The following is a 72,089-nucleotide window of genomic DNA, read 5'->3' as shown; positions in this document are numbered from 1 at the left end:
GTGAGTCTCTTGAAAGGTTTCCTCAATTATACTCTAAACTAGACTATGTTATGAATATGGTATGACTATGTGAAAGGTCATTCTCACATAATGTAGGTTCTATGATGAAAGGTCATTCTCATATTAGAAACCTTTGAGCAATATGATATGAGGGATTAAGTCCCTAAAGCCTACTTTATGAACTAATGTTAAATAAAGGCTTAAAGATGTTTAAAAAGGGAGTTGGAGCTTAGCACCGAGTGAACATGAAAAATGAGAGTGGGGGCTTCACGTTTAGCAAGTCCGGCTTCCCACAAGAGAACCTTCACGTTTAGCAAGTCTGGGTTCCAACATAGATATTGTCTCATGAGATGGAAACCTCCACGCTTAGTAAGTCAAGGTTTTCTAGTAGTAATCTCTTTGTTCCATAACTACGTGCCCCCGTAGGTATTAGCTTAGTGGATCCACTAGATAGCTATTATGTATGTAGGTCCTACTCTGGCAAGTAGTACTCTCTCTTTTCGGTGTGGGAGTAGAACACCGGATTCCATGTAGCTCACATGGTCTATGTCGGTTATGGCAATGTCTCCCAAAAGTTAAGAAATGAACTAAGATAAGAATATGAACTCTAGTCATGATTTCTTGAAGAGTTACTTAGTATAGGTAGGACTATGGACCGTACTTATGCATTGCACAAGTGGACTCTAAGGGAGGTTATGATTAGTCTCTTTATGTAATGAAGACTATGGTCTATGTATGTTAATATGCAAGCATATTAAGGTTTACTTTACTTATGTCAAGACATGAAGTATGTTTGTATATGTGAATTACACTTATGACTTCTTAATGGGTTTGCTTAGTATATGTGGGGGTATGGGACTCCATGTGTACATTGTACAAGTGAGCTTGTGAAGGGGTTGTGAGGGTGGTTTACCTATGATATGAACTAAATGGGTTATGACTAATGATGTAGTAAAGGAATGAGTCCTTATATGTTGTTATGAAGTATGTTGGTCTTATGTCTAATGTTATATGAAGATGTTATGACTTGTTGAATATGATGTACCTAGTCTATGGTGGCTTCCTAGGAACACTTGGTGTGAGTAGTATTATGGGATGCTACTTGCACATTGCACTAGTGTGACTTGGGGGTTGTCTTAGGTGATGGTTCCTATGTGAAGACTATGTCTTGTGGTGTGTTTATGACTCTATGAATATATGTGATTGGATTGATGAAGGCTATATGTAAGTTCACCTTTGGTAACCTTAAGGCGATACATTGCACTAAGTATTCCCTAAGGGTTGCTTGAGGAAAGGAGTTAAGATAAAGAGGAAGGTAATGTATTGTATGCATTAAATGTGCCAAAAATGTTATAAGTGGCTCTATGTGCAATTATGAATGGTTTCCATGTGTATGATGATATATGTGGTTTATATTGTGCCTATTGTACTAAATGATCATGAAGTTTCTCTAAAAAGGCACGATGCATGGTTTTCAACTAAATGTCCTTTTAAGAGTATGTTTTGCATGGTTATCATACTTAATGCATTCTTGTACTAACACCATTCTTCTTCATCTTTTTACACCAAGTGTAGGTGATGGTGACTAAAGGGCCTTTCCTAGAAGTGAGGAGCTTGGCTTACTATTCCCAAGTTCGGGTGTGTCCTTAAAGATTCAAGGACCTTTATGTTAAAGAGTTTCCTTAAGTTCTATGTACTAGATAGTAGTTTCTTTTGTATTGTAAGGGTCGTGTCCCTCTTGTGTTGTAGTCACGTTTTAAGATGGCTACCTTGAGACGTAGTACTCCAATTTTGTATTAAAGGTTTAAATGAGGTGACTTTTAAGTCTTGTGTTATATTATGAAAAAGTTTTAAATTTTCCGCTATTTTTCTATTATAAATGTTATGACGAATGCTAAGGGCTTGTATAAGACCTCCGAGAGGTCAAATACGCCGATAACGGCTAGGGGGTTCTCTCGGATCGTTACAGCAAGTTTCCTACTCTTAGATTAAGTTTAGGTTTCCTTCACATAACCAATTTTTCTATTATACTGGTAATACAACGTATACTGAACCCACAAGACTTATGTAGAAATCTATAATTTCTCTTTGTATGTCTCTAGGTGTGGTGAGCTTTGTTCCTGATAACGACCTACTTTTAAATATTTGTTTTCTTTACGTCCTTTCCTTCATTACAGTAGAGAAATACTTGGTGCTGGAATCTCCAGGCTTAATTAATTTTGTTGTAGACTTTTGCTTCAATTGTTCTGACCACTTCTCTAGATTCTGGAGGAGGGTTTTTTCTGCATTAATAATCCCATCACTACACTGCCTAGTTATTTGTGCTTGGATTACCTTCAATTTTGTCCTAGCATGGTCAATTTGTTGTCTCACATTCCTAAATTCTCTGTTATTCAACCTTTTGAGTAGTGACTTGAGTTCTCTCAGCTTAAGTCATACATTCTTCATACTCCATTGGGTCTCCACACTTAATTGACTATAGGAAGTATTCATGATCAGTTAAAACATTGAAGAATCTGAATGGAGTCTTGTAAATCTAGGGTGCTACGAGTAATTTAATGACCATGGGGTGGTGGTGATGAGAGATCATTGGAAATTTAGTCATCCTTAGCAAAGAGTGAGCTCATTAGTGAATTTATCAATTTTATTACCAAATTGTTAATTGAGTTATGCTTATATGAAACAAACAAGACTGATTATTGTTACCATTTCTGAAAAGGGCATTTATTTCATTAAATTTTTTATTATTATAAATATTTGTGATTAATTCTTATTACTGATTGAGCTAGCGACTCACTCCCTACTATATTTTATTACATAGATCACAAGTAACATCGATAAGGCTTTCTTTAGCTAGAGTGCATGAGTTCACAAATTTTTGATTAGCGGAAATTGCTTTGCATTGCCAAGAAGTTATTTATTTGATATCGTTCTTTTCTATTTAACTCTTAAAGTCACTTCATTATTAAATTCACTATTGTCATGTGTATTCTTTCGTCATTATCGACTTGTGACTAGTATTAGACTTCTTTTTCGTATTTGGAGATAAATTTAGTATTATTATATTTTGAATAGAATGTTGTGATTATTATGGCTTATTTTTGTGATATTGGTCGGATATGTTATTGATTTCTAAGACAAGAATATTTTTAGATAGGCCCAAAATAGGAGAAACTCTGTCCAATTTTATATAACTTATTGTTAAGGCTTTCTTTGAATCCTACTCCTTAGTATCAATTACGGTCCTAAATTGGATAGTCACACAAGTAATTTAGCTAGTGAATGCATATCACCTATGGACACAAGAAGATCATTCATAGGTGGTAATATTATTGAAATTATTAAAGTTTCTTGTAATTGAATTAGATATTATGATAATGTAATTCCGCTTAAAATATATGTTAGAATGATTGAACTGCATGTTGTGTTTAAATTTAATTAGTAAGGCTAATGATACTACTTTATAATAATATACTTGTGTTGTTAAAATATGATAATATATTTTACTGGTAATATGTCTTTTTTTTGGTTTGATTATAAAGTCTACATGTTAAAATTCTCCATTTTAATATTTTTCACAAATGTAGTAAAAGAAATATATTAACGAATTGCAGAGAGTTCTGATCGCAATTATTTTTTTTATGATTTAATAATAATAATTTTTTTAAAATTATGTTGTAGAGGTTTTGACTATATGTATTTTTGAAGAACAATTTTTTTAACTGATTAAGTCATCAATTTGTTGGGGTTAAATTAATACCATAAATTAACTATAGTGGTTTATTGCTCACTACAAATTTGTAATATCTTTTTCAGTGCATGGTAAAAATTCATGTTCTCTATCTTATTTTATTGTAATACAACTTAGAGGTGAGCATCTGACTTTTGTTAACTATAACAGTTCCAATGAATCTTACATTTGTATCACAAATATTTGAAAATTTGTTGAGACTCTTGATAGTTTTGGGAGCTTTGTTTGTGAATTTTTTATTCAGACTATCTTAATGGTGTTGAGACTATCTCTTTTATTATGTGATGTAATCTATATTGTTTGTTTGGAGTATGGTCTAATAAATATTTTTTCTCTAATTGTTTTTGTTTAGTTAAAAATGTGTTTATAATTTATGATTATATAATTATAACCAAGCATTTTTTTGTTGCCAATAATTTCACTATTCAACTATGAAATTTAGGTCTAAGCATATATATTTATTTTTTTATAAAATTTTATTGTGACTAAATTGTAGGTAAATAGAGACAACAATACAAGTGTCACTAATTATTTGAACTATTAGTGACGAAAACTAATGTCACATTTGAATACAAAATTTTATAGCTAAAGTATACTATGATTAACTACAAATTATAGCTTGTCTCTAAAGTATCAATATATTTTTGAGACAAAAGTTTTCGTATTCAAAATGTAATTGATTTTAGGACAAATATGATTTGTCACTTATGTATAAATATATTATTTTGTTGACAAAAAAAATTTCGTATCTAAAATTTAACTAATTTTAGGATAAAAATGATTCATCACTAATGCATCAATATATTTTTGTGACAAAAGTTTTTCATATTCAAAATTTAACTTATTTTAGGACAAAAATGGTTTGTAACTAATGTATCAATATATGTTTTTGTGACAAAAAAATTTCTTATAAAAAATTAAACTAATTTTAAACAAAAAAATAAATTTTCACTAATGCATCAAAATATTTTTGAGACAAAAGTTTTTTTGTATTCAAAATTTAACTAATTTTAAGATAAAAATGATTTATCAGCAATGTATCAATATATTTGTTTGTGACAAATTGTATCCAAAATTTAATTACATTATGGACGAAAAATGGTTCGTCGCTAATTGGAAACATCATTAGTGACAAAAAAAATGTGTTACTGCCAACTCTAGATTCGTGGTTAATAGTACTCAATATATGACATCAATCCACTATTTGGTGGGAAACTTTAATAGACAAAACTTTGCTACAATTTTTTTCGTTTCATCACTAAAAGTATATGTTTCATATATTTAAGCACGAAATATAATTTTTGTCACTAAAAGTGAATAATAAGTGACGAATTTCATGTCGTAGCTAATTATTTCATAGCTATATATCATGAACACCAAATAGGTAATGCCTCCTATTCTTTAAGGCAAACACAACCACTAGTTCCAAATCATGGGTAGAATAGTTCTTTTCATGAATTTTAAGTTGCCTTAAATCATAAGAAATAACTTTCCCATTTTGCATAAGAACATTGAATCCTTGAAGTATCACAATAAACAACAAACTCATCGGACACTTCTGGTAGAGTCAATACCGGAGCGTAAGTAAGTCTATCTTTCAACTCATGGAAACTCTTCTCACATGCTTCCGACCATAAGAACCTAACCTTCTTTTGGGTCAATGCCGTCAATGGAAAGGCAATCGAAGAAAACCTTTCCATCAAACCTTCTATATTAACCGGCCAAACCCAAGAAACTTCAAATATCCGAAGGCAATCATAACCTCATCCGTCTTCTTTGGATCTACCTCAATACCCTCACCAAAATAATGTGACCAAGAAAAGTCACGGATCTCAACCAAAACTCACACTTATTAAATTTTGCAAATAGTTGTCGGTCCTTGAGGACTTGCAACACAATCCTCAAATGATCGGCATGCTCATCTTCACTCATTGAGTAAATCAAGATGTCATCGATAAACACAATTACAAACATATCAAGGTATTATCTAAACACCCTATTCATCAAATCAATAAATGTGGCCAGGGTAGTAGTCAAACAAAACGACTAAGTTTGAAAAGCCATCTTTGGAATGTCATCTTCCTTCACCCTCAATTGGTGATAACCCGACCGGAGATCAATCTTGGAGAAGTAACTCGCCCCTTTTAGAGTTGGTCAAACAAATCATCTATCCTTGGAAGAGGATACTAAATCCTAATAGTGACCTTGTTCAATTGTTGATAATTAATACACATGCAAAGTCAACCATCCCTCTTACGAACAAACAAAACTGGAGCACCCAGAGGGAGATACTCGGTCAGATGAAACCTTTATCCAACAAAATTGCTCTTTCAATTCCTTAAGTTTGACCGGAGCCATACGGTAAGGAGGAATAGTGATAGGTAGCATATTTGGGAGAAAGTCAATACCGAAGTCAATTTCCCTTTTGGGAGGATTATCGGGTAGATCGTCTAGGAACAATTCCAGAAACTCATTCACAACAGGGATCGACTCAAGAATAGGGGTTTCAGAATTCATATCCCTAACCCGAACAAAATGATATACTCATCCCTTAGAAATCATTTTTCCTAGCTTTAAGACAAGAAACAAACTGACCCTTAGACATAGAATTTTCCCATTTCCACTCTAGGACGAGCTCATTTGGAAATTGAAACTTGACCACTCGGGTCATATAATCAACAAAAGCATAACAAGAATGGAGTCAATCCATACGAAGAATAACATCGAAATCTAACATATGAATCTCTAAAAGATCAACATGAGTGACTCTATGGTATTAGGAGACAGAACAGTTTCTATAGACACTCTTAGCCACAATAGATTTACCAATAGGTGTAGAGACATATAAAGGATCTAACAACATATCTGGAAGAATATCAAACCTCATAGCCACATATGGCGTCACAAAATACACGGTAGCACCAGGATCAAGAAAAGCATAAACATTAAGATGAAAGACTTTCAACATAATGGTAACCACATCGGGAGAACCCTCTTGCACATGAAGAGTTTCAAGTAAATAAAATATGTTTTGCTTTGGTGCACTTGAACCTGAAATGCTAGACGGAGCTTGTCTACCCTCCCTTCCCTTAGAATTAAGTGATGGACAATCCCTTATCTTATGACCACTCTTACAACAACCAAAGCAACAATACGTACCGAGTAAGCATTCACCCTCATGCTTCATTCCACATCTAGCACAAGTAGATAATGTAGATCCACCACTATTTTCTCCTTGAGGCTTAGGGTTAGATACCTTATCTTTGTTGAACTTTGGAATCGGATCATTAGAGGAACCTTGAACGGAGGACCTTTGTCGAAATCTAGAATGACCATGTCCATCAGATCTTGACTGTGAAAAATCACCATCACTGGTTGTTGCCCTCTTTGCCTCCTTAGATCTTTTCTTAAGTTTCTCCTCTTCTATTTGTTGAGCATGTATTATTAGGTGAGAAATATCCATTTAATTAATGAGCATGGCGTTACGACATTCCTTAACCACTATTTTGGACACACCTGAAATAAACTTACTCATTCTTACCCTAGGATCAACAACCATAAAAGGATCATATTTGGACAATTATGTGAATTTCAAAGCATACTCTTTTACACTCATATTCCCTTGAGTGTAAAAGAATCTATCAAGGAAAGCAACTTTGAGCTTTTCCCAATCAAGAGGACTCGTATCAACCGCCCTCTCTTCCTTCCATTGGTTGAACCAAACTTGAGAAAGACCCTTAAGTTTATAAGCAACCGATACCACCTTTTCCACAGGCGTCACTCCCATGATCATCAATACCTTATACACTTCATAAGTGAACATGTAATGATTTTCCTCAACCTTGGAACCATGAAACTCTGGAGGATTCATCCTAGTGAAGTTCCTCACTCTAGATGTTGTCGTACCCACATTTGGGTTCATGGGGACCACAACCTCCCTATTGGCTTGAGCTTTCATGGCTTGAGACAACACTTGAAAAGAATCCCGAAACTCTGTATTAGTCACTTGTTCGGCCAAAGGGTCGGCTGAAACTTGAGGAGCTTCTCGATCCACATTCTCATTCGTATTCCTTCTAATGTATGCTTTTCGAGGAACCATATCCTGAAAAGCATCATATAAGGATTAGGAGAGAGACATATATAATTACACTCTATCACAGACTTTAAAGTAATAAAAGAAGTGAAGTTTCCTAAGCATCTTATACATTAATATTGCGCGGTTCACACTTATAATCTACTCAACGTGGCTTATGAGATATCCTAGGACCTCTCTAAACCTTGTGCTCTGAATACCAAGTTGGTCACGGCCCAAAGTATAGCCTAGGCATAACATGGCGTATAGAACCCCGAGAGTCCCTACATGTCATGACCCAGGGGTACACTCTAGATGTAACATGGCGTATAGGACCTCGAGAGGCCCCCTACAAGACACTTAGCATTCATAACATAAGAAATAGATCAAAGAGGTTAAAGACAACATTTCAAGTCTAAATTTTTATAAAAGCAAAGCAGAAGTCTAAACACTTGTCTCAATAGTCATCTAATACAATAGAATGAAATTGGGCCTAGCCCATAGATCATGTCCAAAAATTGAAAATAAGAAAGAAAACTATCCTTGAAGCATGAGGACTTACCAAAGCTCGAAATCCCTCAAATCGACCTCTAGCCACAAAATTGAGAACCCTGACTATCGGACCCTACATTTTGGGAAATGTAGGCATGAGTATGTGTTAGTACAAAACAATGTACCAAGTATGATAGCCATGCATGTAAACATTTAGGTCATGCTAAAATAGGACATTTCATGAACATGCAATGATCAAACTAAAACGTAAAACTTGACGGTTAAAACGCTTAAGCCATAAAACATGATCAATACAAATGAACATCATCTTAAAACATACTTACAATACTTCTTGAAGTAACATTGGTTCAATTTATTTGTGTGAAGTAGCCTTAACCGACATATATGACCATGTGAGCTAGCAACATGTAATATGGTGTCTACCCCATGCCAAAAAGGGGTGTCCTACTTGCCATGGTAAGGACCGTGAACTTGTAGCTATTGTGGATCCACTAGCTAATGTCTATCTAGACAATCCTATGTTGGCACATAGTTATGGGACGGGTAATTGCCACTTGTCCTCTCGGTACTAAGCATAGCTTCCAAGGAATAGTTGTTGATCCTATTCATCTTAGCTCATGAACTAACATGGGTAATCTCCTCTTGTCATTACATCATGTGACATGGGTAATCGCCTCTTGTCATTCAATTAGAGAGCATGGGTAATCGCCTATTGCCTCATCATTAGCATAACTTCTTAGCATTGGTTCATTTTAGGTGATAAAGTCTTTCAACCCTAAGAACTCTTATCATGTGAGAAAACCTTTCGCAATTAATGCTTCCATGTACATATGAGAAATTCCTTTCAACAATACAACAATAGCAACATCATTGATACTTCAATCTCAAAGCATCCTTAAAACATTTACATAGATTTCATAAAACATATAATTCCATAATTCACCTTTCAATGTTCAAAACCCAATTTCAATCATCAACATCTAGAAGACATAGGCTAGACATAGGTTCATAGCAATTCATCATAAATTCATGTAATTCTATCAATTCATGCTTGATTTCATATAATCTTCTTTCATAATCCAAGACCCACATTATATGCTCATAATAGGAAAACATGAGAATTACATGGGTTCATCGGGATCACCATAAAAACATGAGATTAACTCAATTCATGCATCATAGATCACAAATCAATCAATTACATCAACAATTAAGAGAACCCATGACATAGAAGAAAACCCAAACACAATTGGGGAATTCTAGCTTTGAAAATAGGAGAATTTGGGAACTCCATGAATGGAAGGAATCCATGGATGAAAACTATCATACCTCAATGCCGATTTCTTATCTTCAATAGAGAAACTGGACACTTGACTCGCAAACCCTAGCTTGGACTCTTCTTCTTCAAGTTTTCTAAAGAGAGAAATATTTGGGCAAGAAGACTTGTTCTTCTTTTGTAAATTTGAGAGAATGATTTTAAATGGTGAAATTTTATAGTTAAAACATATATATAGGGGTTCTACACATAGGCAAAACGACATAGTATTAGGCTAGACTAAATAGGAAAAGACCCAACTGCCCCTAAGAAATAATTACCGACCCAAACGATGCCTCAAGCTGACGGACCATGGTTTTACCGATGGTCCGTCCTGCACGTCTGTCGACCGGCATCACAAACTGGGAATTGAGGCCCTGAACTACAGACCCTCAACCACGGACCATGGACCCAACGACGGTCCGTTGGTCATGGCCATGGTTATGGGTATTCTGAGAAAACTTGGGTGACCATTCACGGACCAGACTTACGGTCCGTGGTTAGCGTCCGTCGGATGGCACCAGAAAATCTTGAAACTTGCTATTTGGACCTTTCTCGAATCCGAGGTGTTACATTATCTTCCCCTTGGGATCATTCGTCCTCGAATGAGATTGAAGACATCCCAAGAAGAAAATGACTATAAACTAGCAACCCATCATGCATGCAACTTCATCTAAATGCATACAACCAAGAAGGAACCTCGACTCCAAGCTAGAACATACTCAAAGCATCATAAGAAAGATAGGAACTAGACCTATCAGTCCAATATGCATGCAAACACATAATTGCACATATCCGGGGAGGAATCATGAAGTCTATATGCAACCCATACTAAATGCACATAAACATGTTAAAATCAACTAAGTAAACTCATTTCATCAAAACTTAAGCTTTTCATGAATCATTCATAGTAAGGAAATCATGGAAACATTTAAGACACATGATACCCACGGAATAAACCATGAGGAGCTAATTACATCAAGTTAGAGTAGGGGTAGATGGAAAGAGATGAGGATATCAGGACATCATATCGGCCTCGGCCTCCAAAGTAGCACCACCAACTAATTTATTCCTCCACAACACTTTCACCGAAGCAACTTCCTTATTTCTCAACTACTTGACTTGCCGGTCCAAAATCTCAACCGGAACTTTTTCATAAGAAAGATTCTCCCTAAGCCCCAAAATTTTAAAGGGAACTATAGAGGTCGGATAACCAACACATTTCTTCAACATACAGACATGGAGAACCGGATCCACCGATGTCAATTCATTAGGCAATTCAAGTTCATAAGCAAACTTACCAACACACCTCAAAATCTTATATGGGCCCTACATATCGGGGATTAAGCTTCCCTTTCTTACCAAACCTCATTACACCCTTCATGGGTGAGATTTTCAAATATACCAATCATGAACATCAAACTCAAGACTCTTTTCGTCATATCAACACATGTCTTTTGCCGACTTTGAGCGGTTTCCAACTTTTCTCTAATAAGTCAAAGTTTTTCCATGGCCTCATGCACCAACTCAGGACCTATTAGGTCACTTTCACCCACATCAAACTAACCTATAGGGGATCTACACCTCCTACCATACAATGCCTCGATTGGGGCCATACCAATACTCGAGTGGTAACTATTGTTATAAGCAAACTCAATCAATGGCAAATGGTCATCTCAATTACCCTTAAAATCAATCACACAAGCTCTCAACATGTCTTCTAAAGTTTGGATAGAACGCTCCGATTGCCCATTCTTTTGTGAATGAAATATCGTACTAAGCTTAACACGAGTACCGAGACCTTTTAGGAAAGATCTCCAAAATTGAGAGGTGAATTGTGTACCACGATCAGAAATACTAGATCAAGGCACTCCATGTAACTTTACAATCTCTCTCAAGTACAACTTAGCATAATCCTCCACCGTAAAGGTAACCTTGACATGAATAAAATGAGCCAATTTCTTCATTCGATCTATATGACCCAAATCTAGTCATGTTGTCTCCGAGTGCGAGGCAAACCAACAATGAAGTCCATAGTCACATCTTCCCATTTCTAGGTAGGAATGCTAATGTCTTGGGACAAACCTCCCTATGTCTGATGCTCAACTTTCACTTGTTGACAGTTAGGACAATTAGCCACAGATCCCGCATTATCTCTTTTCATCCCATTCCACCAATAGATCTCCCTCAAGTCACAGTACATCTTGGTGGCTCCCATGTGAATAGAATACTGAGTACTATAGGCTTCTAACAAGATTTGTTCTCTCAATTCATCTATATTAGGAACACACAAACAACCTTGGTATCTATATACACCATCTCCCCCTTGGGAGAAAGCCTCTACGAAATTTTTAAGCACCACTTCCCTTAATTCAGCCAAAATTGGATCAAGACCTTGCTTAGCTTTCACATCCACCACAAAAGATGATTTGGAATCATTGTGGACCATAACTCCACCCTTGGTGGAGTCCACTAACTGAACACCCAACTGGGCCAATCTAAGAACATCTCGAACCAACTCCTTCTTTTTTTCTTCAATATAAGCAACACTACCCATAGATAACCGACTAAAAGCATCCGCCACCACATTCACTTTACCGAGATGATAGAGAACACTCATATCATAATCCTTTAGTAACTCAAGCCAACTTCTTTGGCGAAGATTTAAATCCTTTTGATTAAACACATATTGCAAACTCTTACGATCGGTGAACACATCTACATGAACACCGTACAGATAGTGTCTCCAAATCTTTAAGGCAAAAACAACTGTCGCTAGTTCGAGGTCATGGGTAGGATAATTCTTCCCATGAATCCTAAGTTTCCTTGAAACATAGGCAATAACCTTCCCATTTTACATAAGTACACACCTTAACCCAATTCTAGAGGCATCACAATAAACCACAAAACCATCGGTCTCTTCTGGAAAAGTCAACACCGGAGCGGAAGTAAGTCTATCCTTCTATTCTTGAAAACTCTTTTCACAAGCTTCGAACCGGATGAACTTAGCCTTCTTTTGTGTCAATGATGCTAATGGAGAGGGAATCAAATAAAACCCCTCAACAAATCTTCTATAGTAACAAGCTAAACCCAAGAAACTTCTAATATCTCAAGGAAATAGAGGTCTAGGCCAACTCTTGACCGCATCCGTCTTCCAAGGATCTACATCAATACTCTTACTTAAAACAATATGACCAAGAAAAGCTACAGACCTTAGCAAAAACTCACATTTGCTAAACTTTGCAAATAGTTGTTGGTCCTTGAGAATCTGAAACAAAATCCTCAAATGATCAATATGTTCATCCTCACTTCTCGAATAGATCAATATATCATCAATCAACACAATAAAAAACATGTCAAGATATTGTCTAAACACCCTATTCATCAAATCCATAAATGTTGTCGGAGCATTAGTCAAACCAAATGACATCACCAAAATCTCATAGTGACCATACCGAGTTTAGAAATCCATTTTTGGAATGTCATCTTCCTTCACCCTCAACTGGTGATAACCCGACCGCAAGTCAATCTTAGAGAAGTAACTTGCTCCTTGAAGTTGGTCTAACAAATCATCTATCCTTGGGAGAGGATACTTATTCATAATGGTCACCTTGTTCAATTGACAATAGTCAATACACATACGGAGAGAACCATCTTTCTTTCTAACAAACAAAATTGGAGCACCCCATGGAGAGATACTCAATCGGATGAAACCCTTATCCAACAAGTCTTTCAATTGTTCTTTCAACTTCTTTAGTTCTGCCAGAGACATTCGGTAAGGAGGAATAGAAGTAGGTTGCGTATCTGGGAGAAGGTCAATACCAAAGTCTATTCTCTTTAGGGAGGAATACCGGGAAAATCATCTGGGAATACTTCCAGAAACTCATTAACAATAGGGACCGACTCACGAGGAGGGGTTTCAGAATCCACATCCCTCACCCTAACTAGATGGTAAATTCAACACTTATATATCATCTTTCTAGCTTTAAGATGAGACAAACTGGCCTTTAGGCATATAATTTCTCCCTTTCCACTCTAGGACAACTTCATTCAGAAACTAAAACTTGACTACATGATTTCTCCAATCAATAGAGGCATAACATGAGTGCAACCAATACATGCCAAGGATAACATCAAAATCTAGCATATCAAGCTCTACCAAGTCAACAAGAGTAACTCTATGGGACAAGGAAACATGACACTCTCTACAGACCGTTTTAGCCACAATAGAATCACCAACAGGAGTAGAGACTAAAAAAGGATCTAATAACACATTCGGAAGAATATCAAATCTCATAGCCACATATGGTGTCACAAAAGACAATGTAGCACCAAGATCAAGTAAAGCATAAACATCAAGTTTAAAGACTTTCAACTTACCGGTAACCACATCGGGAGAACCCTCTTGCTCACCACAAGTCTGAAGTGCATAGAATCTATTTTGTTTGGAGCATTGGAACCCAAACCACTTGGACCGGATGAAGGATTTGGTTGAGCCTTTCGGCGATTATCTCGTTCATTCTTAGCAACGAAAGGACAATCCCTTATCTTTTGGTCCATCTTACCACAACCAAAACAAGCATTGGAACCCGCTAGACATTTACCCTCATGTTTTATTCCACACTTAGCACAAGTAGGAAATAAATACCCACTACCATTCCCTCCTTGAGGCTTAGGGTTAAACACCCTATCTTTGTTGAACCTAGTGGGATCATTGGAGGAACCTTGATTGAAAAACCTTTGTCGAAATTTAGGACGACCATGTCCATCAGACCTTGCATGAGAGAAATTACCATCTCTGATTTTAGCCCTCTTTGCTTCCCTAGACTTATCCTTAAGTTTCTCCTCTTTGAATTGTTGAGCATGAACCATGAGACAAGAAATGTCCATGTCGCTAACAAGCACGGCGGTACGACATTCTTTAACTACCATTTCTGACACATCCGAAATGAACTTACTCATCTTTGCCCTCGGATAGACAACCATTATGGGGGCATATATAGATAATTGTGTGAACTTCAAAGCATACTCCTTCACACTCATACTTCCTTGATGAAAATTGATAAATTCAAGTACCTTTGCCTCCCTCATCTCAAGGGGAAAGAACATATAAAGGAAAGCAACTTTGAACTTTTCCTAATCAAGAGGACCCACAGCTTCCGGTCTCCCTTTTTTTCATTGGTTGAACCAAATTTGAGCAACACCTTTGAATTGATAAGCGGCCAACTCCGCCTTTTTCACAGGCGTCACTCCCATAATGATCAACACCTTATAAATCTCATCAATGAACTCTTGAGGATCTTCATCAACCTTGGAGCCATGAAACTCTGAGGATTCATCCTAATGAATACCCTCACTCTAGATGCCGCCATACCCACATTTGGGTTCACGGGAACTACTACCTCCATATTGGCTTGGGCCGTCACTTCTTGAGCCAACACTTGAAAAGAAGCCCTAAACTCCTCATTAGTCACTTGCTCTGCCAACTCTTAGAAATCATTTTTCTAGGTTTAAGAAAAGAAACAAACTGACCCTTAAACATAGAATTTTCCAATTTCCACTCTAGGACGAGCTCATTTGGAAATTAAAACTTGACCACTCGGGTCATATAATCAATAGAAGCATAACAAAAATGGAGTCAATCCATACCAAGAATAATATCGAAATCTAACATATCAATCTCTACAGGATCAACATGAGTGACTCCATGGTATTAGGAGACGGAAAAATTTCTATAAATTCTGTTAGCCACAATAGATTTACCAATAGGTGTAGAGACACATAAAGGATCTAACAACACATCAGGAAGAATATCAAAGCTCATAGCCACATATGGCATCACAAAATACAAGGTAGCACCAAGATCAAGCAAAGCATAAATATTAAGATGAAATACTTTCAATATAATGGTAACCACATCGGGAGAACCCTCTTGCACATGATGAGTTTGAAGTGCATAAATATGTTTTGCTTTGGTGCACTTGAACCTGAACCGCTAGACGGAGCTTGTCTACCCTCTCTTCCCTTAGAATTAAGTGATATACAATCCCTTATCATATGACCTTTATTACCACAACCAAAGCAATCATAAGTACCGACTAAGCATTCACCCTCCTGCTTCATTCCACATATAGCACAACTAGGTATTGTAGATCGACCATTGTTTCCTCCTTGAGGCTTAGGGTTAGACACCATATCTTTGTTGAAGTTTGGAACCAGATCATTAGAGAAACCTTGACCGGAGGACCTTTGTCGGAATCTAGAATTACCATGTCCATCAGACCTTGAATGTGAAAAATCACCATCACTGGTCCTTGCCCTCTTTGCCTCTTTAGATCTTTCCTTAAGTTTCTCCTCTTCTATTTGTTGAGCATGTATTATTAGGTGAGAAATATCCATTTAATGAATGAAAATGGTGGTACGACATTCCTTAACCACCATTTTGGACAATCCCGAAACAAACTTACTCATCCTTACCCTAGGATCAACAACCATAGAAGGATCATATTTGGAAAATTGTGTGAATTTCAAAGCATACTCTTTCACACTCATATTCCCTTGATGAAGGTTAATGAACTCAAGAAAGTTTGCCTCCCTCATCTCAAGGGGAAAAAATCGACCAAGGAAAGCAACTTTGAGTTTTTCCCAATCAAGAGGACTCGTATCAACCTCCCTTTCTTCCTTCTATTGGTTGAACCAAACTTGAGAAACACCCTTAAGTTTATAAGCAACCCATTCCACCTTTCCCACCGACGTCACTCCCATGATCATCAAAACCTTATGCACTTCATAACTGAACACTTAAAGATTTTCCTCAACCTTAGAACCATGAAACTTTGGAGGATTCATCCTAGTGAAGTTCCTCACTCTAGTTGTTGTCGTACCCACATTTGGGTTCACGGGGACCACAATCTCCCTATTGGCTTGACCCAACACTTGAAAAGAAGCTGGAAACTCCGTATTAGTCACTTTTTCGGCCAAAGGGTCGGCCGAAACTTGAGGAGCTTCTCGATCCACATTCTCATCTGCATTCCTTTTAACATATGCTCTTCAAGGAACCATACCTTGAAAAGCATCATATAAGGATTAGGAGAGAGATATATAGAGTTACACGCTATCACAAACTTTAGAGTAATAAAAGAAGTGGAGTTTCCTAAGCATCTTATAACCTTTTATTCATAAATGTGGCGCACTTCATACTTATGAACAAGAATCTACTCAATGTGGCTTATGAGATATCTTAGAACCTTTCTAAACCTTGTGCTCTGAATACCAATTTGGTCACGACCCAAAGTATACCCTAGGCATAACATGGTGTGTAGGACCCTGAGAGTCCCTACATATTACTACCCAGGGGTACACCTTAGATGTAACATGGCGTATAGGACCCCAAAAGACCGCATACAAGCCACTTAGCATTCATAACATAAGAAATAGATCAAAGGGGTAAAAGACAATATTTCAAGTCTAAAGTGTTATAAAAGCAAAGCAGAAGTCTAAACACTTGTCTCAATAGCCATCTAATTTAATAGATGAAATTGGGCCTAGCACATACATCATTTCTAAAAATTGAAAATAAGAAAGAAAACTAAGAACAATGAAATCCTTCCTCGAAGCGTGAGGAATCACCGAATCTCGGAATCCCTCAAATCGACCTTTAGCCATGAAACTAATAACCCTGACTATCTGACCCTACATTTGGGAAATGTAGACAATAGTATGCAATGTTACAAAACAATGTACCAAGTATGATAGCCATTCATATAAACATTTAGGTCATGCTAAAATAGGACATTTTCATTAACATACAATGGTCAAGATAAAACATAAAACTTGAGAGTTAAAAGCATAAGCCATAAAACATGATCAATACAAGTGAACATCATCTTCAAAACATACTTACAATAGTTCTTGAAGCAACCTTTGTTCATCATAACTTTACTTGTTTGTCGGAAGTAGCCTTAATCGACATATAAGACCATGTAAGCTAGTAACATGGAATTTGGTGTCTACGCCACACCGAAAAAGGTGTCCTAGTTGCCACGGTAAGGACCATGAACTTCTAGCTATTGTGGATCCACTAGCTAATGTCTATCTAGACAATCCTATGTTAGCACATAGTTATGGAACATGGGTAATCGCCACTTGTCCACTCTATACTTAGCTTAATTTCTATAAAATAGTTATTGATCCTATTCATCTTAGCTCATGAAGGAACATGGGTAATCGCCTCTTGTCCTTACATCATGTGACATGGGTAATCACCTCTTGTCATTCAATTAGAGAGCATGGGTAATCGCCTCTTGCCTCATCATTAGCATTGGTTCATTTTAGGTGAGAAAGTCTTTCAACCCTAAGAACTCTTATCATGTGACAAAACCTTTCACAATTCATGCTTACATGTGCATATGAGAAATCCCTTTCAACAACACAACAATAACAACATCATTGATACTTCAATCTCAAAGCATCCTTAAAACATTTACATAGATTTCATAAGACATGCATAATTCCACAATTCACCTTTCAAGGTTCAAAACCCACTTTCAATCACCAACATCTAGAAGACATAGGCTAGACATAGGCTCATAGCAATTCATCATAAATTCATGTAATTCTATCAATTCATACTTGATTTCATATAATCTTTTCTCATAATCCAAGACCCACATTATATGCTCATAATAGGAAAACATGGGTCCATGGGGGATCACCATAAGAACATGAGATTAACTCAATTCATGTATCACAGATCATAAATCAATCAATTAGATCGACAATTAAGAGAACCCATAACATAGAAGAAAACCCTAACTCAATTGGGTAATTCTAGGTTTGAAAATTGGAGAATTCTAGAACTCAATGAATCGAAGGAATCCATGGATGAAAAATATCATACCTCAATGCCAATTGCTTATCTTCAATGTAGAAATTGGAAACTTGATTTGCAAACCCTAGCTTGGACTCTTCTTCTTCAAGTTTTCTAGAGAGAGAAATATTTAGGCAGGAAGACTTGTTCTTCTTTTGTAATTTGAGAAATGATTTTAAATGGGGAAATTTTAGAGTTAAAACATATATATAGGGGTTCTAGAAATAGACAAAATGACATAGTATTAGGCTAAACTAATTAGGAAAAGACCCAACTGCCCCTAAGAAATAACTACCGACCCCAAACAACGCATCAGGCTAACATACCATGGTTTGACCAATAGTTTGTCTTGCACGTCATCGACCGCGTCAGAGGCTGGATATTGAGGCCCTGAACTACGGACCCTCAACCACGAATTGTGGAACAACGATGGTTCTTTGGTCGAGGCCATGGTTCTGGGTCTTCTAATCAAACTTGAGTGACCATTCACGGACCAACTTATGGTCCGTGGCTTAGTTCTCGGGCTGTGGTTGGCTTCCGTCAAATAGCACCATAAAATCCTGAAAGTTGTTATTTGGCCCTTTCTCGAATCCGAGGTGTTACACTACACAAGCCATTTTGCATACATAACACAAGCTAATAGAAATAAAGATTTCAAATAAAATAGTCTTATATCATAAAAGCATTTTTGACAAAGCGGAAGTACAACATAAGTCTTAGTAAGCTATTTAGTACATCAATAGAAGTGATTGGGAAATAACCCATACATCACATACAAAGTCTGAAAACTGAAAATAAAGAAAGCCATAAAAGTGTTTCGGTCCTCGAGACATGAAGACTCGCCAATCTTCAAGAGCCCAAAAGGATCAACTAGCCACTAGTATGGGAGGTAGGAGCGTCGGACCCTACATTAGTGAAACAATGTAGGCACAGGTATGCATTAGTACATGGAATGTAGTAAGTATGATTGCAATGCATAAGAGTTATCAAGTCATGTTTTAAAAGACTTTACATGACATGCAATTACCAAGGTAAATAATAAGATAAAACATTTGAGAACATAAGTCATAATTGTGGTCAATGCAAGCTAGACATCTTTAAAACACTTGTGAGATACTTTAGAAAGTAACCTTAGTTCATTTTGTGGGAAGTATACCATATAACCAACATAGACCATGTGAGTTATAACATATAATCTGGTGTCTATCCCACACCAAAATGAGATGTCCTTACATGTCAAGGTAAGAACCATACATTTGAGCTAAAGTGAATCCACTATCTAATGTCTATCTAAGACAACTATGGTGGCACATGGTTATGGGATAGGGAGATTCCTACTAGAAACCCAACCTCTACTAACGGAACAACTTTCATCACAATATCCTCTTGGTGCAAGGTATAAATCGCACGGAATAGTTATTAATCATATTCATCTTATTATCCATGGAAGGGAACAATTAAACAACCAATCCAAGCTAGAGTTCATTTAGAATAGCTCCTAAATCTTGATTCAACTTAGGTGAGAAAACCTTTCAACCTTATGAATCCTTTATGTGAGAATAACATTTCACAACAACAACAACAACAATATCTCTGCTTTACTCTCAAAGAATTCTTAAATCATTTGTATCAATTCCATAGAAAGAACATGCATACCTTCATAAATTCATCTTACATAGTTCATAATCTTCATCATCGGATCATAGTCTAAACAACATGTATCATGCATGGGTCCATATGAAATTAACTTTAAATCATGTAATGACTTCAATTCATGCATAAATAGATAGAAAACATTCAATTTGACCATAATTTGAAAGAACCCATGAAGATTGAAGAAACCCCTAACTTGAATTGAGAATCTATCTTTACAAAATTGGAGATTTTAGGAACCCTATGGATGAAAGGAATCTATAGATGAATACTAACATACCTTGGAGATTAAAGCCCAATTGATATGGTGAATTTGAGACATTTGTGATTGAAACCCTAATTAGGATTTCCTTGACTTTGAGGGGATTTGAAGGAGATGAACTTGGAGGGAATTTAGGAGTTTAGGGAAATGATTAAGAATGGGTAGTTTTAGAGTCTAAGGGACTTATATAGGGATTAGGATTAGGACCAAAACAACTCAGCTTAAGCTTAAAAGAATTAGAAAAAGACCCAAAAGCCCTTGAAAAATAACTATCGAAACCCTTCTATGGTTTGGACCTACATACTGTCCAGGTCAACCATAGAAATGATAAGAGACCTAAATTTTGACCAACTTTTCAGACACAGTCTACCGCTCGTAGACCCATCTATAGACTGTAGACACCAATCGTATAAACCAACATTTGGCCTTAAAATTTCACCAAGTCTGGAGCTACCTACAAGACCTATCTATGACTCACAAATCAGTTGACAGACCATACTATTGAATTGTAAAAGAAGTACTGGGACTTGATTTTAGAAGTTTATTTCCCTCTTTCTACGTATACTATCTACGACTCGCAGAGGCTTCTACGGTTCGTACATGGGACCCATAGAACCAGATTGCAATCCAAAGCCTCTTTTTCGTTCTTTTCTAAATTCTGAAGTGTTAGATCGAGTTGATTAGAGTGATTTTTAATGAGGCCCATTGTTCCAGATATTCCAACCATTTGGGTGCGGTGAAGATGTATCATGACCTGAACCATCACTATTGGTGGTGTGGTATGAAAAGGGATATTAGAGATTTTGTTTCGAGGTGTTTGACTTGTCAACAAGTTAAGTGTGAGCACTAGCAGCCTGGAGGGATATATCAGAGGATGCTTATTTATGCTTGATAGTGGGAGCATATCACTATGGATTTTATTGTGGGAATACCTACCACCGTGGGTGGTTATGACTCCCTTTTGGTAGTTATTGATGGGTTGACCAAGTCCACCCATTTGATCTTGGTTCGAGTGAAGTGTACGATGGAGAAGTTAGCCAAGCTTTATATTAGTCAAATTATGTGATTGCATAGAGTCCCGATTTCTATTGTCTCTGAACGAGGTTCATTGTTCACTTCCCATTTCTAGAAAACATTGTAGCATGGTTTGGGTACTCGATTAGATATGAGTACTCTTTCCATCCTCAGTCAGATGGTCAGTCCGAGCAGGCGATTTAAGTATTAGGGGACATGCTCTAAGTTTGTGTGCGGTTCTAAATGGGATCGACATTTTCCCTTAGCAGAGTTTGCCTACAACAATTATCATTCTAGTATTCAGATGACCCCTTTTGAGGTGTTATATGGTAGACGGTGTAGATCTCTGATCGAATGGTTCAATTCTGCTGAGATAGATTCATTAGATACAAACTTTCTTAGAGATGCTATGGAGCAGGTTTGTATGATCCAGGGTAAACTGTTGACAGCCTAGAGTCGACATAAGAGTCATGCAGATCAGGGAGTTCGAGCTCTAGTGTTCATGGAGGGTGATGATGTTTGGCTCCGAGTGTCACCTACAAAGGGTATGATGAGGTTCGGAAAGAAGGGCAAGCTTAGCCTTAGATTCATTGGACTTTTTGAGATCTTGAGTCGTATGGAGAGGTGGTTTAGAAATTGGCCTTGCCACCTAGCTTGTTAGTTATGCATTCTATGTTTCATGATATGCGTCAAAAGTACGTGTTGGATGAGTCCCATGTACTTTCCCTTGATTCACTTGAGTTGGGTTCAGACTTATCTTTTGAGGAGGAGCGTATAGTCATTTTAGATAGGGAGATCCGGAAGCTTAGAACCAAAGAGATTTCTTCAGTGAAGGTGTAATGGAAGTATCGTTCGGTTAGTGAGGTGACTTGGGAGACAGAGTCAGATATGTGTTCCATATATCCTCAGCTTTTTGAAGCTTCAGGTACCTTCTTTTTCTTTATGTTTAAGGATGAACATGGTTTTTAGTGGTGGATAATGTAATGACCTGGTTGGTTATATTTTGGAAAGTTTCATAAATTTATCATTTTTCCCTCCCGATATTGATCCCGAGTCTTCTATGATTGAGTTTTGAAAAGTTGGTTTTGAATTTTGAATAAAAAGTTGAGAATTTAGTAAGTTTTGAGTTTGAAAGGGTAAGTTGTTAAGAAAATGGTTTTTGGTGTCTTTTGGAGTTTTGAGTGGCAAAATAGAATTTCATCTACTCCATTAGTCCCGAAATGTGAAATCTGCTCAGTACGACTTATCAGTTTTTGATTATGAGTCTTATTGATGATTTGAGGTCCTAAGTTTTGAAATTATGGAATTTTAGCCTTTTGGATTGACTTTGGTCAACATTTGGGGTTCAGATGCTTGGATCGAAATTAAGAGATTTCTGTTGGGATCAAGGGATTGATTTAAGGCAAGTGATCTCCTAAACTTTGTATTCTAGTAAATTTTGTGTGCTTCCTTCGTTGCTTGTGTTTAAGAGAATGGGGATGAGGTGAAGGGTTTAATTTTCCATTTGTTATATCTAAATGAACAAAAAGGGGTTGAAATGAAAAATGCTCTGTAATGAACATGATGATGTGAATTGCCTTATTATGACCCTGGTTGATCGATTGATGAAATGCTTGAAACCATGAATATGGACTTGAAATGTGTAAATTGTTGTCTCTTCCGTATGGTGTGATATTTCTTGTGTGCATTAATTGTGAACACTGTGATGCGACTTGTGATGATTTATGAGGCCGAGGTCTTTGCGGGCGAGTGCGATAATGCAGAGGTCTTTGTTGGCGAGTGTTGTGATGCCGAGGTCATTTCCGACAAGTGTTTATAAAGCCGATGGGATATGGTTCTGGCTACTGATTTGATATAAAGTCGATGGGAAATGGTTTCGGCTAGTGATTTGATATAAAGCCGATGGGAAATTGTTCCAACTAGTGATTGATATAAAGCCAATAGGAAATTGTTCTGGCTAGTGATATAAAGCCGATGGGAAATGGTTTCGGCTAGTGATATTGTCATAATCCAAAAATGAAAGTGATGGTACTCGTCTTGTCATACCAAGATAAGTCAGTCTAAAACTCAACCAATACGATAAATGCGAAAGTAAAATAAGAATAAAAGTCCAATACTATAAAATAATGCGGAAATTTATAATCAACTTAAATATGCCTCCATAACCTGGTTGTCACATGCACAAGCATCGAATGTATTACAATAGATTTGAAAGAAATAAACAAGTCTCAAATGATGTTGTCTCTAAAGTAGAACAAGATCATAAATAGGAGTGAAAAGGTATGTTGAGATGACAATTAGCTACCTCAAAAATCTCCACAGGAAGCCTCGGACAAGAAGATAAAAGAGAGTATCACAAAGATGCGGGCTCATAACTTGCACAAATGTAGAAGCAAGGAGTGAGTACCAAACCACATGGTACTCAGCAAGCAAACTCCTAAACAAAAAGTCAAGTAATATGGAATACAGGTAATCCTTCCATCCCAACCAAACCTCCACAACTACAACCTGCATGAAACCAACTCAACCTAACAATTCACAATTTACATAGCACACAACTCAACAACAACACTCTAACAATTACATATCCTCCATAACAAGCTCAATATTCATCAATCACAAGTTCCATAGAAAGACACTCACCAGATTAGCAACACACCAGATTAGTACAACAATGATAAATATGTGCAAGGCAATAAAATGCAATGTCAAGTATAGTGATGCATGTCTAACCTAATGATACACACCCGCCGTCTCTTAGTTCGGGACCCATGGGGGACATATCCGTCCATGCATCCATCGCGGCGTGTGACATGGCCCTCGATAATAAAATCTATCGCGGTGTGCCACACGTCCCTCAATAATAAAATCCGTCGCGGCATCCCTCGATAATAAAATATGTCACAGCGCGCGACATGTTTCTTGAAATGATACATCCTCGTTAATTTTTTATTCTTCCTCAATTCACATAACACTTGTCACAACCATGTATCAGAAAAATATCAAATGACGTGTTTACATAAATAATAAGGAGATAATCATTTCCATAACAATGCACAATTCACAACAATGCAATCGTGATACCACGTCAATAATAAATTAATAAATCTTTCAAATCATTCTTAACACATCACGCGCCAATAATTAATCACATTGGCTTTTATTAACCCTTTTTCATTATTAGAATTATTCAATATGGACAAGTCAATCCATCACCAAGTCTTATTACTCCCCAACACATACCACAAGGAAATACACAATTCTATACACTTAACAAGAGTTCAGACGGTTATGTGATCTATTGTGATGCATCCAGAGTCGGCCTAGGTTGTATGTTGATGCAACGAGGTAAGGTTATAGCTTATGCTTCTAGACATCTTAAGGTGCATGAGAAGAACTATCTGAATCATGACCTCGAGCTTGCAGCCATAGTATTTGCCCTAAAGATTTGGAGACATTACTCGTATGGTGTTCATGTAGATGTGTTCACAGACCATAAGAGCCTTCAGTATGTGTTCACCCAGAAAAAGTTAAATCTTCGCCAGAGGAGGTGGCTTGAGTTCCTTAAATACTATGATATGAATGTACTTTACCATCCTGGTAAGGCCAACTTAGTAGTTGATGCTCTTAGCAGACTATATATGGGTAGTGTAGCTTATATTGAGGAAGAAAGGAAGGAATTAGCAAAGGATGTTCACCGGCTTGCTCGCTTAGGAGTTTTTCTTATGAGCATATCAGATGGTGGTGTAACCGTTCAGAATGGGTCAGTGTCTTCATTTGTAGTAGAGTTTAAGGAAAAACAAGACAGTGATCCGATATTACTTCAATTGAAGGGTGCAGTTCATCAGCAGAAAGTCGAGGTTTTCTCCCAAGGGGAAGATGGTTTGCTTCGCTACCAGGGTCATTTATATGTTCCTAAGCTGGGTGAGTTGAGGCAGCAGATCCTTACAGAAGCCCATAAATCCAGGTATTCTATTCATCCAGGCTCCACTAAGATGTACCGTGATATGCGGGAAGTCTTTTGGTGGAATGGCATGAAAAGGGATATAGCAGATTTTGTGGCCAAGTGTCCCAATTGCCAGCAAGTGAAGGTAAAACATCAGAGACCAGGAGGAATGACTCAAGAGATCAACATTCCTATATGGACTTCATAACAGGTTTATCTCGTACTCGCAGACAGCATGACTCCATTTGGGTGATAGTAGATAGAGTTACTAAGTCCACTCATTTCTGGGCTATTAAGACTACAGATTCGGCGCAGGACTATGCCAAGCTTTACATTAATGAGATATTCAGGTTGCATGGGGTTCCTTTGTCCATCATCTTAGATAGAGGTCCTTAATTTACCTCTTATTTCTGGAAGTCATTTAAGAAAGGTCTTGGTACTCAAGTTAACCTCATCACAACATTTCATCCACATACGGATGGTCAAGCAGAGCATACCATTCAAACCTTAGAGGACATGTTGAGAGCTTGCATGATCGACTTCAAGGTCAGTTGGGATGATCACCTTCCTCTTATAGAGTTCGCCTACAATAATAGTTACCATTCCAGCATTCAGATGGCCCCTTATGAGGCATTATATGGGCGTAGATGTAGATCTCTAGTTGGTTGGTTCAAAATAGGTAAAGCAGCCTTGATAGGGCCAGATTCGGTTCATGATGTTATGGAAAAAGTTCAGCTCATTAGAGATAGACTTAAGACAGCCCAGAGTCGCCAAAAGTCCTATGCAGATGTAAGGAGAAGGGACTTGGAGTTCCAAATTGATGATTGGGTTTTCCTGAAAGTGTCACCTATGAAGGGGGTGATGAGATTTGGTAAAGTGGCTTACGAGATAAAGTTGTCAGCAGAACTAGTAGCAGTCTATCCAGTCTTTCACATTGCGTTGTTGAAGAAGTGTGTGGGTGATCCGGCATCCATGGTACCATTGGAAAGTGTAGCTGTGAAAGATAGTCTCACTTATGAAAAGGCGCCAGTTGAAATTCTTGTTCGTCAGGTTCGAAGGTTGAGAAACAAAGAAGTCGCTTCAGTTAAGGTTTTGTGGAGGAGTCAGTCAGTAGAGGGAACTACTTGGGAAGCAGAAGCAGCCATGAAGGCCAAGTATACTCATCTTTTTCCTTCCGATTCCATTCCAGCTTGAGGTAATAGTTCCTCTTCAGTCTTTCAGTTACTCTTAAGTATATTCAGTCTTAGTATCATGTTCCTTCAGTTTATACTTGCATTTTCAGCATATTTGCATGTTCTTGGAACTTAGTTTAGTTAGAAATCAGTTTCTAGTACTAAGTGGTAGGGGTTGCAGCTCTTTCCCTCTATATCCAGCTAGTTTAGACTTCATTCAAGGACGAATATTTCCAAGGGGGAGATATTGTAACACCTCGACAATAAAACGTAGAACTTTCAGCAAAAAACCAGCAGAACCAGGTGTACCACAACAGGGTTCACGGATCGTGAAAGGAACCACGGTCCATCGACCTATCCGTGGACTCACACCAGCCCAGAAGTGGTGGACCACGGGACCTTTATAGGTCGAGGACCACCACACGAGCCGTGGTGGCTTCCGTTAAGTTGAGCTAGTAAAGCCCCTAGCCTAGGTGAAGTACCACGAGGACCTTCACGATCCGTAATCCTTCACACGGTCCATGAAGTGGACCGAAAAGGGAAGGCCCAGAACCAGCAGCTACTGGACAAGGATCACGACTCGCTTGACGGTCTGTGGTCCCTGTTACAGTCCGTCATAGGGTCCGTGATCAGCATCGTCAGATTTTTAAGTAGGGCCGTTTTGGTCTTTTCCCCAATGTAGTAGACACCTAAACTACATCGTTTAACCCTTAAACTACATATTTTTGGTCAGTTTAAGCCTAGTAACTTAATTAGAACCTATCGTAATCGATCATTCACCTGAATCAAGCGAAAACTTATAGCAAAAGAAGAGAATTCAGGTGATAGCTTTCTCAAGAACACATAGCAAAGTTTCTCCGGTTCTTGCATTGAAATCGAAAGATTTCTCCGTGAATATTGTCACTAGGTATGTGGGATTTCACTAGTGGATTCCTTTCACACATTAGGTCCTTAGAATTCAGTCAGATTCTTGATTCCCTTCATAATGTTTAGACCTAGGGATTCTAGAACTTCAAATTATTGTTGTGATTTGGCTATTAGATTAATCCTAATCAAAATATTACGTTTTCATAACTATATTGCTCAATCCTTGCATGAAATTCAGAACTCTAGTTGTGTAGATTCATTTAGTTCATGAATTACACTTACTAGGCCAGTTTTTACAGATATACACGCATCAGTTGGTAAATGTTTCATGTCAATACTTAATGTTGCATTTTCAATTAACGTGTTAGAATCTCGAGCTATTCAATTTGTTACAATTTCGTCGATTTTATACATTATATTGGGAGTAGGCTTAATACCAAGTTGGACTAAGGTTAGTCACCCTCATAGTCCCAGAACTACGTGCCCCTGTAGGTAAGTCCCCTCTGTGGGAATTATACTTAGTGATCACGCTAGTCATGCCTCTATACCCTTGGCAAGGTATATTAGATCCTCTTGATGGGGCATATACATCAGACTCCACATTTAGGTCATGTGGTGTTATGTCGGTTATTACTAGCTCCCACAAACAGATTCTACTATATTGACTAGGTTATCAGTTACAGTTCAGGTATTCAATTTCAGTATGTTATAAACTTAATCACTACATTCAGTTAGTTCATATTCGGCATGTTTAGCATATTCTTTATGTTTATCATATATCATTGATCAGTATGCTTTATTTCAGTAATATATATATCTTATTGAGCTTTATTCTATCGTGCATGCTTAGTACCTTTCAAGTACTAACGCATACTCTGCACTACATCTTCTGGTGATGTAGGTTCAGGTACTCAGTATCCAGATCACACTTCGATCAGCTCCCGATCTCCAGTTCAACAGCATCAGTGGTGAGTCCTCATTCTTCAAGGACAATTGACATGTTATCCTTCTATTTCCAGTCTTCAGTTTCAGTTTTGGTAGAAGTTAGCTAGGGGCATGTCCTAGCAGCTCTAGTCAGTTAGAGGCTTTCATTCAGACATAGTATTAGATTTCAACTTTATTTTTGAGTTTGATCTTCTAGTTGTTATTAAACTCATAGTCTTTTATATATTCAGATCAGTATTGGGTATTCCCCACTTTAAGTTAATTATGGTTTTAAGCTTCCGCATAGTATATTTTATTCAGTAATCTTTTAGTATGCTTATGATATGCCAGCTCAGGGTTAGCTTGGGGTCACTCGTGATCCTAGGTCCCGTGTTTATGTCCAGGGGGTAGCCTCGGGGCGTGACACTTCTGCCCCTAGGCTGCCACCCATAATTATACAGATTGCTTCACTTAGATTCTTTAATCTTTGAGATTGTTGTTTTGGTGGTCATAATCATTTTTGAGATTTGGAACTACGGACCAATAGTAGAAGACATGAAAATAATAACTTCAAGGCGGTAACAATGACATAAGGAGCAATGTAACATCAATGCATTACTTATGAGCTTAAATGACAAAATCGACTTGATTTTGCAATTTCCATTTCTATACTAGCACATAGGAGGATAATTACAGAAGTATAGAGTAATAAACATATAATGAAGTAACTATACACACTAAGTAGAGGGGGAAATATTGTTAGCTATTTGGAGATCGTACGCTGCCACTATGTTTCCTTTACTAGGAATAAAACTTAGAAAATTCACTTCCTTGATATAAATCGCAAATATCAGATTTCATGCCAAGGAATATGGAATCGAATAGTCTTGCATACCTTATTTTCTGATCAGTACAACTATCATGATTCAACCTCTCATTTTAGGTTTTAATCTACAATATAAGTCATGATAAACTAAAATCAGCAGCTATTACACTGTGGACCTTGTAAAACAGTAGCTAACTTTGATGAACAATGAGCCCATACAACACTTAACAAATGTGTATCACCACACCCTCTTTCTCTGTCCAATACATACCTAATATATTCTTTCCCAAGATTACCCAAGTTTCCCAAACAACAATACGCATAAAACAACCCCAAATATTATTTATCAAAGCAACTAAATATTGAACTCCCCATTCCTTGAGTTCTTAATAACAACATACCCATCATTCTTTACTCGAGTTCATGCATAAGAAGGAGAAAAATAGAGCAGTCAACTTACCTCAATTTATGCAACTTTTCTTTTTAATTTGGAATCTTCAAGAACTTCAACTTCCCTTCACACTTGAACCAAAGAATAAGAGAAAAGTATCTTAATAAACAAGGAAAGTGAGAACTATTGTAACATCCCAACATAGAAAGAGCTAAATTCAGAAAAACTAATTTGGAAACTACTAATTTGAAATTTGTTCAAGTTAAGCTTAAGTTGTGAGTTTTGGGTCAACTTCAAACGATCATAACTTTCAGTACAAGATGAGTTAAGCGTCCCATAAGATATCAAACAAAAGGTCTTGGAATCCTCTTTCAACAGCCACCGAGTTTTATAAATTTCAAGTTCAAATGAGGGATATATTCCCGTCTGAAGTCTGCATGTCCCAGTTAAGGAAAGTTACCCGAATTAATGAGGGGTATTTTGGTCTTTTTCTTACCCCATCAACTTAAAACATTTTTTGTAATATTTTAGGGTCAAATCTGATTTGGATTAGTTTACAATCCTAAATTACTCTTAGGGTTTTGAGAAGAGTTCAAAAGGGGAAAAGAAGAAAAGTTCAAGGCGTTCATCAAGATTCGTAAGATTTGTAGAGGAATTTCGCCAAATTAAGGTATGTAAGCTTTCATAGTGTTGGGTTTGTTCACCCACACACCAATCATGTAAATTTCATCTGTAAATTCGTTCTTGAGGTTGAATGATTTGAATTCTTGATGGTGTTCTTGAGGTTTTGTTCTTCATGCTTTGTTTATAAAGTTTGATGAATTTTTTAGGTGAGATTTTCGATTATTGAGAGTTGTTCTTCAAAAAAAGTGAGAATTTCGATTGAATCTAAGGAAAAATTTAGGGAAATAATTGATTCTAGGTGAGTTTAGTCAGAAAACGAGAGGAAAAATCTGTTGGGAAATTCTGGGGAAAGGCTGGGGTGACGGGCCCCAAACGCGCCACGGGGTCTGGGCGGCGCACCAGCAGTGCGCCAAAACCCAGTCTCTGAAGTTTAGGGGCTGGTACCTCGCGCTAGCAATCCGCCAAGGTCGCCTACCCCTACCTTTTTTCCGTCGATTACTCCATCTGAGTCCTCTTAAAGTGTACATTCACAACCTACTGATTCTAACTACTCTAAACTACATTTAAACATCAAGAGATCATTCATACAATGAATCATAACCCTTGAATTCATAATTCATAATTCAAATTCAAGGTAGAGTTAAGAGTAAAGTCTTGAGAGTTCTTTCGAGTCATTTTGAGAATTCTTTTACAATCTTTTAAAACTTGCTTTAAGACTTGAGTACTTGAGTTTGAGGATGAGGAGAGTTGAGTTTAATTTTTCAAAATGAATATATGGGAACTAAGTATTCCCAAGAGTAAATGTTTTCAAATTTAAAATGAGAGGAAACATCAATTTCCAAATGAGTTCATGAGGAGTTTTTTTTAGTATAATCTCTTTTAAGAGAACCTTTTGAGTAATAATGTCAAAGCTTGAGGATGAGGAAATTTTTTTAAACATATGAGTTGAGTTATATTTTTGGGAGTAGTATTGAGCACCAATTTGGGGTCGAGTTCATATAACTCAAAGTCTTCATAAACCATGTAGCCAATGTGGGTAGAAAGGGTAATAGTTTTTTTAGATGATTCCTTATTGTTTTTTAAACATATCTTAGTGGATCCACTTAGTTTAGGATATCTTATACTCCGTCAAGGTATAAGACTATTTTGGCAGTGTGGGCGAGACGATGTATCATCGCATAACTCATAGTGATGGTTGTCGATTAGAGAATATCCCAAATCGAGTTATTTTTGTATCTTTAAATACAAACTGTGTTATTATCGTATTTTAAAATATTCTGAGTTTTTATCTATTGTTTTGAAAGCTTTCTTTATAATGTATCTCTATTTTTGCTTTTATACTGAAATGAGTTGAGTATCCTTGAGTTGAGTTGAGGTGAGTTTGTTTTCCTTTTTATCAGTTCAAGCTTGCAGGTTATGTTCAGTATTCCCCTTACATGCTCGTACATTCCATGTACTGACGCCATTTGGCCTGCATCTTTCATGATGTAGATACAAGTAACCAGGATTATCAACCAACACTTCATTGATCCAGTCGAGTTCCAGATTTGCTTGGTGAGCCTCCTTGCTTCTGGAGGATTCCCATTTACTTTTCAGTTTAGTTAGGATGTCGTGGGTCTTGTCCCAACTTCAATCATAGTTTTAAGAGGCTTCATAGATAGATAGACAGTAGCAGTTGAGAAGTCTTTTCATTTCTACTGTTTAATGTTTAAAGACTTGAGTTGCCTCTTTTGGCTAGTGAATGTTTTACATAAAATATTCTGAGTATCTATTTTGAGACATTGAGTTAAAACTTTACTTTTAAAGTTCTTTTATTGTTGAGTAAGTCTTTCGCTGAGTATTGAGCCAGGTCAAGGGTTCGCTTGGGGCCAACAATGGTTCTCGAATGCCGGCCAAGTCTAGGGAGTAGGCTCGGGACGTGACAAATTTGGTATCAGAGCACAGAATTCAAGAGTCCTAGGGTGTCTATGGAGTTGTGTCTGTAGAGTCCTAGTTATCGATGTGAAGCGCGCCATATCTATAATCAAGAGGCTACAACATTTATGAACTATCTCACTTCTTTCATACTTTTTTCTTGCGACAGAGTTCAACTATATAAAGTTTCTTTCTAATTCGTGCTTACGCGTATCTTTCAGATCATGCCTCTAGAAATAGTTGTCTGAGGTCTTCCTTCTAGGAGGAATGTTGATCCTCAGGATCAAGGGGTCCCCAATGCACCAGAAGTGCAACCCCAATGAGAGGTCACTAGTGCTAAGTTTCGGGATGCTATCTGGATATTGAGTCAAGTGGTGACAACCAAGATGGGCAACAGAGAGGGAATCGATAGAATGTGGCTAATACATCTAGGATCTGTGAGTTCTTAAGGATGAATTCTCCAGGATTCACTTGTTCAAGTGTCACTGAGGATTTGGAAAACTTGTGGAAGAGTTGCAGAAAGTGTTAGAGGTAATGCATGTCGCAGATGTTGACCATTTGGAACTAGCTGCATACCAACCGAAGGTGTTGCTAGAGTATGGTACGACCAATGGAAGAAGAGTAGAGCTGAGGGTGCACCAATTGTGAGCTGGGATGTGTTCAAAGAGGCCTTCATGGGGTGTTTCTTTCCCCGTGAGCTAAGACAGGCAAAAGTAAGAGAATTCCTCACTCTGAAGAATCAATGAGTGTGCATGAGAACAACCTCAAGTTCACCCAACTATCATGTTATGCTCCAGAGATGGTTGCTGACAGGAGGAGCAGGATGAGTTTGTCTGTGTCTGGGTTATCTCTTCTGTCAAGCAAAGAGGGTAAGGCTGCGATGTTGATAGGGGACATGGACATAGCAAGGTTGATGATCCATGTGCAATAGTTTGAGGAAGATAATCTGAGGGATAGAGAAGAGTTCCGAAACAAGAAGGCTAAGACAATAGGAAATGATCCGGGCAGCAGAAGAGTAATGCAAATTGGTCATCCTTTCAACAAAAGCCAAATGGACCTGCTCCATCGTCTGCTAGTGCACCTGCACCAAAGAACAGAGGCGAGTTCAGGAATCAGAATGCTTAGAACTTCAGAGCTAGACCTGCACAATCTCAAGATAGTTTGGCACAAAGAGGTAATTGGACTCCTACATGTGCTAAGTGTGGTAGGAACCACCCAGGAGCGTGTCGTGATGGCTCCACTAGTTGCTTCAAGTGTGGTCAAGCAGGTCACTGATGAGAGAGTGCCCGAAGAACATGCAGGGTAATGGTAATTGGGGCAGTAGAGCCCAATCTTCTTAAGTGGCTCTGCCAGATAGAGCTTCACCTAGAGGAGGTACTTCAGGAACAGGCGGAGGAGCGAACCGTTTGTATGCTTTCACCAGTCGCCAGGAGCAAGAGAATTCACCAGATGTTGTAACTGGTATGATCAAAGCCTTTACTTTTGATGTTTATGCTTTACTTGATCCTGGTGTGAGTCTATATTTTGTGAGTCCCTATGTTGTTATGAGGTTCGAATTTATTCCCGAACAACTTATTGAGCCCTTTAGTGTTTTCACACATGTTGGTGAGTCTATTCTAGCTGAGAGAGTTTATCGTGATTGTACTATTTTTGTCAATCACAGGGACACCATTTGTAACTTAGTCGAGTTAGATATAGTGGACTTTGATGTTATTCTAGGTATGGACTGGCTTCATCCTTGTTATGGTTCAGTTGATTGTAGAACTTGAGTAGTTAGGTTCCACTTTCCTAGTGAGCCAGTTATAGAGTGGAGGAGTAGTTCAGCAGTGCCTAAGGGTCATTTTATTTCGTACCTTAAGGCGAGAAAGTTAGTTTACAAGGGGTGCATCTATCATGTAGTCTGAGTTAATGACTTAGTGTTAAGACACCACCTATTCAGTCAGTTCCAGTTGTGAGTGAGTTTCCAAAGGTCTTCCCACATGATCTTCCCAAAGTCCCTCCTGAGAGAAAAATAGACTTCGGTATAGATTTCATTCCTGATACTCGTCATATCTCTATCCTGCCATATAGGATCGCTCTAGCTGAGTTGAAAGAGTTAAAAGAGCAGTTGAAGGACCTTCTTGAGAAAGGTTTCATTCGATAAAGTGTCTAACCTTGGGGCGCTCCGATCTTATTTGTGAGGAAGAAAGATGGTTCTTTTAGAATGTGTATAGATTATCGTCAGTTGAACAAGGTTGCTATCAAGAATAAGTATCCCCTTCTGAGAATTGATGATCTTTTCGATCAACTTCAGGGTGCCACCTGTTTTTCTAAGATATACCTCAGATCTGACTATCATTAGTTGAGTGTAAGAGAGAATGATATTCCAAAGACATCATTTAGGACCCGTTATGGTCATTATGAGTTTCTAGTCATGTCTTTTGGTTTGACTAATGCTCATGCAGCGTTCATGGGTTTTATGAATAGAGTGTTTAAGCCTTATCTTGATATGTTTTTTTTCGTATTCATTGATGACATTTTGATTTATTCAAGGAATGAGGAGGATCATGCTAGTCATCTTAGAGTAGTTCTCCAAAATCTTAAGGATAGAGAGTTGTATGCTAAATTCTCTAAGTGTGAGTTTTGGCTTGAGTCAATAGCATTCTTAGGCCACATTGTTTCTGGTGATGGGATTCAAGTTGACACTTAGAAAATTAAGGCAATGCAGAACTAGCCTAGACCCACATCGCCAACTGATATTAGGAGTTTCTTGGGATTGACTAGTTATTATAGAAGGTTTGTCGAGGGGTTCTCATCTATTTCATCCCCTTTGACCAAGTTGACTCAGAAAATAGTTAAGTTTCAATGGTCTAAAACTTGTGAGAAAAGCTTTTCGAAATTGAAAACTAGGTTGACTATTGCCTAGTTTTGACCTTACCAGAAGGTACGCAAGGTTTTTTTATATATTGTGATGCGTCCACAGTTGGATTGGGTTGTGTATTGATGCAGATGACAAAGTTATAGCTTATGCCTCTAGACATCTTAAGATTCACGAGAGGAATTATCCAACCCATGACATAGAGTTAGCTGCTGTAGTGTTCGCTTTGAAAATATGGCGTCACTATCTTTATGGTGTTCATGTAAATGTGTTCACCGATCATAAGAGCCTTCAGTATGTATTCAGTTAGAAAGAGCTTAATCTCAGACAGAGGAGATGGTTAGAGTTACTCAAGGATTATGATATGAGTATTATCTATCACCCAGGTAAGGCTAATGTTGTTGTTGATGCTTTGAACAAATTGTCTATGGGTAATACCACCCATGTTGAGGAATGCAAGAAAGAATTAACCAAATATCTGCACAGACATGCACGATCGGGAGTTCAGTTAATGGATTCCAATGAAGGTGGAGTGGAGGTGATGAATAGGGTTGAATCATCAGTAGTGTCTGAAGTGAAAGAGAAACAAAACCAAGACCCTATTTTGCTTGAATTAAAGACAAATGTTCATAAGCAGAAAGTGATGGCTTTTGAACAAGGGGGAGATGGTGTATTGAGGTATCAAGGTAGACTGTGTGTACCAAAGGTGTATCAACTCATAAAGAGGATCATGGAGGAAGCTCATAGCTCTAGATATTCTATCAATCCTGGTTCCAAAAATATGTACTGTGACTTGAGGGAAGTCTATTGGTGGAGTAGTATGAAGAGGTGTATTACGGAGTGCCCGAATTGCCAACAAGTCGAGGTAGAGCACCAGAGGCCCAGTGGTATGGCTCAGAACATAGAACTTTCAGAATGGAAGTGATAGATGATCAATATAGAATTTCATTACTGGTTTACCACGGTCTCACAGGCAGCATGATTTGATTTGGGTGATTGTAGATCAAATGACTAAATCAGCCTATTTATTACTGGTAAAGACTACTTTTTCAACATAGGATTATTCCAAATTATATATTCAAGAGATAGTCAGACTTCATGGAGTTTCGGTGTCTATTATTTCAGATAGAGGTTTGTAATTCACTGCACAATTTTGGAAGTCTTTCCAGAAGGGTCTAGGTTCAAAGGTGAACCTTAGTTATGTTTTTCATCCTCAAACTGATGGTCAAGCAGAGCATACGATTCAGACTTAAGAGGATATGTTGAGGGCGTGTGTGGTCAATTTCAAGGGTAGTTGGGATGATCACTTACCTCTCATTGAGTTTGCTTACAATAACAGTTATCACTCTAGCATCCAAATGGCTCCTTATGAGGCTCTTTATGGGAGAGATGTAGATCTCCTATTGGATGGTTTGAGGTTGGTGAGGCTAGGTTGATAGGACCAAACTTGGTTCATTAAGTTATGTAGAAGGTGAAAAATATTCAAGAAAGGTTGAAAACAGCGCAGAGTCGTTAGAAATCCTATACAGATGTTAGGAGAAGATACTTGGAGTTTGAGGTGGATGATTGGGTTTATTTGAAGGTTTCACCCATGAAGGGTATTATGAGGTTTGGCAAGAAGGGAAAGCTTAGTCCCCGGTGTATTGGTCCTTATAGGATATCCAAGAGGATTGGCAATGTAGCCTACGAGTTGGAGCTACCCCCAGAGTTAGTAGCAGTCCATCCGGTATTTCACATTTCTATGTTGAAGAAGTGTATGGGCGATCCTTCATTTATTATACCTACTAAAAATATTGGTATTAAGGACAACCTATCTTATGAGGAAGTACATGTTCGGATTCTAGATCGTCAGGTTCGCAAGTTGAGAACCAAGTAGGTAGCATCAGTCAAAGTCTTATGGAGGAATCCATTTGTTGAGAAAGCTACTTGGGAGGCTGAGGAAGATATGAAGAAAAGATACCCACATCTCTTTAAGATCGAAGAAATTCCAGACCAAGGTACTAATTCTTTTCTTGGTACTCTTTAAGTTGAAATTTTGTGTTAATTTGCATGTTGGGTGTTTGAGGTGGGTGTTAGATGTTACCACCCTTAGTCTACTTAGAGTAATCTAATTTGAGGACGAATGTTCCCAACGGGGAGATATTGTATCATCCCGCCTTAGAAAGACCTAAATTCAAAAATAACTAATTTGAAAAGAGCTAATTGAAATTTGTTCAAGTTAAGCTTAAGTTGTGAGTTTTGGGTCAACTTCAAATGATCATAACTTTCAGTACACGATGAGTTAGGTGGCCTATAAGATATCAAATGAAGGGTATTGGAATCCTCTTTCCAACGCCACCGAGTTTGATAAATTTCAAGTTCGGATGAGGGAGATATGCTTGCTTGAAGTTAGTTTGTCCAGCTAAGGAAAGTTACCCGAATTAATGAGGGGTATTTGGTTTTTTTCGTTATCCTATCAGCTTAAAACGATTTTAATAATATTTTGGGATCAAATTTTTTGGGTCTGTTTTACAATCCTAAATTACGCTTAGGGTTTTGAGAAGAGTTCAAAAGGGGAAAAGAGGAAAGGTTCAAGGCGTTCATGAAGATTCGTGAGATTTGTAGAGGAATTTTGCAAAATTAAGGTATGTAAGCATTCATAGAGTTGGGTTCGTTCACCCACATGCCAATCATGTAAATTCCATTAGTAATTTTGTTCTTGAGGTTGAATGATTTGAATTCTTGATGGGTGTTCTTGAGGTTTTGTTCTTCATGCTTTGTTTATGATGTTTGATGAATTTTGAGGTTATAATTTCGATTGTTGAGAGTTGTTCTTGAGGAAAAGTAAGTAGATTTTTGTGTACTTGTATTGCGTAATTGAATCTAAGGAAAAATTGAGGAAAACAATCGATTCTAGGTGAGTTAGGGTCAAAAACGAGAAGAAAAATCCGTTGGAAAGTTCTGGGGAGAGGCTGGGGCGGCGTGCCCTAGATGCGCTAGGAGGTCTAGGGTGGCACGTCAACAGTGCACCAAAATCTAGTCTCTGAAGTTCAGGGGTTGGCGCCCCGCCCTAGCAGTGCGCCAGAGTCGCCTGCCCTACCCTTTTTCCGTCGATTGCTCCGTCTGAGTCCTCATAAAGTGTACCTTCACTCCCAACTGATTCTAACTACTCTAAAGTACATTTAAACATCAAGAGATCATTCATAACATGAATCATAACCCTTGAATTCATAATTCAGATTCAAATTCAAAGTAGAGTTAAGAATAAAGTCTTGAGAGTTCTTTCGAGTCATTTTGAGAAGTCTTTTACAATATTTTAAAACTTGTTTTAAAACTTGAGTACTTGAGTTTGAGGATGAGGAGAGTTGAGTTTCATTTTTCAAAATGAATATATGAGAACTAAGTATTCCCAAGAGTAATTTTTCCACATTTAAAATGAGAGGAAACATCGATTTCCATATGAGTTCATGAAGAGTTTTTTTTAGTATAATCTCTTTTAAGATAACCTTTTGAGTAATAATATCAAAGCTTGAGGATGAGGAAATGTTTTTAAACATATGAGCTGAGTTATATTTTTGGGAGTAGTATTGAGCAGCGATATGGGAACAAGTTCATACAACTAAAAGTCCTCATAAACTATGTAGCCAACGTGGGTAGAAAAGGGTCATGCTTTTCAGATGATCCTTATTATTTTTAAGCATAGCTTAGTGGATCCACTTAGTTGAGGATGTATTATGATCCAGACAGGTATAGGAGAGTTCTGGTAGCATGAACGAGACGTTGTATCATCACATAGCTCATAGTGATGGTTGTCGATTAGATAATCTTCCAAATTGACTTATTTTTGTATCTTTACATACAAACTGAGTTATTATCATATTTTTAAATACATTGAGTTGTTATCTACTATTTTGAAAGCTTTCTTTATAAGGTATCTCTACTGTTGCTTTTATACTGAAATGAGTTGAGTATTCCTGAGTTTGAGTATCCCTGAGTTGAGTTGAGGTGAGTTTGGTTTCCTATTTATCAATTTAAGCTTATAGGTTATGCTCAATGTTCCCCTTACATGCTCGTACATTCCATGTACTGACGCCATTTGGACTGCATCTTTCATGATGCAGATACTAGGATCATTAACTGGTGCTTCGTTGATCCAGTCCAGTTCCAGATTTGCTTGATGCGCCTCCTTGCTTCTGGAGGATTCCCATTTACTTTTCATTTTAGTTAGGATGTCGTGGTCTTGTCCCGACTTCCATCATAGTTGTTAGAGGCTTTATAGATAGATAGACAGTAGTAGTTGAGAAGTCTTTTCATTTCTAGTGTTTAATGTTTAAAGACTTGAGTTGCCTCTTTTGGCCAATGAATATTTTACATAAAATATTCTGAGTATCTATTTTGAGACATTGAGTTTAAACTTTACTTTTAAAGTTCTTTTATTGTTGAGTAAGTCTTCCGCTGAGTATTCAGCTAGGCCAAGGGTTCGCTTGGGGTTTGCAATGGTTCTCGAGTACCAGCCACGTCCAGAGTGTATGCTCAGGGATTAACAAGTAGCTTGTGGAAACATTCTGCCTTTGTACTTATACTGGAGCATAAATTAACATGTTTTCCTAATCATCCATTGGAGAATTAAGCTAAATCCATAAGTGTTTTCACTTACCTTGTCTTGCAAATATGAGGGTTTCTTCAAGAACCCTAGAAGAAATTTTAAGGCTGTTGTTTTAATCCCTAAGAGAAAAGAGAGAGAGAGAGTGTTGGAGTTAATTCTCATTTTTTATGTGTTAAAAGGAGTGGAAATAACAACCAATTCTTATCTTATATTGAGCTTTCTTGACCCTTAAAAATATCCTCTAGAACCTCCTTCTTTTTAGCTTCATTTTCAGCCACTAATTGGTCAAGTAGGTGATGCACCTGCTTATGTACATCAAGTTGTTCAAAAGGTCAAAGTAGGTGATTTTACCTACTTTGCCCTTTTCCTTAGTTGGGCTTAACTTACATTGGGCCTTGGCAGATTTGGCTGCTTGGTTTTAATTTCATTTTTATTTTATTTAACTTAGTTTGGGCCTCAAGTGAGTCCATTAACATAGGCCTAAATCTGATCCATTTTATCCCTTATTCTTCTACTCAAGTTGGGCCAGAATTAATGCAAGTAGGTGGTAGTGTACTTGGCCCAATATGATCAAAGAATCTTAGTAGGTGATGCACCTACTTGGTCATTTAAGTTGGTCAACAAGTTTAACTAGGTGATGCACCTACTTGTCACCTACTAACTTAGTTAAGTCAAGCAAGCAACTCACTTATATTAATCCACTCTCTAAATATTGATCCTTTTTTCTTTGAGCTTTAAACTCAATTACCACTTTACTATCTCGAGTTTAAATACTTCTATCAGGGTTAACTTGGTATGCTGAAACGTGCAAGGCATCACACCACCTTCCAAGCTAGTTTAAACTAACACTAATCTTATATACATGGTCCCTCACCTATATGATATGTCTATGTCAAGTATCATATGAATAGAACTAGCATATGCGTAATATATGATGTTACAACTTGATTCATTTGCTTGTTGATTGTGATTGTTGAGCCGTGGATATTAGGCATAGTGAGTCGTGCATTGTAGAATTGCTAGGTTGGTCCGATTTTTGTGTAGATTGTAGTTTGAGGAGGTTTGGTTGGAGTGTAAGGGGTATTCAATTTCTAGCTAGATGCCTTGTTTATTAGGTTTCTTCCTGGGTACCATGTTGTTGGTACACACCGCTTGCTTTTACACTTGTGTAGGTTTTGAGCCCGAACCCATGTGATCTTCTTCTTCTTCTTCTCATGACATTCGAGGCTCGTTGGAGGATTTGAGAGGTAGACGCTTGTCGTCTTGGCGCGTCCTCTTTTCCTTTTTCCCTAAAGCTTTGTTTTATTTGAAAAACAAAGATTGAGACTTGTATTTATCTTTCGAATTCTGTATTTTCATTAGTGGCTTGTACACATAACAACTAGGTTTTAGGGTATTGTTTAGAATTAATAAGTTTTCCGCCTTTGTCTTGTTCTTGCTTTACTGTTTTCTTCATTTCATTTGTTTTCGTTGGGTTGAGACTGACTTGTCTTAGAGGAATAGACAAGTGTCATCACGTCCATTTTTGGGTCGTGATAGTATTGAAATGTTGGGAGATGACATAAATGCCTATTTGTTAATACTATGGGGTGTTTGAATTTATTTTTCAATAGCTTATAAGCTAAAAAATAAAAATCATAAGTTGAGTTTTGACTTTTAACTTATTTTTGTACTTTTTAAATGAAAAAGAAAATACTTAAAAATACTTTTTGTCTTTATGAGATAACTCCAAAAAATTTTAAAAACAGAATCTAATAGTCAAATGATGTGTCTGGATCGACCTTTTTTTAGCTTATAAGCTGTCACTTTTTTTTTCAAACAACTCCAAAAATAAAAAAGATCTTAAATATCAAAAGCTACTTTAGTGTTTGGTCATAACTTCCCAAATATTTTTGACAAATTATTTTAGGGTAAAATTTTAAAATAAGTCAATTCAAACGCCTTCAAAAACTTTTTAGTCAAAACACTCAGGGTCTGTTTGGAAAGCCACCAGGTAATTGGAATTGGTGTAATTACTAGGATAGTAATTCCTAGCCTAGTAATTACGTTGACCTGTTTGTTTGTCACATTGTAATTATAAGTTTACTGTTTGGTTGCACAAGTGTAATCATAAGGTTCTATTGAATTTTAAAAATAAAAATTAATTATTTAAATTAAAAAATTATATTAGACAAATAAGGGCCTTTATAAATGATATTAAATTGAATATTTAATATATATATTGTCTTTTAAAAAATTATTAATTGATAACATATGCTCTTAACTAATATTATAAAAAATAATTGATTTATTTTTTCAATTTAGTATATTTTAATTAAATTAATCATAAAACTAAATATACAGAATTTATATGAACATCAAAAAATACATGTTTGACAAAAAGATTAATATTATAAACATAATGTCATAAAATTATAAAACATTTGACAAAAAGATAATCTATCAAGTCTAACTTAAAAAAATAGCTTGCAATGTAAAATATCGAGTCAATACTCCTAAAACAAATGAAATTGAAATATAACATAAGTTCTAAATTCAAAACAAAAATTTAACATGATACTCTTATGTCAAATTTCAACATAACATACATAAATATGATTTAAAAGAAAATGAAAACGTAAGTCCATAACTTTATTCAACAACGAATTCAACTTTAATTTAAAAATTATTTACTAACAAAATTATACTAATACTTTTTTAGATAATACGAAAAATTGCATGAAATCATGTGAATGTAAATGTTGAGAATAAGAAGGAAATGAAATAAAAATAATAAAAAATATTTTTAGAATATATTAGAATAATAAAAATAAAAAGAATTTAAAATAATAAAAATAAAAATACACTAAAACGAAAAAATTTTAAATAGAAATAAAAGTAAGAAATTAAAAAGCAATCAACTTGTAATTACACTATGTAATTACCAGCAATTCACAGCCTCCCTGTGAATTGGAGAGTGTAATTACACCCTGCCAATTACACTCACTTACTTGTTGATCAGGTAATTACATGATCAACAAAACAGGACAAACAATGTAATTACACCAAATTCCACCAAATCCAATTACTAGGGTGACCTTCCAAACAAGCCCTTAGGGGTCGTTTGGTAGAGTGTATTAGCAAGAATAATGCATGCATTAACTCTAGGTATTATTAGTCTTTTATTTGGTACATTTTACACTCTATTGTGTATTAAATAGTGTATTACAAATACTATGAATTTCTAAGTATTAGTAATGCAAAAAGAATTTAATGCATGCATTAGCATGATTAAAGACCAATTACCCTTCAAAAACACTTTTACATGTTTTCCACCATAATGATGGAAGATATATTTGTAAATAAATAATTTTATACAATACATACTATTTTTAATACATCAAACCAAATAATATAAAAGAAATAATCTATACATAACTAATACAAATATAACTAACACAAACCTTTCTAATACAATTATTATTAATATACTCCATTAAACATTATTTTTATATACTCTGCCAAACCAAACGATGCCTTAAAATGAAGCAATGCAAACTAATTGGTTATAATTAACACAAGGGTATTTTGGAGAAGTAAAAAATGAGTAGATTGCAATATATAGATACATTTTCAGTTTCAGGATTAAAGCAAACATACAGTACTTCATTGCAGTCTTTCGTCTACTCTTCTGCTGTGTGTTGAGGCGTTCGAAGCACGCAACAATGGCACCCAGAGGAAGACCCAGAAAGGTTTGAAATTTCACCTTTTTTTTCTTTGCATTGTGCTATACTGTTTTCTTCCACTGTTGACTGGTTTTATTCGCAGCGATTAAGCCGAATGGACGCAGCAACTGATGCCATGACAGCTTTCGGATTTGACGAACGGCTTGTTCAGAAAACAGTAAAACAACTTCTGAAGGTAAGCGTTAAGAATCTAGTGGGTTTCCCTGTTTTGGTTGCCTACGTGATTTTGGAACCATGGAACTCGTTAATCCTGCGATTTTCTGGATTATGCGTTCTTCTTTTGGTCTTAACCTAATGGGTTACGTGAAATTTTGCTTATATATCGTCACTATTTTTAAGGAATACGGTGGAGATGATGGATGGGCCTTTATTGAGGAATATGGCTACAAAGAACTCATTGAAGCTATTCTTCGTGATCAAGAGAGCAATGATGAAGACTCTACGAAACAAAAGGTTCAAAACTCGATGACTTTTGCTGAAATTTTTTTCTTTGGGGAAAATGTTTTACTAATCAATTCTGTGTTATTTTCCAGCTTTGATTGGATATAATAGTAAATGACAAATTGTAATTGTACGAGGAGTAGATAGGATAGTTGGACTGCGTTTTAGTGATCATTTTTCCTATTAAAAATTTGACAACAATGTCTAATTGTTGATTAAAACAAGTATAGCAACAGTGTCTGTTGATTGAAGCCAATTATAGGTAGTAAGAGTTGGGATATTTGTGCATGGGAAGGAAGATATGTTCTGTTTTGGTGGAAAATATTTTCCTTGAAGAGAATAGTTTTCTCAACATAGAGAAATACTAAAATATAATTCCATCAAGGAATATATATGTTTGATAAACATTTTTGTCTGTACCAAATGCTCCCAGTCCTACAATTTTGAGTCTTGCTATGAATTTTACATGTATTAAGAAGCATAAACCTGCAGCTTTTAAACACTGTTCATGAGAAGGCAGATTGTAAGCATGACTTGGAAGTTTCTTTTCCACCTATACCAATTGATAAATTGATCATTGGGACTCATTTTGTTTGACAGCTAAATTTGTTCTTATTATGAATGTTAAAAAAGTTTGTCTATTCAGTTCTATCTCCATTCATTCAACATAGCTACATACCCAAATTACATTACAGTATTTTTTAAAAGTAGAATCGAAACCTTTTACTGTAAATGAAATATGATTTTCTGTGAAACCCTGTTTTAAGTAATGTATACTGACCTATATAAGCATATTGGATAAACTCATCTTACTATATTGGAATCCTTTATTTTCTTATGTAAGATATACCAGTAGGGTAGAACTAATTCTGTCCAACGTATATTTGAAGATAAAATTGAGTGTCAAACTGATGATTATTATTTCCTTTAGTTCGATGAATCTGAAACTATTCTACTGGTCTGTATATCCAAGTAATACTCCCTTCATTGAACTGGAATCTGCTAGAGAAGTGTGTCGGGTCAAGCTATTAACAAAACTCCAGCAGAAATATATTTTAAGAAATTACTAAAAGTCGGTGATGTTCCTTCAGCTATATTGCAAGCTTTTCTGCTAAATGGAGTTGAAGTGGAAATTGCATGTTAATGCTTGATCCATCAAATAGAGGACATTGTTTGTCTTTATTGTAGCATCCTGCAGGCTGTGTCCTTGTGCAGGCTGTATCCTTGTGTCATCTAACTGTTGGTGAAGAACTGTCATCATGTCAAGTGGAGTCTACTGCTCAATTTCCTCATTGCTAGTGTTTTGGCTGCTTGTGCCATTCATGAATTATTATATCTCGTGTTTACAGTAACCTGTGGTCTGTCAAACGTCTCCACTTCTGTTGGAGAAAATGGTTCCTTGAATTTGTTAAAAAATATGTAAACCATCTCATTTAAATCAATAAAGGTGGATCTTACCAGGGTGTATCTATAGGTTGGGGAATGGGTTCACGTGAATCCATGCTCCTCTTCATAGACCATGTATAACAATGCTATATTTTTTTAAAACTAGTTTTAGGGTACACACTCTGCGCATGTACATGAGTACAACTTCTAAAAATTACATAGATAGGAGTATTATACAATGTATTTGAGTTCCCAAAATAATGAATATTGATGTCATTTAGCTTTAGATCTATAAGAAAGAGATCCAACTCCACTGAAGTCCTCAGATACCTTATTATGTCTGTGGACTTTTATGAGAATATGAAAATTATTATTTTGTAACCTACTTAAATAAGCAAGTTACCGAAGTACTTTTGTCAAGATTCTTCAAAGATTTGTTGAATAAGACAAAGTACAAATATGATATGTAAATGTAGTATACTCCACGATTTCAGTGTTATCTTATATAATCTTAAGCATTGAAATTTATTAAGTATTATTATTGTAAACCTTTTAAAGACTAAGTCCTCAATGAGATTTAACTTTTTAAATATTCTTGTGACATTGTATTTTTTTTCTTATATTAATTTAAAGTTAAAAAGAGAGAGTACAATATCATAATTAATTTAGACTACACCATTGCTCAACCTTTTTAATTGTGTCTGGGTTATCAATTGTGTCTAGTCCTTTAAGCCCCTGCCCTATGTAGTATGTAACAAACTTTAGCATAACAAAATTGTTTTACTATGTCACTTTCAGCTCCTAAAGTTTTAGCTACCCAGTTGTTTTTTTTTACCTGTTTTCTTTGTGCATTCTCTAATGTTAAAAAGCTTACAAATTACAATAACCTATGATCCAATACTTGAATTGAAGTGGAGTTATAGAAGAATCTATTCCAGTATGAAATTTTTGTTATATTTGAAGTCATAAAACTAAAGACATAATAATTAAAAATATAATTTTCGAATGTGAAATTTACTCTACATTTAATAAAGAAGTCTATCAACATTTCCCTAGAGCTTACCATTATTTAGGTTGAGAGATAGACAAACAGATAGACAGATGGACAAACAAATAGATAGATGACCTTATCATTTACTCCCTCCGTTTTAATTTGTTTGTTTAGTTTTGACTTGGCGTAGAGTTTAAGAAAGTAAAGAAGACTTTTGAATCTTGTGCTCTTAAATTAAAGATATGTAGAATGTACCAAAATATCCTTTAATCTTTTGGTCTTAAATATGTCATGTGGAAAGTTGAAATTAAAGAGGTGCCAAAAAAGGAAAGAGACTTCTTTTTGAAATAGAGTAAAAAGGAAAGGAAGACAAACAAATTGAAATGGAGGGAGCAATAATTTTCTAATATTTAGGACTTTGAAATCAATTAATATATATAGATATCTTAAACAAGTAACACCTAGAACTGCTTTTAGCAGTGTTGATTCACATATCCTGCAGACTGCACTAATAATGAATGTATATCTGTGATTAAAATATATCTCATCACAATCCTTCATGAAGTCCAAGACTGAAAATTATGGTTTTCCAAAGCTTGTAGTTTCCTCTTCTGTATTACTTTCAGAGGCTGGTTTTCACATTCCAAAGGTAGGAAAGCTTATACTATGCAAACCGATATCCATGTGAGGCAAAAATCTAGCGCTTCATTATTGTGGCGGTATTAATCACATCATAGAGTTACTTTTGGGCATGCCTCACCTTGTGTTTTGTTGAGTTGAAACAGTACTTAGAGCCTGTTTGAATTGGCTTATTTTTAGTGCTTTTAAGCCAAAATAGCTTTTAAGCACTTTTGAAGTGTTTGGGTAAATTAAAAAAGAGCCTATAGGAACTTTTTCCAGATTTGTTTTCAATATGTGAGAAATCTGATGCTAGAGTGAGTGATTGTTGGACAAAACATGGATGGGACATATCTTTAAGAAGACTACTTAATGATTGGGAGGTGGAGAGGGTGGCAGCGCTACTGGGAAAACTAGCTGGAATGATTATAACCAGAATAGCAACAGACAAGATCCTGTGGAAACATAGTAATGATGGAGTTTTCCTCAGTCAACAATGCCTACAAAAGAGGACTACAGGGGATGACAGGGGGCCCAAAATATAATTGGAATTACTTTTGGAAGAGTGACATTCCTACAAAAGTAAAGTGTTTCACCTGGTTAGTGATAAAGAGAGCATGTTTAACAGAAGAAGTTCTACAGCAGAAAGGCAGGCAACTGGTCCCTAGGTGTTTTTTGTGCAACTTGACAGGGGAAACAAATAACCATCTCTTCTAGCATTGTAAGTTTACTACTCAAATTTTGGAACCTGTTTCTCAACATCACAAGCATGAACTGGACAATGCCAGAACATACATCAGATCTGTTGAGCTGCTGGATTAGGAGGGGAGGCAGTAAGAGTCAAAAGAGATGGTGGAGGCTAATACCATCATGTGTACGGTGGTCAATCTGGAGAGAAAGAAATGGAAGATGTTTTGAAGATAGATTCAATTCCATCCACAAAGTTAAATGGAATTGTATAGTATCTCTACTTTTTTGGTGTAAACAGCTTTGTATAGATGATATAGATCAAATTATAGATTTGATAGGAAATCTGTAATTATTCCTTTTTGGAGGTAGCCAGCATTAAGGGTATGCTGAAGACTTCAACCTTACCAGTTTCAAAAAAAAAAAAAAAGTTTTAAGCTACAATGGTAAAAATAAGCCAAAAGCCATAAGTTAGAGCTTTTGACTTATAGGTCAAAAGACCAAAGCCAATCCAAACATGCTCTTACTTTTTGAATCTTGGGGCTGTGCAGAGAGAGCTTATCATGTTTACTATCTTGATTTCCTAAGGAAAGAATGAGAAATTGGAAGGCTTGCTTTGTAGAACCTGTTAGGATAAATTCTTGTCCTTTATGCTTCACAGTGACATACTATTTATTCAGTTTTATCTGTTATTCTTAATTGGTGAGTGTGCTAGATGATGCAGTCATCTCTTTCTTCTCTTGTTGTATTTATTTGATCTCGTTCTTTACTCCTCAGTGCTTTCTCTTAATGAAATCCATCCAGCTCATCTCGCTTACCTTGGACTCTCAGAACTAAAGGAAGCATCTTTTGTTCCCAGCTTTGTCTAAAATCGTCACCTGGTCTTGAGACTGTCCGCTATTAACAATATGAGCTGCTTCCCACTAGGAAATTAAGCTTTCTTTCTGCTGGAATTGCTAAAGCATCTTTTGTTCCCAGCTTTGTCTAAAATCGTCACCTGGTCTTGAGACTGTCGGCTATTAACAATACGAGCCGCTTCCCACTAGGAAATTAAGCTTTCTTTCTGCTGGAATTGCTAATCTTAACATACTTCTACTTCCACTATTGTCCTTTGTATGTATCTTTATTATTCATAAATCAACTCATAGATTGGCTTCTGTCCTTTATTTATTGTCAGCACTACAAAATAAACAGGAAACAAGAAGCATGATGTATTTTTTTGAGTGAAACTCTAGGATCTATATTTCACTTTTGAACAAATATATAGTTCTGCAACTGCTAGCCTAAACTGTTTGATATCTATAACTACACGGCTGAGCTACATTTTCTTATCTTCCTTGGATCAGATATTTTTGTGAGTCTTGTTCAGGGTACATTAAAATGTTATTTCTGGTTAAGCTTGTATATATAGGGAATCAGCTATATGGTTTAATCTGTGTATAGCATGTAGTGCCAGTTGCATGAAATGATTGTTGATTCAAAGTTTTCACCTCTTCTTCGATATTGATATGATTGTTACTTGATATCATTGCCGCTAGAGTTGTATATGAATATGATGGATTAGCTAAAGACCTTGAATTATAGCAGGGTGTCTCCTCACAAGTGGAAAGAGCAGAAGACCCTGCTTTACAAAGCATCCTAGGTCCCTCAGGCACTCTCGTTGATTCCACAGACAACAAAGCTGGTACTACTGTCGGAGAAACGTCATGCTCTGAGCTTGTCAATGCACTAGCACCAATATATGTTGAGCTATACAGAAACAAACAAGACATTTGCAGTACTGGTAAGGAACTGTTAGTGTGTACTAATTCTGCTGCTTGATTTGTCTAAGTTTCTGTTTATGGAGTAGCAATTTAGCTATCAAGCAATGGAAATCAGTTTAACAAAGTAGAAAAACACTTTGCCAAGCCAATACATGAGTAACATTCATCCAAATCAGATAAATTAATTTTGTATACCAACAAATCAAGGAAGATTAGAATACTTGGATTGCAAGTTCACTGACGAAATTCACAAGGTCGATGGGGAAGTGAGGCTTGATACCCAGGGTGGGGAGATTGATGATGATGTCACACATCGTATTGGTGTAGGGTGGATGAAATGGAGGCGCGCATATGGAGTGATAAGATGGTGCCACCAAAACTTAAAGACAAGTTCTATAGGGTGGTGGTGTGGTAGTTTGACCAACTATGTTGTATAGGGTGGAGTGTGACCAGTTAAGAACTCTCACGTTCCAAAGATGAAAGTAGCGGAAATGAGGATGTTGAGATTGATGTGTGAGCTTACTAGGAAAGATATGATTAGAAATGAAGATATCTAGGATAAGATAGGAGTGATCTCAGCGGAGGATAAGATGCAAGAAACGAGGCTAAGATGGTTCGCGCATGTGATGAGGATATGCACGGATGCCCCAGTGTGGAGGTGTGATAGGTTGACTATGGATGGTTTCAGAAGAAATGGAAGTAGGACAAAATAAGTATTGTAGAGAAGTGATTAGATAGGAAATGACGCAACTTCAGCTTACCAAGGATATGATCTTAGATAGGAGGCTATAAAGGATATGGATTAGGGTAGATGGCTAGTAGATAGTTGAGAGTTGTCTCACTTACTGCTCCATAATAGTAGTTGTAGTTGTTTTTTGGTCTTTGATTTCTGTTACTATTTGTTTTTTCTTGTACTTCGATTTTAGTGTTATTTCATTGTTGTTATTGTTCTTTTTTAGAAGGCTTTGTCATGCTATCTTTAGTATTTATCATAACTCTTCACTTCCATATTTCTTTTCCCAAACTGTTCTTCTGTGTTATTTTCTTGAGCTGAGGGTCTATCGGAAACAGTCTCTCTACCTTTTAAGGTAGGGTTAAGGTTTGCCTACACTACCCTTCTTAGACCCTACTTGTGGGATTACACTAGGTATGTAATTGTTAACAGAATAAGGAAGATATAATATTGCATTCTTTTCTACTGCAGCATTTAATTTTTTTTTCTTTTTTCGCAATAGTCCACTCGTGCTGAAACTTGAATGTAAACTCTTGCTTCTTTTATTTATGAAACAGTAAGAGTGCCTATATGACTTTGAGGTCCATGTTACGAAAATTTCCCTAATAACCCTGTTTTGCATAAGTATTTTACCCCCCACCAGTTGAAGGAGATGGAAATAGCTGGAAAGACGTAGTGGAAGGCCAAATCTCTACCCAGAAGGAGATGGGTAATGCTGTTTGCTGTGATGGTGGGAATTCCAAGAATCAAGTGCAATCAGGGAGCAACTCTCATGATTTTGCTTCACCTCCAACTTCCTCCCCCTGCCCAGTTAATTATTTGAAATTGTGTTCTGGGAGTCATGTGCAATTAGGGAATGACTATCCAACTGCTTCACTATGCCCGGTTAATCATGTCGCCCCTCCTGTTGATCATCACCCTACAGCTCTTCCTTCCTCAAAGGTAATCACAATTTTTAGTTTGCTATTTTTTTTACATGGATTAAGAAGTATGAGTCAGTAGCCTTTTAAACAATGTTCATGATAAGTCATATTGTAAGCAGGACATGAAGTTCCCTTTCCAAATATATGAATTGCTACGTTCATACTGTTTGATCATGAATGGTTAAAAATCTGCCTGTTCAGTTTTACCTGTATACATGCATTCAATATGCAGGAAAACAGCTTCCTGCAGGCTGTATACTTGTGTCATCTAATTTTATTGATGAATAATTGTCCTTATGTCATGAGGAGTCTATTGCCCATTCTTCCTCATTGCTATTGTTTGGTTCCTTGTTCCTTTCATGTATTATCCCTCGGGTTTTCTATAACCTGTGATAGTGATTATTCCATCATGTGGTCTCCTTTGCTGTTTGGAAAAATGGTTCCTCAAATCCGTTAAAAGATATGTAGAGCATCTCATTGAAATCAATATAAGTGGATCTTACTGCTAACTTAGGTTGCTCTAATCAATCATTTACGTGTTCTAGTATGAGGATCCACACAGTCATTTATAAATTTCTTTGTAACTTGATCTACTTGAGTATTTTGTCTGGGCATGATTTTCCGTGGCACAAATAGTAGATGCTTAGAGGGAATGATTTTCTGTGGCACAAATAATAGATGCTTAGAACTGCTTTAAGCGTTATTGATTCACATATCCTGTGGGTCTGCACTAATAATGAATGTGTATTGGTGATTAAAGTACATCTTATCACAACCTTTCCTTCTAGTCCAAGACTGAATGTTATGGTTCTGCAAAACCGGTAGATTCCTATTGCAGAGTCTGATTGGCACATCCCAAAGGCAGGGAATATTACACAATGTAGAGCTAAGTCTGTATGAGGTGCTAATCTAGCATTTCATTGTTGAGGTGGTACTAGTCACCCCATAGAGCTACTTCAGGGCATGTCTTGTGCTTGGTAGACTTGTAACAGTGCTTACATTGTAATTGTGGGATGGTGCAGAGAGAGGTTATCATATTTTCTACCCTGCTTCCTCCGGTATGAATGAGAAGATGGAAGGCTTGCTTTGTCGAACTTGCTAGTATAAAAATCCATGTCCTTTATTCCGCTCATCAACTTGCTATCTATTCATGTCTGCATATTTTTGACAATTGATTAGATCATGCTAGATGAATATTGGACTGAGTCTGACTTAAATGAAGCAACATGACAATAAGGATTTATATAGCCGATCCAAACTTGAATGAGGCAAAACTTATGCTGTTGATTTGAGCATGCTAGATGATGCAGTCACTTGTTTCTCTTATCATGCTTATCTTTTTTTCTACTTTATGCCGAGTGCTTTCTCTTAGTTCGAGTTTATCCAGCTCATCACACTTGCTTCCCTTGGTCTCTTAGAAATAAACGAAGCATATTTAATCCCAGCTTCCTCTAAAACGTTCACCTGGTTCTGAGACTGTCAGCTATTAACAATAAGAGCTACTTCTGAATCAAGCCCAATAAGCAATTAAGTATTCTTTTTGCTGTAAATGTGAACCTTAAAGAACCCTATTTCCACCCTTGTCCTCTGTATGCTTCTTATGTGTGATAAGTCAATTCATAGATTATGCATCTTATGTACCATAAGCCAATTGATGGATTGTCTTCTTCCTTTTATTATTGGTTACAACATACCAAAGAAGAAACAAGACACATGTTTTATTTCTGAGTCGAACACCCAGATCTATATTTCACCTTTGAACACATATAGTTCTTAGACTGCTAGTCTAAATTGTATGATATTTTTAACTACATGGGGCTGAGCCATATTTTCTTATAGTCTCCATTCGGGGTACATTTAGTTGTTATTTCTGGTTGAGTTTTGTATAAATAGAAAACTAGCTACAGGTTCATATCTGTATTGCATCGAGTGTCAACTGCCAACTATATGAAATGCAATGACGCTGATGAAAATTTTCATCTCTCCTTCAATATTGATATGATTATTACTGATGTTCATTGCACCTTGATTAATATATGCATATACTGGTATAGCTGAAGACTTTTGAGTTATAGCAGGGTTTTTCCTCACAAGATGAAAGAGCAGAAGACCCTGCTTTATTAAGTACCACTTGTCCTTCAGGCACTCTTAATTCCACAAACAATGAATCTGGCAATACTCTAGGAGAAACAGGATGCTCTCAGCTTGCTGATGCAGTAGAACCTACACACGAAGAGCTTTGTGGCAACAAACAAGACATTGGCAGTACCGGTAAGGAACTGATCGTCTGTGCTAATTCTACTTCTTGATTATGTGTAATTCGTCCATGGTGTAGCCATTTAGTTGCGAATGCCAAGCAATGGAAATCAGCTTAACAATGTAGAAAAACATTGAATCTGGTTCCCTGGCCATTCAACAGGAGATTCTGAAATTGCGGAGTGCTTACTCCCAGTAATTATATTGAAGCACATAATTGGTTCAAGATCATGAGACGTTAAGAATAAAAGAAGACCCCATTTATTTATCATCCTTTATTTAGAATCTTAGCCTATTATTTATTTATTTATAATTCAGATATTGTTTATAATTAATTGTTTGTTGGACCCATCAGATCAGTTAGCTAAAAATCGGATCACTCCTTTGCTTTTGGAAGACAGCCACATAGTTTCATTATCTCACTTCTAAGCCTTCTATTTCACTTTTATTCCATCTGTCATCATTTAGGAATAAAAAAACATCCAAGTCATAGACCAATAGATTAGGGAGGCTGCACTATTGCATTTTTTTTTTTTTAATTGTAACTGCAGCAGTTACATTGATTCCAATAGTTCAGTCGTGCTGGAACTTGGATTGTGAAATTTCCCTAACAACCCTGTTTTGCAGAAGTATTATGTCTCCCACCAGCTGAAGGATGTAAAGACATAGAGGAGGACCAAACCTCCTATATCCAGAAGAGGCCGGCTAATGTTTTTTGCAATGATGGTGGAAATTCTGGGAGTCGAGGCAGTAACTTTAATGTTACTGTACCTCCAACTTCAGTTAATAGTGTGTCTGCCCCTGCTGATCATATCCCAACAACTCTTCCTTCCTCAAAGCGAGTTTGCCTTCAGCCACCAAGAAGGTCATTTCCTTGTTATGGCTGGATTGAAAGTGACAGTGAAGAGGATGCTGACGACTTCATACTATTACCACCAATGAAATGCGTAGGGATTTAGTAAATAAATAGTTGGGTTGTAGGGGCTTATTTAGCCAAAAGACCTTTTCAATCACCATGCTTGATGCTTCTTCCATTTAGTTTCTCTTTTCGGTTGTCATAAGTAATAGACCATACATGAACCTTACGGATGAACTTCCACCATGGATGCCAGAGTTCATTTTTTCCTTATGTAATATCTCTACAACCTGTCCAATATGACAGACAGAAAACTGTTGCTAGGGTAACCAACAGAATTCAATTCGATATTGGTTTTGCAATTTATTGCGCTTCACAATTTGGTTTTATTTTACAGAAAAAAGGTTTAAAATGTCCTCAATTTATTAGAAATTGTTTAAAATGTCCTCCTTCCACCTATTGGATTACTTTTACCCCTCCCTTGTTTATTGGGTCAAATATGCCTTAAACCTATTACAAATAGTTTAAATTTACCCTCTTTGTACCATAAAAATTGTTTATCAACTAATAAATACTAGAATGATATTAATAAACTAGATAACTTAAAAGCGCAGTAATACATGACCTCATTAAGATGATGAATAATCATTTTCTAATATCCGAGTATTAAAATATTGGCCTTGTCACATATATTAAGAACTGGAAAGATTATAAGATTCTTACTCTTCAATGAATTTTATCTTCTACATATTTTTAATTATAATATTTATTTTTTGATATAATTGGCTTCTTAATATTGAATGATTTTTCATAGATTAGTCAATTATCACTTTCTCTATTATTTGGTACATGTGCATGCAAAGCATAAGATATTCAACTTGATGACCTTTTATTCATTCTTTAGCTAGTAGCAACTAGTTTTTCTTGCTCTTCCATGTCATTGTTCATAAACACCCCTAAATATGCCATGATGAATTTATCATATGGAAGATATCAGTTCCTCGTATTCTCAAATGTATGTTCCTTGATTATTCTAGAGCTAGTAAATCATAAAAAGATCTCATTCAGTTTTTAAAAACTTTTTAATCATATTTTAAGAACTAAATTTTTTTTGAAATACATTATTTTTGAAAAAAAAAGAACTAAAGAATTATGAACAAACCAAGTCACATCCAATTTATTGACTATCTCAAGGAAGTTGGATAAGTACTAATACCAAATGTCTTGGCCCAAATATTACAAAATATTTCATACTATATTTATTTATATTATAAAATATATTAAAAGCAGACACCTTTTCACATTGAAGGATTGTGATTTTTTCGATAGGTTGTGACTTTTTCAAAGAGTTGTTACTTTTTCAAAGAGTTATGAGTTTTCGATATCGCCCAATCTTTACAACATTTTGGAGATATGATTAATACAGCAACATTTCAACTCCCAATAAAATATATTAATAGGTACAAGTACCTTATCAAGTTGCGGCATAATTTATTATCTCTTTGTTGTCTCTTCCTCAATTCTGATTCCATCAAGAATGCTTAAAACATTTTTATAATTCAATAAAAAATAATAAAAGATAAATTTTTACAAATCATTGGATAAAATACTAATGTAAGTTGTCGGATAAAGTGATGACAAAAAGGAAAAGCTCACAAAAAAAAGTAGATACGAACCATAAATTGTCATTGTTGTGATCAGTTGTTTAAGAATTGAGTAGTTGAAATAATTTTTCTTTTTATATGTTGAATGGAGGAAAAAACTACATGAAAATTATAGTTATGTTTCATTATTTCTTTTGGTTAAGATCAAAAGTATACTTCCAAGGAATTGTCGAAGTTCCACACAAATAAGGGATGAAATTTATCACGAAGAAGAAGATACACCAATGGTATGATTTGCCTAATTTTTATAGATAGTTCCTGAAGAGACGCAACCGAAGGGATACACCCGTCTAAAGGGACACAGAGTTGAAAAAGTGGGTTTAAAGGTAAAAATAAAATAAGGATTAAAAACATAAAAGTACGAAAGAAAACATAAAATAAATTCTGAATTCTAAGGGTGCCACGCAGGCGAGTCTAGGATTCTCTTTTATATATATACTAGATAACTGAAGGCCCGTATATGATCCCAATATTATTACTTACAAATTTAATAGCAATTTTTTATAGAGAAATTTTAAGTGTTTACTATTATTTTTTATTATTTTTAAAGAATAAATTTGTTAACAAATTTTTTTAGTATTTATAGATAGTTCCTCAAGAGCAATACCGAAGGGATACACCAGTCTGAAGGGACACAAGAGTTGAAAAAAGTGGGTCTAAATGTAAAAATAAAAAAATGTTATAAAATAATATATTGTGGATGTCCACTACACCAAAAAGTTACTACCTTACTTCCTTTCATTATGAAGATAACCTCCACCTTTATGAATTATGATCATTGTTCTTGTAACCTTTCACCTTCATAACCTCCTCCATTATATTCATGTTTAATGTCATGATTATGACTAACCTTTTGTATGCCTTTATGTTACACTATAAATAGAGGCATAAGGGTTCATTTGTACACACTTGAAGATTTGGTGAACACTTGAAGGAAAGAAAGTTATCTTATATTGTTCCTATTGTCTTATATTCTTCTTGTTTTCATCTTTATATTGTTCTTTTGGTCTTAAATTTTACAACACGTTATCAACACGAGTCTCTAACCAACTGAGATAGATGAACAAGTAATCTTTCATCACATCAAGTACATAAACTATTACATTATTCTAATAAACAGATCATCTAGTTGAGTCAAGCTATTCACTCTTTTTATTACTTATTTGAACATTTTCATCTTCACTTTGAGAAGTCCAAAAGTAGAACATTAAAACTATTCAAATTGTTTTCCTTTCTTGAATATGCCTTTTATAGATTTTTTTTCTTGTTGAATTAATGAAAAAAAGTTATCACTTTGATAAGTCATTTAAATTAGGGATAGTAGTAATTTTAATAGTCCAATGAAGATTAACAAAATTTGGCTAATGAGACTCTAATTTTTTCCACTTTTGAGTTTCTAGTATCAATTTATTAATGTTGGAATTGGTATTTAACATATTAAGGTGGGCATATTATACCATTCGTTGACGTATTATACCATTGATTTTGTATTTCAGTTACTTGAATTATGATTTATTAGTACATAAATTGGGTGACCTATTATATTATTGTTTGAGGATAAGACGATTGATTCAAGTTTCATAGCATCAAGAGGATAAGGTATTGGGTTTGAGTCCCATCAAATTATGGCCTAAAACATTTTTACATGGGTAAGACATTGACTTTGGGTCTCAATGCGCTATTTGATGATATAATGATGACTGAGAATTGATATGCTCTTGATAAAAATCATGAAATCCGCTCAATTGATTTGCTCTATTCTCTCATGTGAATGCCGTAGCAGTGCATAATATGCCTGAAAGATGACAAGTGGTTGTATGTATGAACATGAACATGGTAAAATATTAATGATCATCATTGTTGTAATTAAAAGGAAGAACATTATGAGCTCTTAAGATGGTCCTTCAAATGTGAAGGTAATTTTTGTCCATCAAAGTGGTATGAAGGGTTTTTGGACAAATTGTTTCTTAAGATGGTCCTTCAAATGGTAAGGAAATTTTTATCCATCAAAGTGATATGAAAGGTTATTGGGCACATAGGGTTGGTGCAACCCAATTTGAAAATTTTGTAAATTCTCCATCCAAATAAAGATATACAAAGTGGTATTACATTTAGTACTTTTAAAGTGATGTTGAGGTGAGTCAAATAAATTTGATAATGTCAAAGCTAAGTATGACTAATAAAAATTTACGGAGCATGTACAAATTGTTGTGGTCATTTAGTCATACACTTTGAGTACTACACAAATACTGTGGTATGTTAAATTATGAACTATTAAAGGACAAAAGAAAGAAATAATTCTTTCTTAGAAAGGTTGTGGCCATGCCCAAAATAAATATTGTAGTTTGGCAATAGAGGCGGACCCACACTACGGAGAAGGGGTGCACGTGCACCTGCTAACTTTCGAAAAAATAATATGTATATATGTATATCTATTTTGAAAAACTGATAGAAATTATGATATAGTTAACAGTGCACCCATGAAATGCATAGAAGTTCCCTTATGTTACTGGTTCAAGCTAGAATTATCACCCTTGAGAATAGGGTTCGAATCCAATTAAAGATTTTTTTAAAATTGTTTTTATTTTAAGTTTAGTTTTGAGCTCATATTTGTGCTAAGGTTATACTGGTGCATCCCAAGTCTTCAAATCCTGGGTTCGCCTCTGTATGGCAACACAAATTTGTCATTGATTGTCAAGAAATAAGTCTGGCATGTAATAATTTTAACTGTGACAATAATAATAATTTTCTCCTTGAAGGATATGGTCACCATAAGAATGGTGTTGTGAAATTTGTGGTAGTACACAATTAATTGAGAGTTTCGAAAGGACTAATTTGTTACTATCCGAAGGACTGAAATTGTTCATAATATTGGGGTTGTAGTAAGTCTCAAAGTAATTTTTTTAAGTTTCGGAGGAATTCAAAAAAAATAAATTATTAAATTGATACTATAAATTATGGGAAGATTTAATATATCTTCAAATTACTACAACTGAAGTGGTTATAAATATTTACGTATAAGATTACTTATTTTTCCCTCTTGTTTGTTGTATACAAACATGGGCATGATGATGAAATCACATGCAAAAGTAAACTAGAAGTTTACTAAAATAAATATCAGTTGACCATTCCGATTCAAATGTGATGCACAAGAAATTGAGAATTCACGTGGCAATATGTTGACGGAATAAAAGATTCTTCAATAATTCTCTTTTGTTTCTTGTTTTCATGATAAAATGATCATTGTACCAGCTAAGGTTGAGATTGTATACCCTGAAATTATTTGGAACATATAAAAAGGTGAATTTGGGCCCATTCACCTGCCATGTGGACCATTTACTATTATGATTTAATAGATGCATCTATGGTATGGTCACATATGCATTTGTATCAACTTACAAATTGATTTTTTGTAAGGTTGTTTGCTCGAATTATTAAATTAAGAGGCAAGTTTCAAACTATAAAATTATGTTGATAATGCTGGTTGGTTTAGCAGAAATTGTATGCCTCCAATTATAGCTAGACCATTGATTTTGAGAACAAATCTCTCAAATAAAATTTTGTATGAGATGAGTTTATTTAACATGTATGCATCAAGCCTACAAGGTTCTCCCATCACAATTGGTTCAGGGTCAGGAACCAAACAATTTCCATCCAAAAATTTGATCTGTGCACATATGATTTTATTGCTCCACCACGCACAAAGAGTGATCCCCAAATGAGGGTGGGGGTAAATGTTAGATCCTAACATTAGGGAGAGATATGCTTAGCAGTTGAAAATTATATCCGGGTGAATTATCTAGATCCTCGTTAAAAAAAATGTGAACTTGAAGTTTAAGAGATAATTCATTTGCAAAATGTTGTAAATAATTTACAAGATGAATTTGTTGATAGTCCTTGAAATATAGAGTCTATGGTATGCCAGAAGCGTGATAGACTAATCGATTACAAACGTAAAACTCCTTGAGGAAGGAGAAGAGTAAATTATCAAAATGGACATGATAATGAGGTAAGTGCTTTGAAAGCACTACGACATAAAACTTCATAAAACCTTGGCAAAGGTTTAGGTGCCTGGAATAATAAAAAAATAAGAGATCTCAACAAGCTATGTTTTATTGGAATCGAGTCAAATGACCGTCGACGGTATCTTTGATATGAAGTAGCACTCAATGCTATAAATGATTACGAGGATCTTGAATTCAAATATGTCATATAGTGTGGATAAATAAATGATTGGCCAAATAAAATGCACTATTCAAGTATATTTTGTTTCACTTAGAAAATGATGTTTTTGAGCTTATAGTTCATAGATCAAGATATAATGTCAGTGCGATTTGTGCCTCGGGGCATGAAGGGTTTTCACAAAAATCCTAACATTATTAATGGAGATATATCCAGTGGTGGATGCAATGAAACTTGTTTCAGTATGGCTATAGATGAAATACTTGAATATGTATAATAAATGATTATTATGTCTAACTAGACGATGAAGGTTATATGAAAATCCTTAAAGGATTCAAAAGGTCTTAAAGCAGTTCCATTGAGTACCCAATGGTTCTGAGACTGCTTAACATAGAGAAAGAATCTTTTCGATTTTATGAAAATGATTAAAAAATATCATGTATTAGTGAAATTGGTGCACTTAAAGATTGTTGGTTATGCAAATGCTAGAAGATTATTTGATCTACCTAACGGAAATTATGTGAAGGAATTGTCATCTTTTCATTCAAGTTATGCCAATAAACTAACAAATCAAGTGACTCAACATATAGAAGAATCGTGATTTTCTTTGAGAAGAACAAATGGTTTTAAAAGAAAATTGAAATGATCAATCTCCGAGTCACAAACTATTTGATTATGTAGTTGCAGAATATTTATTCGATCCGCATAAAGCTCGACCATACATTGGATATTTGTTTACATGTGGAGCCACAACAATATCTTGCATTCAAAGAATCAAACGTCAGTAATCAATTCTTCAAGTCATGCAGAAATAATATTGATCTATGAAGTAAGTTGGGAGTGTGTTTGGTTGGAATAATGATCTATTATATTAGGAAAATATGTGATTTTCCTTTGGAAAAGGATATAACAACCACCATATACAAAAATAATATATAGCTCGATTGAAGGGAGGATACAATCAAATGAGATTGGACAAATAATATTTCACCAAAATTCTTTTTTCATACATGATAATGGCGAGATACATGTTCAAAAGAACCGTTCAAGTGATAATCTCGTAAACATATTCACTAAGGATTTTCAACACCAATATTTGAGAAGTTGTGATATAAGATTGGAATGCATAGTCTCCGAGATATCAAGCAAAGTTTTTATCAGGGGAAAAATATGTGTTGTACTCTTTTCCTTAACAATGATTTTATCCCAATTGGGTTTTCTTGGTAAGGTTTTGACGAGACAACATTCAAAGCGTATTAAAAGATATGTGTACTCTTTTTCCTTCACTAGGATTTTTTCCCAAAGGATTTTATCTAGTAAGGTTTTAACGAGGCATATTATCTATGGACATCCAAGGGGGAGTTTTATAAAATATTATAGTGTGGATGTCCACTACACCAAGAAGTTGCTACATTACTTCCCTCATTATTAAGATAATCTCTACCTTTATAATCATTATTCTTGTAACCTTTGACCTCCATAACCTCCTCCATTATATTCATATTTAATGTCATGATTATGGCTAAACTTTTGTATGCCTCTATGTTACACTATAAATAGAGGCATAAGGTTTCATTTGTACACACTTGAAGATTTGGTAAACACTTGAAGGAAAGAAAGTTCTCTTACATTGTTACTCTTGTCTTATATTGTTCTTGTCTTCATCTTTATATTGTTCTTTTGTTCTTAAGTTTTACAACAAATAAGGGTTAAAAACATAAAAGTACGAAGGGAAACATAAAATAAATTCCTGTATTCTAAGGGTGCCACATAGGCGAGCCTAGAATTCTCTTTTATATATATACTAGGTAACCGAAGACCCGTATACGGGCCCAATATAATTATTTACAAATTTAATATCAATTTTTTATAGAAAATTTTTAAGTGTTTACTATTATTTTTTTTTATTTTTAAAGAATAAATTTGTTAACAAAAATATTAAATCAAATTTGATCAATATTTTTTTCCCAATCAAACTTTTAGCATAAATAAAATAATGTAATAATGTGGATTAATTCAAAAACAAAATTCAGGTATAGTCGGTATTAATTATGGGAATATTTGTTATTTTGGAAATACTAATGATTTAAATTTATTTTTCTTTTTTCTATCGCATACTGATACAAATTTATAGATTTTGAAAATAATTTATTTGTTGTATTAAATTGTTATATATTATTTTCTTAAATGCCTATATTTTTAATTTACCGTGCACAAGTAAAAATAAGAATTAAGAAGCGTGCGTGTGTGCGCACACACACACACGAGGATGGAAGCCTAGTAAAATTCATACTTCCCAGGTGCCATCCACGAGGGGCCAACCACGGTCCATGGTGTGGGCCACAAACCATAGGTTGGTCCATGGATTTGTCCCTCAGAGGTTCACTAGGGCATGGACCATGACTGGACCTACGGATCGTAGGTGGGTCCACGGTCCATGGAGCCGTGGGTCCAGGCAAAACTCTATGACTACCAACCACGAGTGAGTAGGACGGACCATTGGTCCATCCACGGTCCGTCGTTGGGGTCTCGTGGGTCACTGCTGTCAGTTATTTCTAGGGGCAGTTATGTCTTTTCCTAATTAATTAGTTCCTATACTACGTCATTTTACCCTTCACTAAGACCCCCAATATAAGCTTTTTCAACCCCTAAACTAACCCATTTACTTCATTCTTCCTATTTCACAAAAAGAAAACCAAATTCCTCTCCAAATATTCTCTCTCTAGAAACTTGAAGAAGAAGAAGAAGGATTCATCTAGGGTTTCAAGCTAAGGTCCCAATTCCTCCATTGAAGGCTAGAAATTGGAGTCAAGGTATGATAGTTTTCATCCATGGAGTTCCTAAATTCCTCAATTTCAAAGATTAGAATTCCCCAATTAGGTTAGGGTTTTCTTCAATTATCATGGGTTCTCTTTATTATTGATTTAAATGATAAGAATTATGATCTCTTATGCATGAATTGATGATACATGATGATTTTATGATGATTTTCCGCATGAAACCATGTAATCCCCATGTTTTCAAGTTATGAATCATATGATGTGGGATTTTGATCTTCAAGGAAGATTTTTATGAAATTAAGCATGTATTGCAAGCTTTACATGTATTTATGATGAAATCCATAGCTAACCCATGTTTTCTAAGTATTGACGATTGAAAGTGGGTTTTGATCTCAAGAGGTGAATTATGGACTTATGCATTGTTTTATGAAATCTATGCAAATGTTTTAAAGGTGCATTGAGAGTAAAGTATCAACGATGATGTTGTTGTTGTGTTATTGATAGGACATTCTCAAAAACAAATAACTAGCATGATGTGAAATATTTTCTCACATAAAAAGGATTCTTAGGTTGAAAGGCTTTCTCACCTAATTGAATCAAAGACAATGAGCTATCTTAATGAAACTAGCTTGGTTTGGTTGTACAAAGGAACGTTTCCATGGATTATGAGATAAGTCAAGATTTAATAACTATTCCGTGGGATATATGCTTAGCACCGAGCGGATATTGAATATGAGATGGAAGCTCTCCCGTAGTAAATGCTGGGTTTCAAAAGCAATCTCATGAGATGGAAGCTCTCCCATAGTAGAGGCTAGGTTGCTAGAAGCAATCTCCTTATCCCATTACTATGGGCCCCCATAGGTTGATTAGCTTGTGGATCCACTTAGGCTAGAAGTTGAGGTTCTTCCTTCGGCAAGTAGAAAAATCCTTTTACGGTGTGGGAGACACCGAGGGATCATGTTATAGCTCACATGGTCTTATGTCAGTTAAGGCTAATTCCCCACAAGTAATAATGAACTAAGGTTACTTCAAGAAGTATCGCATATGAGTTCAAAGTTTTTAAAGAAGAAGTTAGCTTGCATTGACCATGATTTATGACATGTTTTATAAGTCTTTCATATCATATTTAAATTGGTCAATTGCATGTCATGAAATGAAATGTCCCTTTTAGCATGTTTTAAATGTTTTACGCATGGCTATCATACTTGGTACATTATTTTGTACTAATGCATACTCTTGCCTACATTTTCCCCAAATGTAGGGTCCGATATTCAGGGTGCTCAGTTTCGTGGCTAGTTGGTGATTTGATTGATTCCTAAGCTTTGGTGAGTCCTCATGCTTCCAGGACGAACACTTATTGTTGAGTTTCTTTCATGTATTTTCTCTTTTAGACATGATATATGGGCTAGACCCAATTTCATTCTATTGTATTAGATGGCTATGATGAGACAAGAGTATAGACTTTCGCTTTTCATTTTATAAAATGTTTTGGACTTGGACTATTGTTTTACTCTTATTGTTTTATTTCTTATGTTATGAGAGCTAAGTGGCTTGTATGGAGTACTTAGGGGTTCTATACTCCACGTTACATCTAGGGGGTACCCTGGATAGTGACATTTACAATTTGAATCTTGAATTCGATAATTCAAAGTTAAATCCAAAGTGGATTTACTCTTAATTGCTTGATTTCAAGTTACCCACAACTGCTTTTATGGAAGGTATACTTTCTTTACTATTTGTGATTGGTGGCTAAAACCTCAAGATCTAGAGGTGCTCTAATGGGGTTGGGTGTTAATTTAATGTAGTGGGTATTGCACTATGCTCTGTTTAGTTGCTGTTCATGTATGTATTTAGTCTAATTATCATGGGGTTAACTTAAGACTTAAGATTGCAAACTTAATTCCTACTTCCATTCTCTGGTTGATGCTCAAAAGAGATTAGTTTGAGTGGGTAATTTTCATGACCCGAGCCTACACCCTGGACGTGGCTGGCACTAGAGAACCATTGCTGATCCCTAAGTGAACCCTCATCCTGGGTGGCTACAAGTGGAAAACTTACTCAAGCATACAACAACTTAAAACTAAAATAAATTCAATAAACTCAACCTTTTTAAAAGTCTGTACAATACTCAAAATAAAAGTAAATACAAAAACTCTTCAACTCGGTCTATCTATAAAGCCTCTACTATTACAGAAGGATATTGGGACAAGACCCACAACATCTCAAAGCTACTTACTGTAAGATAAAGGTGAAGTCCTCTGGAATATAAGATGGCTCACCAAAGCTGACTGGAATATCACATGACCTCAACGAAATGCCTGTTGATGATCTTGAATACCTGTATCTGCATCATGAAACGATGCAAGACAAATGACTTAGTATATGGAATGTATGAGCATGTAAGGGGAATTCTAAAACATAAACATAGGCTTGAACTTATGGAATGCGAGGGAGAATGCAGAACAAAAAGCTCCTCCCCAAGCTCCTCAAGTTCCGGTCGATCCTTTGGCCGAACAAGTTTCTTATGTGGAGTTTAGTGATCCTTTTTTAAGTATTGGCCCAAGCTATGACAGCCTAAGAAAATAGGGAGGTAGTGGTTCTTATGAACCCAAATGTGGGTACGACGACTTCAAGAGTGAGGGGCTTCACAAGGATGAATCCTCCGGAGTTTCATGGTTCCAAAGTTGAGGAAGATTCTCAAGAATTTATTGATGAGGTCTATAAGGTTTTGATGATAATGGTAGTTATGCCGGTGGAAAAGGTGGATTGTCCGCTTACCAATTGAAAGGTGTGGCTGAAATATGATATAACAAATGGAAAGAAAGGAGACCAAAAGATGCGGGTCTTCTTGATTGAGAGAAGTTTAAGTTCGCTTTTCTTGATAGGTTCTTTCCCCTTGAGATGAGGGAAGCCAATGTGCTTGAGTTCATTAACCTTCGACAATGAAGTATGAGTGTGAGAGAATATGCTCTAAAATTCACTCAATTGTCCAAGTATGCTCCGTCAATGGTTGCAGATCCAAGGGATAGGATCAGTAAGTTTGTATCGGATGTGTCTGAAATGGTGGTTAAATAGTGCCGAACCGCCATGCTCATTCATGACATGGAAATCTATTGTCTTATGGTTCATGCACAACAAATTGAGGAGAAAAAACTTAAGGAAAGTCTAGGGAGGTAAAAAGGGCTAGGACCAGAGATGGAAATTTCTCTAATGCAAGGATCGATGGACAAGGTCGACATAGATTTCGACAAAGGTTTTTGGTCAAGGTTCCTCCAATGCTCCTCCTAAGTTCAAATGTCACGACCCAGCGGTACCCCCTAGATGTAACAAGGCACATAGAACCCTGAAAGGGCACCATGTAAGACACTTAGAATATCATAACATAAGAATAAAACAATAAAGAGTAAAAACACATTTCAAGTCCAAAATTTTCATAAAGGAAAGTGAAAGTCTAGACTTGTCTCAATAAAACCATCAATTACAATACTTGAATCAAATAGGGTCACAATCCATACAACATAATCCAAAAAGGAAATACAAGAAAAGAACTACAAAGATAACATCTGTCCTCGAATCATGAGGACTCACCAACAAGCTAGGAGAACAAGCAAATCCAAGCTTTAGCCACAATGATGACCACCTTGAAAATCGGACCCTACACTTGTGAAAAATGTAGGAAAAGCATGGGTTAGTACAAAAATGCACTAAGTATGATAGCCATACATAAAAACCATGAAAACATTCTAAAAGGGACATTTTAGTTGAATGCATCTAATTTACTAAGTTAAAACATCATTATGAAGATAGGGGAAAAGCATAAGTCATAAGCATATACATTACATTGATCATCATATCATAAGAGGAACATACCATAAATACCCTCAAAGCATACTTGTGCAATGCATGAATAAGACCCCATAATCTCACCCATACTAAGTAAAGCTTCTTGAGTAACCATAGTTCATAATTCATATTCTTGTTCATACTATTGTCATAGTGGGGAATATACCTTAATGGACACAGACCATGTGAGCTTACCATGGAATCAGGTGTCTACCCCATACCGAAAAGGGGTTGTCCTACTTTCCTAAGGTAGAACCATACTCTTAGCTTAGGTGGATCCACTAGCTAAATAACCTATGAGGGTGCATAGTTTATGGGATAAGGAGATTCCTATTAGAAACGTGGACTCAACTAAGATAGAAGGTTTCCATCTCATGAGATACATACTTTGGGAACTCGGATTCAACTAAGGTAGAAGTAACCCATTTGGAAAGCCGGACTTAACTAGTGTAAAATCTTTCATTGGGAAGCCGAACTATACTAGCATAAAAGCTTTCATTGGAAAGCCAGACTCAACTAGCGTAGAAGCTTCCATCTCATATTCAATATCCACCCGGTGCTAAGCATTGATTCCCACGGATTGCATATTAAATGTTGTGCCGTAATTTTACTATCTTTAGAAAAATCACTTTTTGAAATGTTCTAAGTATAAAACAATTTGAGAAAAATACTCAGAAAGAGTCTCCACTTAATTTTTTAAAGAAATTAAGAAAACCTAATTTAAAAAGACTCTAACAGACTAAGTCTTTATAAATTTAGAGAAAATGGGTAAGATGTTCTTATTTACGCTTCAAGAAGGTTTTTAAGGCATTTGAAGCACCCGCTAACGCGTGGTTATCCTACGACTTGACCAACATATTTTTTGACTATTTGTTAGAAAAAGATTTAACTTAAAAACAATTTACACTATTCGATTAACTTTGAAAAAATAGTTAAACAAAGAACAATTTTTATTTTTTAAGAAAAGGGGACCTTAATAGAAGCATTTGACTTGAAGATAAGTGATTAGAATTTTCACAAAAACCTAGATTGATTAAGATTTATTTGAATCATTTTTAAAATGATATTTTGTACCAATTTAAAGCATGAAACTATTTTAAATTAATAAAAAGGTTTTGATTAAAGATAAAGATACAAGAGTTGATAAGAAGCGAAATTTTATTAAAATAAACTAACATAAATAATATAGTTCATCTTTTGGGGATTTAATTAAATAAAACCAAATCAAATAAAAGGGTTAGAATTAAACATATCACAAATGAGAATGGTAGACTAGTAGATATCATTATGGTGGAAGGACTTTACCCTACCCATCTACCTTAAGAATGTTTGAATGCATAAAGTGATAGAATCATTTAAAACATGAATTGGTTGTCAAGAACATCCCTCCACGAGTCATGAGTCAAGTAAGGCTTAGTAACTAGTCTAAGGGGTGTATGCTTTGCCCAAATGGATATTTACAATGAAATTGAAGTTCACACATAGTCGGGTTCGGGCCTCTAAGAGAAAGGATGCTCACACTTAGTTGAGTTCGGGCTTCCAAAGTAAAGGGGGAACTCTCACATAGTAGAGTCCGGGCTTTCCTAAAGTAGGACACATGGGATGGAAGCTTTTACATAGAGAAGTCTGGGTTTCTAGTAGCAATCTACATATCAAATGAACTAAGACATACTTGAAAAGGTACCTCCTAGTGTTCAAAAGTATTAATGAACTTAGACATGCTTAATAAAGTATCTCATAGTGTTCAATTTAATAATGAACTTAGACATGCTTGAAGAAGTATCTCATAGTGTTCAAAAGTAAAGAAGAAGGACCAACATGTGCTTAAAGAAGTACCTCCTAGTGTTCAAATGCTTTAAAAGTGGGATTAGCCCCAATCAAGAAGTATGAGTATGATGTCCGAAAGTGATTCTTAGTATGGATAGGATTATGGGGTCTTATTCATGCATTGCACAAGTATGACTTAAGGTTACCTAGAAAGTGTTTCTTTTATATGATGTATGTTTAGATAGGATTGTGCTATAGTTGCCTTCCTTGTTATGATTGACTAAAGGTGAGAGATTTTCTTTTCTATGAGAAGTAAGCTAAGGATGAGCTCAAAGATGGTAAGTATGTATGATGGCCTAATGTGGTACTTAGTGTGGGTGAGATTATGGGGTCTCATCCATGCATTGCACAAGTATTACTTGAAGATACTTAATAAGTGTTCTTTTTAGGATATGAAGGACTAAGGGTTGACTCATGCTTATTTTATACCTATGTTGGAGATGATGCATATGACTATGTTATTGTCTTTTATGCTTATAGTTTATGTTTCAGGAATTATATCTTATGATTATGGCATATGACTTATGTTGACTAAACCTTATGTTATGCTCTTATGATGTTATGCTAGCTATCATATTTTGTACTTTTGTACTAACACATACTCTTGCTGACATTCTCATCAAATGTAGGATCTGGCGATTTTGAGTTCCATTCTTGTGGCTAGGTTTCTAGAAGAACAAGAAGTTGAAGACTTAGTGAGTTCTCATAGCATCGAATTTGCTTTTATAAAGACCTTGATTGTATGGAAAATGTTTTAGAATTTATGCACTTTCTATTATCTTATGTTATGATATGCTAAGTGGCTTACATGGAGTCCTTCGGGGTTCTATGTGTCATGTTACATCTAGGGTGTACCCCTAGGCTGTGACTGTGTATCTCACTTACGTTAAGCAATTATGTTGCAATTTGGAAATACTATGAACAAAGGAATCAAGTTGTCCGCTTCCCATAATCTCAAATATGTCATTCGGTGTATTAGCCTTTTCCCAGTCCATTAATTCCATTATATCTTTCTTATTGAGACCCCAAGGTTTCTCATTGAGAAGGGGAAAGTGGATAAGGCAAAAGTTTCTATCGTGATGATAAAAGGAAGTGGAGGGGAACTACAACTGCAAGACTTAGCAATATCGATAGAGAGAGAAGACAAGAAGTAATGGAAGAAATTGTTTCATTCACCCCTTCTAGTAGTTAACATAGTGTCATGTCCCGAGGCTAACCCCTGGACGTAAACGCGAGACCTAGGATCACGAGTGACCCCAAGTTAACCCTGAGTTGGCATATCATAAGCATAATAAATGATAACTGAATAATTATACTATGCGGAACCTTAAACAATGATAACTAAAAATGGGGAATACTCAATACTGATCTGAATATATAAAAGACTATGAGTTTAATAACAACTGGAGGATCAAGCTCAAAACTAAAACTGAATTTAGTACTATGTCTAAAAAAGCCTCTAACTGACTAAAGTTGTTGGGACATGCCCCTAGCTAACTCTAGCAAAATTGAAAACTGAATAAAAAGACTAAAGTGTAAAACATGTCTATTGTCCTCAAAGTATGAGGTCTCACCACTAAAGTTGCTGAACCTGAGATCGGGAACCGATCTATGAATGATCTGGATGCTGAGTACATGAACCTACATCATGAAAGGATGTATCGTAGAGTATGTGTTAGTACTTGAAAGGTATTGAGCATGCAAGATAGGATAAAACTGAACAAAGCATACTGAGCAATGATATAAGATGAACATGATAAATATACTGAACATGATGAACATGGACTAAACTGAATGCAATGACCAAGTTCATAACATACTGAATATTGTAATATAACTGGTAACCTGGTCAATGCACTAGAATCTAAATGTGGGAGCTACTAAAAACAGACATAAAACAATGTGAGCTAAACGTGGAGTCCTATGTATACTCACCATCGAGAGGACCCAATATACATTGCCAGGGGTATAAAGGCATGACTAGCGTGATCACTAAATATTATGCCCACAGAGGGGTTAACCTATGGGGCACGCAGTTCTAGGACTATGAGGGTGACTGACCCTAGTCCAACTCGGTATTAAGCCTACTCCCAACTAGAATGTATAAAATACAACATAATTGAAATAAACTGGATAGCTTAAGATTATAACATGCTAACTGAAAATGCAACATTAAGTACTGATAATGAAACATTTGAAAACCGGTGCATGTATATCTGTATAAACTGACCTAGCAAGTGTAATTCATAAACTAAAAGAACTACACAACTAGGGTTCTGAATTTCATGCAGGAATTTACGCAAAAATGTTATGAATACATGATAATTTGATTAGGAACACTATAGCAGCTAAATCATCAAAAAATTCTGAAGTTCTAGAAACCCTAGGTCTAACAATATGAAGGGTATCAAGAATCTGACTGAATTCTAGGGACCTAATGGGTGAAAGGAACCCACTAGTGAAATCCCACATACCTGGTGATGAATTCCACTAAGAAATATTTTCATTTCGGGGATGGAACTGAGGGAAACTTGCCACGTTCTTGGAGAGGACTTGGTCGATGCTTTTTAGTATGTTTTCCTTGGTTTGATCGATTTCTTTGGAAATGAATTGGTTAGGGTAAAGCTGACCAAAAAGACGTATTTTAAGGGTTAAACGATGTAGTTTTAGTGTCCAACGCATAGGGAAAATACTAAACGACACCTGACTTAAAAGCAATCGGGCCCAACCGATGGGCCTGAGCGATGGATCATCGATCAACTGAAGGCCCTTCTTGGCATTTCGTCGATCTACATCAGAGGAAGGGTTCTAGGGTCTTGATCCACGGACTAGGACCACGGCTCGTGTTTATGACAACTGTGCAAAATTCATGGAAACAAGAGGCCAAAGATAATCCTATGTGAAATTTGCAGACCAAGCTTAAAAGGCTTGGTAAGACTCTTAGTCTGTGGTTAAAAGAAAATATTGGTGATGTAAATACTCAAGTTCAAGAATGGGAGGCTAAAATGGAACTATTGAAAGAAATTGATACCAACTACGACACTGAACATGGAAGACAAGAGTTGAATAAAGGTTATGTAGAATAAATTAGATGGATGAATATGCAATACTCAATAATGTAACAGAAAACTCAGATACAATGGTTTAAGGATGGTGAAAAAGAGTTGTAAGGTTGCCTAAACGTGGGATTAAATAATTAAAGAGGCTTAAACATCTGAATAAAAAAAACATATATGAAAGATACAAAAATTCAAGGGTTATATTAAATAATTAAAGGGTTATTATAATTCTCCACTTTCACACTGTAGAGAATAATAAAAAGTAAGTAATCATTTAATTGAAGGTCAATTTTGGCTCAAGGACTTCTTTTTTCATGAGCCCCGGTCTTTTGGAAACCACTTCTCCCAAGGTATATGTATGGTTTGTGGAAACTCTACCCTCGCCAGACCGCTAAGTCCACCAATCATCTTGATGATAATTGGCAGATGCAAGACATACCAATTACCTACTTATGTTCATGGGAGTAATAAACTTTTGAAGCTTCAAAAATAGAAAAGAAGTATTGTTACAATTATTGTTAACTATTCCTCTATACAAATTGTTACATAGTCACAATAGCTGGGTTGTCATGATCCAAAATATAGTGTAGACGTAACATGGCATATAGAACCCCGAGAGGCCCTACACAAGCCACTTAGCAAACATGTACATGATAAAAGAATAAGACTTTAAAAGACAACGCTTTATACATCAAAAGAGTTTGACAAAGCGGAAGTCTAACATAGTCTTAAAGCCATCTAATACATAAATACGAAAAGTGATTAGGATGTAATCCATGCATCACATACAAACTCTAAAA

At 35.9% G+C, this 72,089-nt stretch overlaps 1 protein-coding gene across 1 annotated transcript; it reads left to right on the top strand.

Moving 5' to 3' along the window:
* The first annotated feature begins 43,147 nt into the window (after positions 1–43,147).
* On the top strand, positions 43,148–54,296 carry LOC125823415 (uncharacterized). The gene is made up of 7 exons (XM_049502799.1): positions 43,148–43,286; positions 43,363–43,455; positions 43,620–43,733; positions 48,991–49,186; positions 50,525–50,841; positions 52,898–53,093; positions 53,706–54,296. Exons 1-7 carry the CDS (start codon positions 43,260–43,262, stop codon positions 54,035–54,037), a joined length of 1,275 nt encoding a protein of 424 aa, XP_049358756.1. The 5' UTR covers positions 43,148–43,259; the 3' UTR covers positions 54,038–54,296.
* The last annotated feature ends 17,793 nt before the right edge of the window (positions 54,297–72,089 follow it).

This window comes from Solanum verrucosum, unplaced genomic scaffold (genome assembly GCF_900185275.1).
Source record: "Solanum verrucosum unplaced genomic scaffold, falcon-dt-bn FXZP01000299.1, whole genome shotgun sequence".
Lineage (NCBI taxonomy): Eukaryota > Viridiplantae > Streptophyta > Magnoliopsida > Solanales > Solanaceae > Solanum > Solanum verrucosum.
This window is presented reverse-complemented; position numbering and strand designations above follow the sequence as displayed.

Coding starts and splice junctions, on each gene's coding strand:
- LOC125823415 (XM_049502799.1), top strand. CDS start 43,260: ATGGCACCCAGAGGAAGACCCAGAAAG. Junction 43,287..43,362: donor CCAGAGGAAGACCCAGAAAG/GTTTGAAATTTC, acceptor TTTTATTCGCAG/CGATTAAGCCGAATGGACGC. Junction 49,187..50,524: donor ACAAGACATTTGCAGTACTG/GTAAGGAACTGT, acceptor GTTTTGCATAAG/TATTTTACCCCCCACCAGTT.